We start from the raw sequence: 72,089 nt of genomic DNA on the forward strand, positions 1-72,089 counted from the left end.
AAAATGTGGAAATGAATCATTTCCAGTGAGTGTTTCTAGGTAATGGCTAGCCGCTTTGAAATTTAAAATAGCGATTGGTCATTGAAGTTTCACCAGGACTGACATCCAGAACAGCCCATGCTTCAGAGTTTCAGCATAACATATGAATGGCAGAAGTTATCGGCTGCCATCTGTGTCTTGTGTTTCGACGATTGTGGGTGTACATGAAGCACATCAACAGCTATGTAAATTTAGCTGCGCCTTTGAAAAGCTACTCTGGCTACGATTATCACCATTTACGGTATGTTGTTCTGTCTGGGTCTCTGTAGAAACCTCCAGATAATCCTGTATTTGAGGGATTTTCTTTATCACTGGTGTAACTATTATGCGGTAATTCCTTACAAAGTGGTGTAGACCATGTTGTTTATAAGACAGATTTAACAGAAGCATGTGCAGAAAACAGACATGGATCGTCCCACATAAACATCATAAGAAGCAAATTATTATGCACCCTATCTAAAATCCTTTGTAGACTCAAGCTTGTCATAAACCTACAGCACCACTGCTGTTGCACAATTTATTAAAAAGTAATACAAAGTATTTCAGCCAGTTCTTAATGTCATGGATTCCAGGTTCAACCTTAAGTTTTTTGCTTGCATTCACAGATCTTTCTCGGGACCTGAAAAATAGCTTGCACAATGTCAAAACAACAGGTAGTTATCACATTATGCGGGACATTTGGTCCCCACAATGTAATATAAACCTAATACACATGCACATGTTGGCATGTCAATCCAGTGGGGACCTTCCATTCATTTCTATGGAAAAAACCACAACCCCAATAATGACACCCTTAACCCCAACCCACCCCTAAACTTCACCATACTGTAAGTTGGTATTTTTCCTTTTTTAATTGTATTCACAGATTTTCATATAATTGAGGTTATAAAAACTGGGACCTGAAAAATGACCCCAAAAGTAAGGAAGTTTCAGGTTTTACCACATTTTGAGGACATTTTGGTCTCCAAAAGTCATCTATCCAAACCCACACATACACGCACACACAAATATACACAGACACAGTGTACATATAGCTATATACATACAGAAGATATGTATGACGTTGGCCCTCTGGGAATCCACAAAGCACAAGCAGTCATCAACCGGCACCCTACAGGCAGACAGTAACCATGGCATTCTCACGATTAGCCCCAATGCTACCTGTGAAGAATGCTAACGGGATGCACCTGGTAACTGCTAATTATCCCTGACATTGGGTGGCTTAACGTCCATGTTGGGGAGAAGAACAGGGAGGCAACGAAGAGTAAGAAAGCTGCTTTTACTATCTCTGCCCTCAAAAATAGATGGCACAGAGGACAACTCTGTATAAATATATACGTGTGGTTATTCAGCTGAAAATGTACTGATCATCTCCACATTTTGCCTATACCTTCAGACCTTGGGGATGCAGACGCTGATTATCGAGGTGAGCCAGACCTCCTAATATTACCCTGTAAACATACGCAGTAGGATGGTACAGTTCCATGATCAATGCTTTAGCTGTCGCTGCCCAGGAGACTAAGCTTTCCCGGAATCAAAAGATTTCAATTATGATTACCGGGAAAAACTGGACAAAGCTGGATCTACCATAGGGAGGAGCAGGTTCAGAAACGCAATGTTTCACAGCTGTGATAGTACTGCACCACTCTCAGCAACACAGGCCTCCGTCCCCAAACCTGCAGTGTACTGATCTAAAACTTAAAACAATATTTTTTTACAAGGTTATCCTTCTACATATGGTTTTTAATTTTATATGAAATAAAAAGTGCCAAACATACCATAGCTGTTCCAAATATAAAGTGACATATGCTCCAGTGCAAAGATCTAGGGTGCATTTCCTGAAACCTTAATGCTACATTGTGCGTAAGTTCTACCTTAAGTTGTCTTTTAACGTTCCAACATGTTTCCTGAAACGTTCTTACTTAAGTATATCTCTTGTGAGATATTCTTTCGTAAGGTTGGTCTGAACCTCTCTCTGCTGTCTCTTTTTGCTGTTGTCGGCTGATACTGCTCATTTAATGCAAGACAAACATCGTTAAGGGTACGGTTTCATAACCAAACATCACTTAACTAAAAAAGAACTTATCCATCCATCCATCCATTTTCCAAACCGCTTATCCTACTGGGTCGCGGGGGGTCCGGAGCCTATGCTGGAAGCAATGGGCACGAGGCAGTAACTTATCCATATGATAAAATAATTTTGTCTGATACATGACTACACACTTCGTTAGGTTTCGTACTTGTGCTCTGAATGCACAATGAATTGGCATCAGTAACATGCAGATTCATAATGAAAGATGAGGAACGTGCTGTTGATTATGTATTTATTTATTATTTGAGAAAGAGCTTCTGGCGATATTAGGGTGGACTCGTTCCCCCCATTTTCGACGTCCCTGACCCCTCGAAATTTGCCAAAGTCACAGAATATCAAAAATTTAGTTCATGAGGTTGATAAAAGTCAACACTTCAGGTTCATTTACATGCAAGTATAATATATTTCCCCCAAAAAAGCACCCTGGAATAGTCCTTAGTAGTCAATAGGACATAAGACATTCTCTTAAGTTTAGACAGTAACACAACTCTTCCTTCGGCTGTTGTGCCATTGCTCCTCCCGATATCAATGACATGCAAACATGGTGCACGCCGGTGTTTTACAGAACAAGTAAAAATTAACTGGTGATACTACAATCTAGGGAGGCGGGTTCTTGCACTCAATCGGCAAAAATCATATTCATGGTTAGATGATTTTCTGTTTGATTCTTAGCTTCTCCTCAGTTCCGATTAATGCAACATTTTGAAGGATTCTTATAGTGTCATATTTATAAAAACACCACTTTCTCCCATGTGGCAGTCAAGTAGTTGCTGCATGGAGGGAATAATGACTTCTCAAGCCATCGATGACAACCAATCAGGTGTTACACTGCCAATTAAGATCGCACTGAAGAAGCTCTCTCTAAAGCAATCTCTTAAGATGTTGTTTGGGAAATTGAAATAGAAAATAAATAACTTTGATAATATATATCTTTAGAGTCACTAATATGCTAAGAATCACAAAATCACAGTCAGAGAGGAAGGGTATTTATCATCGCAGTCTTAAAGATGCTGCATGTTCATTTTTCAGCATGTTGTGTTCCCACTTTAAAGCAATCCACAAAAACTAAAAATGTGATCAATTTGATATGGGTATTGTACATATCATGTGGTTAAATTGTATTAGAATTTTTTAAAACAAAGCATGTCAATGAAAAGTTACGCATCAAAATATTATTACAAGTAATTTGTCATAGTGAAAATGCATTAAAAGATCAGGTTATTCTCAGATTAAACATGTCATACCTCTAACAGAGTCTAGCCAGCAAATGAAGTTTTGGCAGCTGTAAGGTATGTAAAATTAGTCAAAATGCAGAAACACGGAACAGAAATCAAGGTGTCATATAAAAATATCTCATCCACTTGAAAAATGAATATCTGGCCAGAGCTATTAAAGAAAATTAACATGGAATCTTTTACTAAATTATGGGACATTAAGAAAAAAAATTAATGGCTAACTTTGCAGGAGAAGGGGCTGCACTCTGGAGTGGGGAGATTTGGACATAAGGAGGAGGAGCTGGGTTCTGGAGTAGGGAGATTTGGACATAAGGAAGAGGAGCTGGGCTCTGGAGTGGGGAGATTTGGACATAAGGAAGAGGAGCTGGGCTCTGGAGTGGGGAGATTTGGACATAAGGTAGAGGAGCTGGGTTCTGGAGTGGGGAGATTTGGACATAAGGAAGAGGAGCTGGGCTCTGGAGTGGGGAGATTTGGACATAAGGAAGAGGAGCTGGGTTCCGGCGTACTTTGTCTATATTTAAACCATATTTGCACAAATGACCCAGTGTTTGTAGTGGACATGTATGTGTGGGATTAATACATATAATGTATTAATTATATATGAAAATCAGTCCATCCATTTTCTGTACCCGCTTGCCTATTCAGGGTCATGGGGGTCCAGAGCCTCTCCAGGAAGCTACAGGTACAAGGCAGGGAGTAACCCAGGATGGGGCACCAACCCATCACCAGCTACAGGTACAAGGCAGGGAATAACCCAGGATGGGGCACCAACCCATCACCAGCTACAGGTACAAGGCAGGGAGTAACCCAGGATGGGGCCCCAACCTATCACCAGCTACAGGTACAAGGCAGGGAATAACCCAGGATGGGGCACCAACCCATCACCAGCTACAGGTACAAGGCAGGGAGTAACCCAGGATGGGGCACCAACCCATCACCAGCTACAGGTACAAGGCAGGGAGTAACCCAGGATGGGGCCCCAACCCATCACCAGCTACAGGTACAAGGCAGGGAATAACCCAGGATGGGGCACCAACCCATCACCAGCTACAGGTACAAGGCAGGGAGTAACCCAGGATGGGGCCCCAACCTATCACCAGCTACAGGTACAAGGCAGGGAATAACCCAGGATGGGGCACCAACCCATCACCAGCTACAGGTACAAGGCAGGGAGTAACCCAGGATGGGGCCCCAACCCATCACCAGCTACAGGTACAAGGCAGGGAGTAACCCAGGATGGGGACCCATCCAATTGTACAGTAGCACACCAATGTACACCATTCACAGTTTGGTCACTCCAATTCACTTCAGCATGTTTATGGACTATGGGGAGAAACCGTAGTACTAGGAGGAAACCCCACGACAGAGGGAGAACATGCAAACTCCGCACACATGGAGCCGGGATGGAGACTCAAACTTCAGTCCTTGAAATGTGAGGCAACTATGCTAGTCACCACAACGTCACCCATACTAAAAAACTAAGATAAAAAATTAGATAATATATAAAATCATACAAATACATTCAGTGGCCGTTTTAGGTACACCTGCTCATTAATGCAATGAGCCTGCTCCTCCGAACAAGAAATCATGGGGCTGCAACTGAATATATACAGTCTGCAGACAGGGTGAAGCAGTCTGATTATTTTATTAGGAGAAATGTGAATACATATTAGAGTTTGTGGCCAAGCTGTTTTGTGCATGGATGTGTTTCCTAATATGTCTCACTAAAGTGCCCGATTCTGCAGCTGCAGGTGCCAGCGATGGCAGTGTGCCAAGCCAGGGTTCAAGGACACATTATTTCTGTCTCCTTTTGAAGTGGCAATAACCGGTTTTTCATAAACTATAACTCTACTGGCACCCATGACAAATGTGCTGATTATGTGGTGCGGTAAAGGTTTATACAGGTCAAACTTTATGTGTTTCAATTCTAGGATCAATGCAAATTATATATTTTTATTTTGATGTTTCAGAATGGCACATCTTTGGAAATTTAAACTAAAGACCATCATAATTGTTGTTTTTACTAGACCATATATATATATGGTTCCTTGGTTGGAAGAGCTTCTTCCCAAGGGGACGTGTGAAACGCCCAATGACTCTGTGTGTTATTTGATTTATTTGGTTCACTTTATTTTATATCAGAGATGTAGAACTAATAATTTTTCAGGTCAATTTTATACACATATTCTGAAAATTCTGAAGGGTTCACAAACTTTCTAACATCACTGTACCCCTGACTCATGTGATTTGCTTGAACTTCATCCATATTCCAGATCAAACCCCTGTGTCACATGGATTTGTTCATAAAAGAAACTCTACATATTATCATAAAACACAAAACTTAACTTCTGCACACGTGACATCTTTCTTATTCCGCCGACCATAAATAGAGTTTCTTTCTTGCTGTAGATACCTCACTGGAATGTTGGCTTTTGTTCAAAGAAATTTATCTGTTAATTAGACTTATTAGACTGATTAATTAGACACTGAGCATTTCAGAAACATTGACATAGATGTCATATACACAAAGACGAGCATCGACCGACCTGTGGAATGCTGAACCTAATTTGTATTTTATTTGGTTCATTTCTTACATAAAAACAAAACAAAGTAATTAGTATATATCCTAATTAATATTTTTTGCTTTCTTAGGTGCTTAATTGAAACATTTAAGCAATCATTAGTTACAGCCAATTAAATAATAATGTTAACACGCTTCTGAATATGAACCAAGAAAAATTAAGAAAGCTGTTTCAATTTTATCTTTACAAACAGCACCAAAATCTTGTGAATGACAAGTGCTTCGCTTAATGGACCATTACATTACACATAATTACTTGAGTGAACTAATTGGAGTGAAAAACGCATCAATCAATAATAGCGTTAATAACAAAAAATTTTGCCATTTTTGATAAGAAAACTTCAAACACAGCTCACAGCTAGATGTTAAGACTCATCCCCATATAGACCACTTAATGTTGATGGGGGGGCAGATGAGACTGTAAGCATGAGTATGAGCTCTAATGGGGTTATACAGCGTTAGAGCCCCCGATCTATCACACATCACCAGCTGAATATCTAATAATATAATGTCCCTTAAGTAATGGACACTTTTCCCACTTTGGACTTCTGGCAGAGGTTATCTTCTTCTGTATTGTTTACACATGAGCCAAAACATGACTCCTCCCCTCACCAAAACTCACAGCTTCAGGCCGTGTTGCATATGAAGCCACTCACCAATGTCTGTTTATGGCAACATTTGCATCCCTGGTCTGCTTCGAGCATACAGTATGTTCTTGGTGATTTGTCTCACCATTGACACTATTGGCACCAAAGTCAAGCCTTATACATGTACAAAGCATACGCTCTGTAGTAGCAAATTCCAGATGCCAGAAGACTCAGCGAGAATCTTTTAAGTAGCAATTAACTTTTTTTGCTCATTTACAGCAATGGACTGAGACAGTGGGAAGGCGCAGAAAAGGAAACACTGAGGAAATGAGATCGATGGAATTCATCATTGCGCATTAAGTGGAATAAAATATATTTCAAATAAAAACAGGCGCGGTTCTAAATTTCTCCTCATAAAGATGCAACTTTTTCTTCGATATAATTTATTCTAAAAAAATTAAGAAATGTGCTTATAACAACAATAACCACAAACATAATAATAATAATAATATAAAAACAATGGGTCATTGTGTTCACATTGTGCATTTTGTCCATGTTTTTCAGAATTAGAATCAAAGGAATGAGAGGAATTCCTCTCAAAAATAATGTTAATCCAATACAAAGCATAGAAAAAGATACACATATAAAGGTTCTTAGAAGGAATATGAGACAGACAGTAATAATGTGCATTACAATGCATGAAATAAAATGCACGTCCTGCAGTTTAAGACAGTGAGATATCAAAAGGGTCCTTGTTTAGAAGGACAATGGTCTGAGGAAAGAAGATGAGGGCTGATTATTTATGGCTCTCACTCTTGGTCTCTCCCTGCCCTCTTCTTCATCCTGGATGAGTAGAGGTCTTTGACGGGGGATAGCCGACAAACGATGATTTTCTCTACACATCTCACTGGTTTTGCAGGTTTTGTTTGGTGTATGAAGATGCAGAGCCATGGTGGATGGTGATGGGGGATGTGATGATGGTCTCTGTTATGACAGTGTAGAGCTGTATCAGCAGTGATTGGCGCAGCCCAAGTTTCTTGAGTTGATTCATTGTAGCCTCTGCCCTGACTGACCCATTAATATGCCCACAGTAGTTTGAATAATCTGTGCACACTGCACATAAAAGGAATTGGTGAGCTGGCCTGGACTAGGAGAGAAGAGGCTGGGCGGCTGTGAGATTGGACAGAGGCTTGCAGTGTACATGAGCCTGGCTATGGCGAGGTTAATCCCCCCCACCACACTCCCTGCCGGTGGATGATTCCCCCGGCCGCTGGTGCGTTGGTGGTTCTTGATGTCTGGGGCTGGATGCTCGGGTGTGTACTGGCTCACTCTCGGCGGTTGCTTGGCGGGGCCTGGCCCGATAGACCCAGGAGGGCCAGACCCTGCCAAGCAAACTGCTGGGGGGTGGGGAGGCCCTTGAATCTCTGAGCCCAGGGACCAGTCTGCCCTGGTGTAGCCTGCCGCCGGCAGAGCCTGGGGGCTCGCCGCCACGGCCTCCTGGGGCTCCTGCTCTGTGGCTGCCAGATGACCCCCCTCCGGAACTCTCCTCTGCCCATTTCTGGGTGGGGGCTGCAATTGTTCCTGCGGTGGTTCTCCTGGGACTCTCGTGCCCTGGGGGGCCTCTGGATGTCTGGGGCCCAGGTCTCCTCCATATATTCTTCATGTCCTGAGGGATGGGGCAGTGGTTCCCCACACGCACCACTATACATTTACATGGAGAAACCGTATGAACACCAACACGCTCACACACACAAGTGTTCACACAGGTGTACAAACAGGTACTCACAGACACACACAGGTGTACAAACAGGTACTCACAGACACACACAGATGTACAAACAGGTACTCACAGACACACACTGTCTTTATCGGCTGTTGCTTCTAAACATATAATGTAATACTAGTTATATGTGCTGTTCAACAACATTTATCATTTAATGTTCATTGTGACTCGTATAGATGTTGGTTGTTGTTTCCTCTTTTCAGCAGGTATTGAAGCAGATTATCTGTGTTTTTTTCTCCCTCTCTCTATCCCCCTTCTCCTTTTTCATTTTTTCTCTCTCTCCTATCATTCTGTTGAGGAAATAAATAAGTAAATAAATAAGTAAATAAATAAGTAAGTAAGTAAGTAAATAAATAAATAAATAAATACAAATTAAGGCAGTCCTCCGCAGAGGGGTGGTGGTGGAGGAAATAAAAAAAAAACATTACTTGTGTTATGTTCAGTCCTGTGTCAGATTTGCAGCTTACTTGTGCCTTGCCCAGTGGAAGACGAGTAGAATAACAGGAGTTCATCTCAAATAAAAGATGGAGGAGTGGATTTAGACTAGGAAAATGTAACAACAGCTAGGGAAGGCTGTAACAGCCAGCAGAAGGACTAAACATTTGGGCTGGACAGTAATTAAAGGTGATTTTATTATTGGAGTTGCTTGGTGTCTGTATATATATATGTGTGTGTGTGTGTGTGTGTGTGTGTGTGTGTGTGTGTGTGTGTGTGTGTTCTGTAGAGTTAATTTCACAGTGGGTTAGTTGTTGGATCTGGTATCCACAACATTAAGAGCTTTGCATTGCAGAAATAGTTTAGAATTTAGCATTTTCCTTTTTTATCATTTTATTTTTTTCCTTCCTCACTTCTAATGTTGTTCTTTGCTATTTATTTCCACGTGTTTTATGTTGTACTAGTGCATGGTTGTGGCTTGGATGGGAAGTGTAATCTAAACTATTTACATCTATTTTATTCAGCCAATGTTTTGTCCAAAGCAGCTTAATAGTGAGGCAAATGGCACATTACAAACATACTCGCTGGTAAGGAGTCAACGAGCCATAAATGCAGCTAAGCTGAGCCAGTAAATTCCCAGTTATAACTGTAAATAGTGAAGGAGCAAGAGCTACTCAACTACTCCCCATACCTGCTTTTTTCCTTTTTTATCATCCTTTTTGGTAGGCAGTAAAAGATCATTTAGTTAACTGTGCATTGTATTGATATTGCTGGATGCTATTGAACTGGAGTCCATCCATCCATTTTTCTGAAAGCCCTAGTCCTATTTAGGGATGCAGGGGTCCAGAGCTTAAGTGGGGTGTTCATTCAAATTGTGTATTTTTACGGCGTAGTGAAGTGCAGTGGTAGTATGCCTCCTGTCTTGGTGCCTGCCTGATTAGGGCAATTTCCCTGCTGAGTTGGGAAGATCTATTTCCTGTGTGACTGCACATCATGTGGCCTGTGTGAACACAGAGGACCCTTATTGTATTGGGGAAAAATATAGGTTGGGGCCTATAGTTGGTTAGGTTGCCCCACCCCCCCATGGGTTTGGGGCTGGATCTGTGAGGATATCTGACATACTCCAGACTACTGGTTATTCTGTGTTCAGTGCTAACAGCAGCAATACTCAAAACTGAGGAATTTCATAGACTATCACATGAAGTAGTGTCATTTAGTCAACAAGTTGTACCCAGTCCTCAACTCTTCCTGATGCTGTGACAGCTTTGTATACATTGTTCAAAAGTTTCCCAACAAGAACGAAGTTTTACATAAACGCAACAAATCCAGCACACTCATTCCCTGTAAACTCTCCCACATGGAAGACCAACCACACTTAAAGGCAAGATGGAAAACGACGTTCTCCATTGCCTGTTCTGTTTGTTTAGAATTGTGAGCAGGCAGAGACGTGCAATAAACAAAAAACAAGCAAACGTGCTTCATTTGCCATTTGCACAATTACATTGGAATGTGTCTCCTCAGTGACCCCAACTGGCTCTCCATAGCTTGGAGGGGGGGGGATCCCAGTGGAGGGTCAGCTAACGTGCAGGGCCGCTGGAGCTGGAGGTTATGGGCCTTCCTTAAGGGCCCACAGACATGTGACTGTTTGGTTGAGCCGGCTGATCACAGGCACAGCGCCTTAGCCTGCTGAGCCACTCAGCACCCAAACTTACGGCACCAATAGAAATGGCACCAGCTCATTCTCACGTGTTTAGTTCTACTTGCCAAAAACAAAGAATTATAAACCCACAGTAATTCATGCTCATATCTTGTGTTTATAATGCACTTATTACAGTCATTAAAGTCATTAAAGCAGCACAATGTCACATTACACCACAAACGGTTGAGTCCCTTGAAACATTTCTTTAATTCAATACTAAAATTGTATATTCCTCTTGCATATCAACTACTAACTGTGCATCATTGGAAATTTAATTATAGCTTACTTTCTCTGAAAATAGAATTTCTTTTCAAGATAATCATATTAAATGAGAAAAAAAGGAGTTACTGTAATATACTGTAATATCACAGACAGAAACTTACCCAAAATTCTTCTTCTTCTTCTTCTTCTTCTTCTTCTTCTTATTATTATTATTATTATTATTATTATTATTATTATTTTGTACTGGGGCAAGTGTGGATGTGACTGTTAGTTAAGCCAGTTTATTCAAATTTAATAAGGTTCAGTCATTAGTCTGTTAGCAGACCAAGATAGTTTATTTCAGTAAATTAGTTTTACATCTTTTATATTCTGAAATTATCATGCTTTTTGTGTTGCCTTGATTTTTTTTCTTGAAATGCATATTTATAATATTCAGAAGAGAACCAAAAAGCCCAGTTGTGAAGATTACAATGAAATCAGTACAATGACGAAGCACTTTAGAAAAGCATAGTGAGCAGGAAAGCCAGTCTGTACTCGGACGTCCAGGTTCAGGGTTCCTGTACTTTCGCGCCAATGACTTGCATTCTGACTCCAAATGAATTCTGGTCAATGAATTTGTTTAGTCACCCATATCCACCTATACAACCCCAAACATCTAACTGCCCTGTTGCCAATTAACCTGATTAGTTGCAAGATATTCAGCCGGGTGTTTTGGTTTAACATTACACAACTTTTCCGATCTTTTGTTGCCCCTGTCCCAACTTTTTTGAAATGTTTTTATTTACATTCTACACAGCATCCCAGCTTTTTCGGAAATGGGGCTGTTCTTCCATTCATATTACATTACATGCAATGCTTTGTATTTATATGCTCTTATTTGCACATTATTTATTACTACAATACTGTATATTACTTTTTAAGTACAATTCCTATTGTGCCATTGTTTTATTTGCACTTTCATGCGCAGCATTTCATTGCTGCTGTTGTGAACCTGCACACCTTTACCCATATTTATCAAGTGTCAAGTGATGTGACAAATAACATGATTTGATCTGACATGAAATCCCAGGTTTCCAGTCATATAGGGTATCTCTGTGAAATCACATCATATTTTCATTTTCATTCTCAAAGAAACGTATGATTATAGTACACAAAACACAACGCTTTCTCATTTGTGGGGAAAACCCCCTCCTTCCCCTTGTCATTCCTAGTTATTATGATATGGGCCATTGTCACAAACAGGGTTTAAATTAAGCCAGGACTAGGCTAATTCTATTAGAATTAATCCAACTATTAAGCCATTTTGTCTTTCATGTTTGTTTTTACATTTTGACATAGAACTTTTGAAAAATAATGCTATATAGAATTCATATTGATAACTCTGTATATATTTTTAATTATTTATGCCCAATGTTACTAGAGAAAGAGTTTAATCTGAGTTGTAAAACTGGGTTGCTGGACTTGCCTGCTGGATACTTTTTTATTTGAGATGAATTTCAATGCGAGTGTTGGTCCACGTGTTTTTTTCCTGCTTTGCTCTTGCTGAACTATGCTGCTTGCTTTCAGTAACTGGGAGGTTTGACACAATTTGCATCAAGAGGTTCATCTCAGAGTCACTGAAGTCTTTTGAACGTTTTCTCTGGGCTTTCGCCATTGTGTGGTTGAGGCAGGTTTTATTCCGGTTCTGTACAATATTTATGTTGCTAGGGGTCCACACTGAGTTTTCAAAGCATCCTGAGGTCAGCACCATATGCACATTGTTAGTGTATTGCAGCTTCATAAAAGGAAGCTGACCTAAGGCTGGAATCCACTGCTCTCCAGATTGGCCTACCTAATGTCTTAGAAAGCCATCTACACCAGGATCTATACCAGGAACTAGAATTAGCCTAGTTGTGTTTCCATTTAATCCCTGTCTACAAAACTGCCCCTATGTGCATAGACAGATTAACATGGTCAGAGAGCCCTGGGCTGTTTGAGCTCTTAGAGACTGCCCTGCTATGTTCTACATGCTAAACAATGGAGTGGGAAGTGGAGGGGTACACATCTTATTTAAAAATAGAGGTTAGTTGAGGCTGTGATGGCCTGGTGTACCATTCTGGATTATTCCCTGCCTTGAGCCCATACCTTTCAGGAAAGAATCTGGAAGAACCACAAACCCACCACAGACATATGGGTACAGAAAATCAATGGATTGATGGATGAATGGATGGATGGGTGGGTGGGTTAGTTGAGGCCCCTACTGTATTTAACAGAGTGCTAAAACCCCTTGCATTAAGACATGCCTACCTATGAGAAACAATTCCTTTCTCATCCACAGTGAGTCCTGGAAGAGCAGTTGAGATGAATATCTGGGAAGCCTTGTGTACCACTGAGCAAGACTGCTAGTCTGAGTTTCAACACGTGAAGAATGGCTGCCTATTAAAACACATGGTCCATATACACATGAGCATAATGTCCTATACTGTACCTACTACTAATGCGGATGACAACAAGGAGCTTCTAAAACTTTCATTAACCTGCCATATATTATCTGACTCACCAGCTTTGTTTTCTATCATTTTTACATAAATCCTCTTTCATCTATTTGGCTATGAAAGCCTATTGGTGCAATACATTAAATAAAATTTTGTGCAAAAAAAAAAAAATAAAAAAATCAGAAATAATTATTTTTTTGGAGCTCATTCTACAAATATTTTAAAAAGTCGCGTTTCGGTATTGTGAATCATGGAGAGTTCAGTGCTGTTATTTTCAATGATTTCTTCATCCTCAAATGAACTGTAGGGGTCACAGGTGATTCACTCTGTTAAATTACTACTTTGACCACATTATTACGATGTCCTCAAGTTCACAGAATCCTGAAATGGTCTAAAGTTAGTTCTTTAGTGTTTCTGGGAGTGTGTTTATTCAGAACGATTTCCTCTGACCTTTGAAGTAGCCCTCCGTGATATTGCCGGAAACACACAGGCTAATGAACACGACTCCTAAACAAAAAATATGTGACGGCATTTGTAGTGCTCCCATTCTTTCTTAGATTGTCGGTTTTTATTTTCTGCTGAATAGAGAGCCCTGCTATCCGATAAAAGGGAAACTGTTTGAATCACCACAAGTCACGACAGAAGGAAAAGCATCATCTGAACTTTGACTGGGTGCCCTGTGTGATAATTGTATCTGTAATATGTGCGTGGCTGCGCTGGTCCTCCAGGTGTCTGATTATGTGTTGATGCTCTAAAAGCCCTAAAGTGCTCTAAGCAGCAATGGAAATGAGCAATTTAACAAGATGCATCACCAAAGAATGACATGGGATGGCTGCCATTGTCACTCATGGCACAAATGTGGAGAGCAGCTGACTCATTAACCCTCTGGGGAGAAGCGCATTGCTGGCTGTGCAGCATAACTATTTCAGTTTATAACTTATGGTTTGAGAAAAGGGTGACGGTTTACATTACCTGCACCTTCATAATGCTTTCATGTTACATTCATAAAACGTTCAGTACACCTTCATAATGTGTTCATTAAGTATTCATAAAACATTCATAAACGTCATGCATGTACACCTTAACATTCTAACATCCCTTAACAGCTGTAATATACATTAATAACAAACATAATATAATAATAACAAACAATATAATTCTATGATCATGTAATGTTTGCTATTAATGTATATTTAAGTTGTTAAGGGATGTTCAGATGTTATGGTACTTGCATGCTGCTTATGAATGTTCTATGAATCCATTATGAATGCATTATGAAGGTGCACTTAATGTTAAGCGTTACCGAGAAGAGTAAGATTGATAAAGTTCTATGTCAATAAACAACACAGATATTATAAATATTACACAAAATATCCCGACCTATGATAGAATGGCTTACTTTAAGTAAAATTCAAATTGTGTAATGGGGAATTTTATATCGTAAGAATGTGTTTGTAACTACATGGGCTTTTTATTTATACCTTGTCTTAGTTCAAATTGTGGTTAAATGAATTCATGGGTATATATAAATAAAACACGCTTATGGCAGAACTTTTTTTTCATTCTGGTGCAGTGTACCATTTTTCTCCAGATTCCTTTATTTTTATGACAGACTCACCATGGCAACTGTTATCTTGCCCCCCTCCAGAGAGAAACAGGATAACTCCCATGACCTAGTATCTCAAAGTAACAGATTCAAGGGATATATAATCAGCTTCCTATGCATAAGGCTTCCCTTTTATTCTTTGCATAGGTGTTTTCTTTGTGACATCTGTGTTTTCCATTTCACTCATCGCTTATCCCGGTTGTAGTGTTTTGTTTAAGAGCTGGTCACGTGTGTTCTGTCTGAGTGCATTAGCCTGTCTGCCTGCTAGATCTTGACCTGTATCAAGCTCAGATGCGGCGTACGGGCATCTCCCTGTTCCTGAGCCCTGAGTGCATCACCTGCCCGTTTACTTCTGGACACATCATTCTTTCTTGCCGTTTCAGAGACCAGAACACACAGTGTTTGTTTGGGATAGTATATGTACCTCTTCTTGCCCTTTGTCTGTAATTCCCGTGATGCACCCAGTGCAAAATGAGTCGGATGGATGATCTATATGCAAATTTGACATAAAGGTTTGGAATCAACTGTGTACCCTTTAAGCGAAATGGGAGTGTATCAAGATCTTATACGCTTATGAGACTATGGGAAAAAGCTGAGGTCCCATTCTGTTCTGGACAAAAGCCTTTATTATCTCTTTTCATTATGTTCAGATAGCTTGTTCGGTCTGACAAGCTATTTACATCAATTAACCTTTATTTTAATGTCATCCATTTTTGTTTTTCATTTGGCACTTGGTGGCCTGTTATCTAATCAGCAGGTCTGAGTCAGTTTTGGTTGGAAGTTAAAGTTCAGGCTTCAGCTTTTCCTGTTGCGTAATGAACGATCATATAATTCTGAGAAAACTGAGTGACTAGCACAGACTCCTATCTGAAAGTATTTCTGCTGGGAGTGCTGGTTGAAAAATAAACTTTAAAGGCAATTAGTTTCACTGCCCAAAAAAAGAGAGCTGGAAAGGACACTGTCAAAGTACATTTCTCGGGTAATTATCCATTAAATCCTCATGGCAATGCACACCTAGAAAAGGTTACATTCAGAGATCTCCAAAGAGAAATCACACATCCAGGGTTAAGATGGAAAATGCAAGAAAACTAAATTGCTATTGTTAAAGCTTCATGAAACTATTCATGTTTTGCTTAAGGTTTCATATTTGTACTGCTTCTTCTACTGCTGAAGATTTCAACATAAATCGTTCATATACATATACATTAACAGTGTATGTCAGGTCTACCAGATTATGAAGATCATCAAAGACTGTAGAAAACATTCAGGTGTAGCAGGTATTTGATAAAAAAATGCACACAGTATTTGAACTATTACAGAATTTTTAATGATGATATGAAGTTCAGTTTCCTAAACAAATATCTACACCAAGTTCTCCAAAAAAGGAACTTCTATATAGATTCCTCTAAAAATATCTAATTTTATTAAAAAGCATTTGAATGATAAGAAACTTAACAGTATAATGGAATACCTTTCTAAAGTATGTCATTTCAAAACATGTCTGGGGCAGCGCATACTGTTTACACAGTAACTCCCTTGTTTCCATGTTTCCCTTTCAGTGGAACCCAGAATGCTTTTTTTCCCACAATACATTCTCATTAATCAAGAGAAATAACAGGAAGAAGGCGTCATGAAGGCATCTTCCAAGAAGAAAGCTCATCCATCAGAGGAATGGATAAGTGGAATATCACCAAAATTAGTTATGAGAATCTATGTCAGATACAGTACAGTACTTATGTTCGTAAATAGAGTGTCAGCTCCTTATAGTGTGCTAGCAAATTACAACAAGCAGTTAACTTGTACATGTTTTTGTGCACTGATGTGTGGAAGCCAGCAAGCTGGCATCCCCAATTACATCAGGAGCTGAGTATGGGTTGGCACCTCATGAAGGCTGTGAACAATGACACCCCACATAACTGTTGGTAATATCTTTCTGAAAGATAAATGGCAGGAAGGTGATATTTCACTCTGAAAATTAAGACTTTGAGCTCAGAAGGTCATTGGTTCAAATCCCATTGCTTACAGAGTCATGTCACCATTTGACTCTTGAACAAGGTTCTTAACCCCAGTTGTATGAGGGACACCGGTTGACCCTGCTCTCTGGTCCTAACTTGTATGTCAGATTGGACAAAGGCACCCACTCAATAAATGTGAATGAAAGATTGACTTGGGATGGAAGAGCTTACAGTAGCAACAGTTTGTGGCTTCTTGTCAGTTTCAGTGCCACTTCTATCAAGTACTGAGAGAACAAGCACAGCACATTTAATATTTAATGTAGCAGTACCTTAGCAGTGCATGTACAGTTCTCAGTGCATAGCACCGTTGCTTCCAGTTTTGGGCCTTCAAATCCTTCCCACACTCTATGGGTGTGGAGTTTTCATGTACACCCTGTGCCATGCAGGTTTTCTCCAGCAATCCGATGACATCCAGTTAACCTATTTGGCATTCCTACATTGCCTGTTCTGACTGTGAGTGCATGCAAATGTCCTATGATGCATTCTATCCAGGATAAATTCCTGCCTGAAACAGACATTAGCCGCCATATAACTCTCCTCAGGATGGTATCCCAAGTGGTTGGAAGATGGAGACATGAATCAACACTTGCCTTGCTGTTAGTAAATCTGATTATGGGTAATTTTATCCCCCCAGACAGAGAATACAAATGGTTTTGGATGTGAAAACTCAAGAAATATTGTACAGACCTTTTTCAAACTTTCAGGCTTTGTGTGGGTGACAAACTGGAATTGTTCAAATTTTGAGACAAATCGCCCAAAAATCGAAACAATGCTGTTTAGTGCCATCAAAACGGAGGGAGAACACAGGTGACATTTCACTTTGTGAATGTGATAAGTTAAAAAGGATCATGGATCTTATTTCTGCTTCACACAAACATTATATAAGTGAAGATCTACACCTCACTTAATTTTGAGACAAATTACCCTAAAATTGAAGTGCCAGTATCGATGGCAACAAGAGAAGGAAATGGCAGCTGTAGAAGACATTTGGTCTTGAGAATACACAATACACAGCACTACACAAATCTTTTTCAACCTTTGTAGACATATTGTACATTATGGGGAATATGTGGAAGTCATTGCATTTTGAAACAAACTGCACCAAAATTAAAGCAGTTCCACACAGTGATAACAAAGAAAAGTAAAAGCTCAGACACTTGAAATTGTTACTGTGATAATGTTAAAAGTATTCAACACAACTTTTTCTACCTTTGCAGACACATTGTAAAGGTGAAGATCTACAAGTGGTCACATTTTGAGACAAATTGCACCAAAATTGAAGCAGTACTGCACAATTATAGCAGAGAGAAGGGCAGGTTCACATGCTGATCTTGTCAGCATGATAAGTCAAAAATTATCTGTCAGATCGAAACTTTCCAAACTTTGCAGACACATTGCATGGGTGAAGATCTGGATAACGCTAAATCTTGACAGATCATATTACCACTTCATATAAATGTTAGATGGATGAAAATCTACACCTGGATTCATTTTGAGGCAAAACACCTGAAAACTGAAGACCCTCTACCAAGATACTGGAATAGCATTGCTTTAAAAAATATCATCAAAATATTGTACACTACAGTGTAATGTATGGGTCATATAAAATTAGATACCACCCAGGTCTAGTGTGAAGAATAGAATGGAATGGAATAGATGTGGCTCTGAGGCTAGGGATTAGTGCTAGTAATTGGAAGGTTGCAGGTTCAAATCCTCTGAATGCCTAGAGTCGTTCTACTCCATTGGGCCCTTTAACCTGTAATTACTTTGTTCTGGGCATGATGTTAATCGTCATCCAGCCCTGTAAGGAGGTTCTCCAACTTACAGGGAAAACCTTGGGGGTTGGTGGCAGGATTGGCACTCCAACCACTGGAAAAAAACATCACACTGGTCCATTCAGACTAGTGTGGTGCTGAGATATCACCCAGCACATGGCTGCACTCAGGTTCTCATCCCTGAGGTGGTTTGTCATATGGTGGGTGTAGCAATGCACTGTATCCATGCATGCTCCTTACCTCTCTCTCTAGTCTAGTGTAGGGGGGCTAGATATTGTAGAGGCTGGGTGTTGTGAAAGAAGTAGGGTTATGGTTATTACTATATTGTACAAATGTTAGGTCTTTCATACACTATTCGACCCAAGGAAATACAGGGAAACCATGAAAACTTTCTACATTTCTTTGGGGACAACTCTATGACCACTCCAGAATGCATATCATTGGGATAAATGCACAGACAAGGGTGGTACTACTACCCAAGTTAATTAATATTATACAATTTTAATTCATAAATGCAAAACCAATAGAAGATTTTTGTGAATACTCTACTAAAGTCTTTTGTTCCAGCTAAGTGGATGATCTGCTACTGAATCGCCAGAAGAGGGGCATTCTACCATCCCAGTATGACAATGATCTGCCAGTTGCCTTTGCTATACTTGATCATTCAGTTCAGGATGACCACTTTAGAATATACATTTCTGTCATTATGGCTAAAGGGAACAATGTGTGTCCTGCAGCAGAGAAGAAGGACACAGAACAGAAAATTTACCTGTGCTATATCTGGTAGGTTAAGTAGCAGAGTCCTTCCCCCTGCCATCAATGTACAGCGATTTATACTGCCAGTAGAAAGGCTGCAGGCGGAATCATATAAATAGTATTCTCTCTCAAGCGTGTTACATCACATGAAACCCGCAGAACATAAAATGAATTAAGTTGCTGGATGACAGCACACATATCAAAGGAGGTGTGAGCTAGTCAACAGTCTGGCTGAACTGACACAGGCATGCTGACGGGTTAATTAGTCATTCTGCAGAAAAAAAGGGCAAATTAAAAATAATGGAACTGGACAAGAGAAGATGATTAAAGAATGAACAATTGTATTATTATAAATTGTAAGTCTTTCATTGTGTGTATTTTTATCATTAAACAAAGGTCCCACAAGGTTAAGTGCAGTAATTGTCTAGTTATGGATTTTGTATTCTGGCAGTTATCTAAATGAACTTGCACAGCATTTAAATATAGACTTATATGCGTCACTTCTGGGATACTTTTTTTCAATAAAACAAATTGGATACAGAAGCTTCTTAAAAAAGTGAAAGGAATTCGAACTTGAGCATTATGGTGCCTGTCCAGATTTTTAGCTTCCATGCTATCTGATTTGCAGTGAGAACCTGTGTATCCATAAACCCTGTTTGACAAAAGCATTTTGTTCTGTGAGTTAATATTCCAGTGGCACTCGTGTCTGGAATAGCACATCACTTTGAGTTTAATGCATTATTCATGTCATACAAGACTGTCAGAATTAAGACACGCGGTAACATTCCTACACCTGCTCCTGTGCTGTCATTTGCTCCAGAATTGGTCCATGTTCTTCTCGGATGCCCCCTGAGTAGCTTATTCATTTGCTTGTTTGTTGGTTTGAATCAACTGCTATTATTACAGTAAAAATACATTTATTAATAGCCATAAAATATATAATGTGGAAAAAACATGAAATCAGTCATAATTCGTTGAAAGAAAAAATGAAATTAAAAATACAGATATACAAACACTCAGGCAAACATCCTAAAGAATGTAAGTAATCAGAGGGAGTGTTTTAAATAGAACGCAAATACATGCACGAAATGCACCAGTTGTCCTCAATCAAATAATAAATCAATCAAAATATTTTATTATCATCATTATTTTTATCTATTTATTTGTTTGTTTGTTATTTTTTTACTACATTTTAGACTTCATTGGCATGAGCTGGTTACATATTCCAATGTACTTATTATACAAATATAAATTTACCTTGCCACTTTGGTTTGGGGAATTTTCAGTGACAATCTAATGATGATGATGAGAGACTAGTGGCAGCTAACTGAGACATCTCAGACAAACTGATAAGATCAAGTGGGTTCAACTGCAATTTCCACATAATAAGGGTGATGTGTTAACTCAGTAGGTAGCATTGCTCTCTCACACTTTCGGGGTTGGGAGATTGAATCCTATCTCCACTCTGACTGTAGGGCATCTTGCCTGTACTGTAGTCTGTGATGCATGTGGCCATGTGCCCTGCAATGGACTGCTTCCCTCTGGAAGGTGTACCCCAACCACGTGTCCTAGGGTTCAAGGGAGGAGGGAGCAGTTGAGAAATGGATTTAAACAAAGTATGTACATAGGATAGTGTTCCCAATTAGTAACTCAAACCAACACGCATGTTCAGTAGTCAAAAATCTTACTAACATTTACTATGGCAATATTATTCGATGTGCAATCGGCACAGAACAGGGAAACAAGAGCAGGAGTCATGAAACCGGGTGAACAAGGGGTTTAATTGAAGACCACACGCACTGGAATTCATCACAACGTCAATGACCAGACTTGGGAAACTTACTTGAGCACGAACTTAAATACACAGGACTAATTAACAACAACAAGAAACAGCTGGTAATACAGAAATTCCACACGAGGTGGCAAGAGGGCGCAACACACGGGAGGATTGTTCAAGCAGGGCACGACAGAAGCCTTTTTACACAGCATTCTTGTACTGAGCTCTTAATTTTGCACTTGTGATTGTGGCCATCCTCTCAGCTTTAACAAGTGTGACCATTTTCTTTTGACTTCTCTTATGAACAACATTTTTTTCCCCACAAAACTACCACTGACTGGATTTTTTTTCTTTCTTTGTTTTGTTTATCAAAACATCAGAACCCAAGACACTATGGTGTGTGAAAATCGCAGGAGGGCTGCTATTACTGAGATGCTGGACCCACCACGTCTAGCACCAACAAATTTACCACATTCATAATCACTTAGATCAGGCATCTTAGCTCTTGTAATGTTTAGCCAAACAGACTCTCAACCTCTTGACCCTGTCTGCATGTTGTATAATTCAGTTGTATTATGCAGCCACAGGATCTGCTGTTTGAAGGAGCAGGTTGTTTGCAATAACAAATAGCTATAGCTAATGGCTATAGCTAAGTGGCCACTGACAGTATTTTTTTTTAACCACATGGTGCTTTCTTATGTGCTTTGTTCTTTGTGTGTTTTATAATTAATCTGTGAAGTTCACATAATGGATAATTGTTGTGAACTTCGAGAAAGGAATCAATGTAAGGAAAAATGTGCCTTAACAATATATTGAAATGCTGTGAATCAGATGAATTAAATATTCACTATACACTGTTTATTTAGCAAATAAGGCCATTTTGTTAAGGAACTGCCTTGGGTGTTAAATGCACAGTCATCTTGCTTATCCTGGTCAGGGTTGTGGGGTCATTATGTATCAACATAATATAAATAAATATGTAAATATTTAAGTGGATGATACTATAGCTCACACCTCTGAGGTTGAGGGTTCAATGTGTGGAGTGTGTATGCGTCATGAAGGTGTCATTCAGGAGTCCGAGTTCCCTCCTACAGTCTGGCTAATTGACATCTCTAACTGGCTCACAGTGCAAGACACCAAAACAATATTATCTTCTATGTATATATTTTAACTTATAATGGCATGAACCTTAGCAGGCACACTGACTACAGATTGCTGTTCAGATTACAAACATAACCATTTTTTACTTATTTATTTTTCTAGCAACATAATGAGTGCCATCTGTTTTATTTGATTAGTGTAATTACTTATTTGGTGAATAACTGTTTTTGTCTAAATAATGTTTGTCATTTCCTATCTGCAAATTTCAGTGAGTATTTATGGCTTTTAATTTTGCAGTGCATTTTTCGTTCTGTTGCCTTTGCTTAGTTCGCTTTCGTTTGGCATCTTTCTCCATATGTATCAACAGCAGATGGCCTGGAAGTTCGAACATTTTCAGAGCCCTGTGAAAAGAACCACACGTGCGACATGTTTTGCCATCACTATCTTAGCGAAGGAACTCCCGATCTGCTCCTTTTATGAACTGTCTTTTTCTTCATCCGGCTAGTAGGCGACAGACCTTTAACTCCCAGAGTTCAAAGATGGAAGAGCTATGATTTGACGACTATGAGGTCAAGAACAGAGAATCCCAGCGCAATCCATTACTCATTGATATTCTTTTGTTTCCCTTTGGCTTCTCTTGTTTCTGGTACAAGGTTTACTGTAGAACTCCCACATTATAAAGTAATTCAGTCTCAAAGGCTTTTACTGTTACTCAGCAAGAATACCAATACAGCTCAGGTCCCGGAACACATTTTTCAGCTGCCAAGTGAGTGATTACCGCCAAAGCCTTTGTGAATACTGCAGGATGGCTGATCATTTTCTCCCCATACTTTATTTGTCTTTCGTGTTGTTTATGTTTTCTTGTTGTTTTGTTTTTGTTTATTTGTTGTTTTGTTTTTATTTATTTATTAAATAATGAGATCATCGTCGTCTCAGCGGAGACATTGTCAGGTTGACAGGCAGGGAAGGTTTGTAGGAAGCCTGCATTTTAAATGGTTGTGACGCTACCATATTTTCCTTATGTTGTTTGTCTTTATAAGCCTCTGTGTGTGTCTCTAGATTACCTAATGAATTAGCCTTCAAACCACAGCTGAAGAATTTATTCATAAGCCATCTGCCTGAAGCCATTCCTGAGAGGAAAAAAAACACCTAGCTACAACACAAAAAATTTAATTGTTACTCATAATGTCTTATATCAGCAATTCCCAAGAGACATTAATTAAATACAAAAATGTAGAATGCATATTTCTATAGAAATATATAAAAAAATATATATGTCATTATATTGCACTGAAGGCTGTTTGGTTTAGACTTCAGCCTATGCGTTATGCAAAATTGTCCCAGTAGGCATTGATATAAGGTGTTTGTATTGTTCCATTAAAGACATTTATAAAACCAGCATCTATAAATGACTGATTGTATTGAAAATATCTCCAAGGAAACGATTTCAAATTTAAATATCCAAACAGCACCCTCTGTTGGTCTCACAGAAAAGGACTACTATAGGAATACGTATAGGAATAAGCTTCGGAGAGTTTTCAGATTAAACCCAGGCCATGTTCTGGGCTGTTTGATTCTTATTGTGATTTGTGATAATATATCGATATTTACCACTGATATATAAACACTGTTCAAGGACTAACACTTTACTCGACAGGCACAAATACTTAGTAATAACTCACTTAATACTGAAATACAAATTATGAACGTGAACAGATATAGTACTACTTGTATATAGTATATACTACTTGAGATAAAAGATGTGTCACAATTCATTAATGATGATCAGACAAGAGATCAATGTTTCACTTGTGTTATTAATTATTTGTTCCTTTAGTAGTTCACTGAGGTTTTTAGCAGATATGGTTAAAAAAATATATTGTAACTACTTGAGATAAAATGCCTCACGATTCATTAATGATGAATTAACATGAAATCAGTATGTAATTTAGATTTAGTTTGTGGTTAATTAATAGGTAAGTAATAGTATATTATTTATTATTACACTATATTGTTTAAATGCTGTCAATTAAAGTGTTACCATTAAAAGTCTTCATGGCGCCAGAGCCCCTAATCCAGGAGATGTGTTTCAAGTGGTTAGATAAGTATCCAAAACCACAAACATCCTTGGACAATGAGATGGCCTGCATCCAACAGCTCATCAGCCATCTTTCTACTACTGCACTAAACCAGGGTTTGAGAGTGCTTAGTCAGGCTTCTTGTTTTTCAGAAGTGGTACTGAAATGTGATTTTTAAGTGTATAAGACAAACCCACTTAAAGCATACAGCTGACAGGCTCCTTGAGTCTGTCAAGCAAGCCTCCAGAAGCCAGTCCTAAATTTGGCTTTGTCTAGCCGGGCCTGTGGAATTCTGCTGCTACTCCTACAGCCAGCCCTATGAGCTCAAAACAATGTCCTATTTTATACAGTACTCTTATAAACCTCCCAGGTATTAAGCCTCCCACCCCCGGGCCAAAGCTTCTGTGCTGATGGGTTTCTGCTGATAGGCCTGCAGTGGGGTCACTAATAGAAAACACTTAACAGATAAACATAGGAAATGAATTGAGGATGTCAGCTCGGCTCTGTGTTCCCTAGGCACCTCCTCAAATAGAAACAAACATGTCACATTCTCAATTCAGACTGAATAACACTTCTGCTTTTCTCAAACTTGTTTTAAACTGCCTGAAATTTCTGCAAAATGGAGAAAATAACCCAAATGGCAAATTCACTATTGGTGAGAGAAGGACGTTGTTATCAACTGCCTATATCCAGGTGTTGTTACAATATTTTGTTTGCACAAGAATGACTGTTGCTTGAAGCTGCTGGACATGCGTGTTTGGTTAATGGGTACAGGATAAGGAATTCTGCAAATAATCACCCTGTGATGACTCAGGCCATTTATCCAGTTTTGTAAATATGTCTTTGTAAATATGTTGAATTCCATCACAAGCTTCTCTGACTATACACTGGTCAGTCACTGTATTCTGATAGTAGAGCACACTGTTCTCCTCTTCTCCATCCACACATACTGTATCATATTTTTTGTTGAAAATGTACCATAGGGCTACTCTGCTTTTTTGCTCTCTGATTTTACTCTCCTGTCCTTCTACACTGTGCCTTCTAAAGTGGTCACCATGACAGCCGTTTCCTTGAAGCAGGTCAGCGAGACATAGTCACTTTCCTTCTGTGTCTTTCAGCTGCTACTGTGATGCTCCTTGTCGAGTGTCAGTTTTTCATTGCAGGTTTTTCTCCCGTTACGCTTGCACTCACCGTCTGTGACTGCTTACCCTAGAGGGACAATCAATGTCTGCCCTTACTGCTAACATTTAGGGCTGCCATACCTCATTAAGCATTATACTAACAATCAGGTGCAGGACAGCTGATAGGCTTAGTTGTGGCCATACTGTAAGTAGATGAGAAGTTTAGGTGGCACCATTTTCAAATTATCCCCAGTGAGTTGGATATGTTATTAAGGTCAGGCTCGTCGATCAGGTTTTTGCAGATGCTTTTAAAACTGCACTATAGAGCAATGTAGCAAGTATCTTACCACAGGCAATGCATAGCTAATTACAATTTATTTGGTTAACAGAAAGTTAATAATCAGTCCATTCTGTGCTACAATGTTGGCCTTTAAAATTCTATAAAATGTGATGCTGACCAGATGATTTAAAAAAGAATCCGTGTTATTTAAAGTGTTTCGTGAGCAGGAAACATTAAAAAACTAAATATATGTATAAATATTAGGCTGACAAGGCTCTGGACAGATTGACAGCAATGCGATGATGGAAAAGCCCAGCAATCTTTTCAATAGTGAGCTCATTCTCTTTTGCCCTATTTAGGCATCAGTTCAGCTGGTGACAAACGACTGAAAGCCTAGTCCCTTTGGTATTCTGTTGTGCAGGTATACACGCCAATAGTAGCATTGTTGTTACTGGCTGTGCAAATAGAACTTTGTGACAGATTTGAATAAACTGTGACAGATAAGTGTTATGGCTAGTAATGGGCATTGATTTTGTTTCCATTCCAAAAAAACTCTTAATATGATATAGAGGTGCTTCATCGGATATTCGATATGCTGCTCATAAATCACATCATGACATTTCTTCACATGTTGCTCGGGACACGTGGATGGAAAATATGCATTCTGTGTATAAGTGACTGATGTTCCAAGTGAAAGCATCAAAAATTGTGTCTGTTATATTGTGGTGCCACATTTTGAAATATGTCCAACATTACTGGTGCAGACAAAAGACCACAACCTTGGTTATGCTGTACTGACTTCAAGTTCACTCTGTGTAATACTTCATTGTACTTCTGAATCACATGACATTTGTAAAGGTGTGAGGCAGAGCTGAACCTGCTATATATCCCCATGGTACTGTAAACCATGTTTAAGTATGGAAGTGACAAGCGCTCCACAACAAAGTTTGATGATGAAAACAGCTGTATGATTGCATTAGATTCTTATTACTCTACTATTTTACAATGAAATGAGACAATAATTTTGAATTAAGTTGTTTCCTCGCATATTTGCATAGATTTTGTTATTGTGACTTGTAATTTCTTAGATATAGGAGACCTATGACCTTTCCTATTTCGTAAATTTATAGCGTAACTTACAGCGCATAACCTAATCATAGGGAAATGGCTTCAGCAGCTGCCTGGACATTGCAATGCCAGCTTCCAGAACGAGTCACCCTAATTGAACCATCTGGTATCAATCAACCCTCGTTATCCTGTCTAAAACCAGGTCTTCAAAGAAAAAAAGTTTTGAAAGGACAAGCAGATTAGGAAGAGTTTGTTTTCAGAGCTATGTGTTTATTTCTGCATAAAATTGATGTGGTAATTGACTTGCGCTTTTCATTTGACCTGCAGCTGACTATCTCGTTTTACTTTGATTTCTGAACAAATCACTGTCCTGGGAACGTGCAGGTTTTTCCTTCTTCTTCTTTTGACCTCATACAAGTGCGGGTGTGGGGAGTGTGTGCCAAAATGCCCAACTACATTTTAAAAACTATGTTACTATTCATATTGATATGTAATGAAAGGTATTCAATTGCCATTTTGAGAGTTTCTACATCAATTCTCATTCCATGATCAGTTATTGATCACAATGAGCGATGCATCCAAACACAAGTTTATTACATTCCTCTGTTGTGTTGACATTTGTATGAGATCAATTAGAATTTGTTTTTCCATTAGTTTTGTGTTATTTATGGCTGTTTCCATTCCAAAATATGCAGTAAGTCATCTGCTATGCATTGATTCTTATTCCAGGAATAAACACTTAAACTCTAGTTGTTGGGGTACCTTTTAAAGCTTTCATCTTCATTGCACATATTTTGATGCAATCCCCCTGAGGGAGTGAAAAGCACAAACAAGGTTCCTTTCAGCACCATTCCCAGTGTTGCATCATCCTCGGTTTCCTACTCGATGGGAGTTGAGGACAAGTGTTTGATGAGGTTACACCATGGTACTAGAGCTCACCAGCTCAGGCATGAGGCAAATTTTATCCGTCCGATCCGAACAACTATTCTGAGGACAGTTGTGTGAAGCCTGTAGGGGATTCAGTAACTATCTGGTAACATAGCATAGAGTCAGATCGCATTCGTCCTGAGAGGAAGTCCCACTCTTTGCATGTAAACAGCCTTATTTGAAGAAATGTTAGAAATATTTGTAATACTTTGGATATTACTGAATGTTAAAAATATGTTCAAAAAGTCAATAGTAATTATTTGAGGTATAATAGTAATTAGTTTCACACTTATTGCTCGAAGTACCTTATTACCTGCTTAGATAATGACTTTACATGCTTTGAATGTCAAAGATCTTTTTTTTTCAATCACTGATGGTAGAAATAAATTATTTCCTTGCAGCAAATTCATTAATTATATGAAATACCCATGACTCAGTGAAGCGAAGTGAAATGTGATGAGCAACATTATGGCAGTTGTCATGCTCCACATCATTCGTGCACCAAAACAAAAAACACCTTATAATGATTTAGATGCAGAGTCCTCTCTGTACACCATTGCTAAATGTATCAATTTTAATGTAGTTCATCTATCTATCTATCTATCTATCTATCTATCTATCTATCTATCTATCTATCTATCTATCTATCTATCTATCTATCTTTCTCTCTATCTATCATCTCTCTATCTATCTATCTATCTATCTATCTGTCTATCATCTGCGGGTTGCTTGCTCAGTGGGTAACATTGTGTGCTTGTACCTTCAGGTGTGCAGGCTGTCTCCTGCCCTGGGTCTGTGTTTGAGAGGACTTTACATGGTGTCCCTGTGTTTCCTCTGAATGTTCTGGTTCAGTGTTTCTAAGGTGGATCATTTTGGTTGAATTTTTTATAACATAAACACATACATTTCTATTTATCATGCAAGACTACGCTCTATTTCATGTATTAATGAGCAATCAACTAAAGTAATTTCTTTCCATTGTTTTTTTTCTGCACTGTTATGGTAAATCAATGTAGTCTTGTATAGAATTCAAGTTAGAGGACAGGTTTAGCCTTTTCAAGGGCAACTGTGTAAAATTCAATTTATTTTTATATAGCGCCTTTCACAACAGTCATTCCAAGGTGTTTTACACGGGTGTGTTGTGGTACAACATTATTACATTCAACGCATGTAAAAGATGTATATGCTACAACAACACAGTCATTTATTATTAAAATATGCAATGCAAACATTACTTGTCAACCACTATGAAGCAAATGAAAATTCCTCTGTAGACTGATTGTCTGTTGCTACGTTTCTTTTCTTCTTTGCGCCTCTGGTTTGCCTGCAGCGTGACTGCAGTGTGACTGCAGGAACTTGCCTCCTTCGCAGGATCGGACTTATTTAAATGATCCATATGACAGTTCTATGTCTGCTATACCTCCAGGTCAAACTATGGCCCCGTTATGCCACTGTCACAGATTGACAACTTTCCCGGCAATTATTTCCCAAGGTTTCAATTTCACCCTGTAAAATTCTTAAAAATAGGATGTATTCATTCCAAACACATCCCATCAAAATATCTTGTTTATTTTTAGATATGCGTTTTTTTTTTCAGTACTCTGACATATAGTGTCAGCTGCTTCTGCGATAACGGTAAATATAGAGATTTTTTTCATCATGTGCTTAAAGACGCGAGCAGCAAAGTTGTTATCAGGAATACCATAAGAAAGACAGATGAAGACAACCAGCAAGTGGGGTTCCAATGCCAGAAAAACTAGGATAATGCAAATTCAAGATCAGCTTCAAGGTTTACCCAGCAGAGTATCATAAACAATACAGACTGAATAGTATATATCGAATGTGGGAGTAAATCAGTGCAAAGACAGGCATAATGCACACTGACATAGACTGAGCTGGGGCCAGGACTGCACATGCAATCAACCTGTATCATTGTCAAAGTTTATTGTTTTTTATGAAGCAGCTCAAGTGATCATTGCAGTCAGAAATGGGCGTCCAGACAGTGTTGACTGTTGAATGTTATTTCTAATGTTACATGATCTTGATTTAATTGTTGATGTATTATGTACTCAATACAAAATTCTTTGACAGTGAAAAGTGCAACTTTAGTTAAATGAGCTCACGGTGCATCATTTCAAAACTTCTCCCACTTTTAATATGACTTAAAACTTGTACAATTCAATCAAAAAACAAGCAGATTTTTTAGGGGGAAAAATATAAAGAATGCAAAAAATAGAATAAGCTTGTTGTATGAGTGTGCACATCCTTAAACTAATAATTTGTAGAAGCACCTTTTAATTTAATTACGGTATTCAGTCTTTTTGGATACACACCTGCCATCAATTAAAATCATTTTGATTAACCCCAAATAAAGTTCATCTGTCCCAGGAGGATTTTTGCTCAGTTGCATCCTACAGCAAACGCCATGGTTTGCAAAAAGCTTACAAAGCATCAAGGGGATCTCATTGTTCAAAAGTATCAATCAGGAGAAGAGGGTATAATAAGTATGACATATACCATGGAACACAGTAAAGACAGTCATCAGGAAGTGGCGTAGATATGGGACAACAGTGACGTTACCGAGAACTGGGTGTCCCTCCAAAATTGATTGGTTATTTTTCTTCAGCTGGAACTGGGGCTTCAGTCAATGTGTAGGGAATTATGAACAGTACCAAATGCCTGTTAGTTTTGGCCCAAAACCTTCAGGTGTCTGCTAGAAAGCTGAAGATTGAGAGCAATTCAGCATGACAATGACCCCAAGTAGACATCCAAATGGACAAAATAATGCCTTCAGCGGAAGAAAATGTAAAGTTTTGGAATGATCCAGCCAGAGCCTAAACCTAAATCCAACTGGAAATCTGTGGGGCGACCTGAGGAGGGCTGTGTGTAAGAGATGCCCTCACAATCTGACAGATTGGAGCACTTTTGCAAAGAAGAGTGGGTACAGTAAATATTGCCAAGTTAAGATGTGCGATGCTGATAGACTCCTACCCAAAAAGACTGAATGCTATAATTAAATCAAAACCTGCTTCAACAAAGTATTCATTTAAGAGTGTGCACACTTATGCAACCAGCTTATTGTACATTTTTTTATTTTATATATTTTCCTCCTAACAGATTTTTTTGTTTTTCAATTGAATTGTACAGGTTATAGGTCACATTCAAAATTATATTTTGCAATTACTGGGTCTGTGTGGATTGAAAAAAAAAGAATACACTTTAAAAAAATGTATATAGTTCATACAATCTGCTTAATAACTGGATTACATTATATTCATTTAACCTGTTTTTTTACAGTAACAATTACATACAGTAACATTGTGCTGTGACCCTAAGCTACTGTATGAGCACAAGATGGAGTTGGTGATGAGAAGCATTCCAGTGTAGCTGTACTTGTGTAAATGGCAAATAAAGCTTGTTCGTTTAAACTTTAAACAACAAACATACTCTTGGAATGTTTAATAAATTATGTATGCACATATACATTTGGTCAACTTATTTTATGCATCTCTTTCATCTCTTTCATCAATACATAATGAACAAGATATCGTATGATGATCTCACAGTACGAGATAAAATGATGAGATTGAAGTGTGGTCAATGTGTGATTTCAAATTGATCTTGCAGTGGTATGAGATCCTATGAGATCAGCACGAAATCACAGTGACATCATATTCTTGACTGGGAGGTGTGATGCGATTTTTGTGCTTGAATTACACATTAACCTCATAAACTTAAGAGTTGCCCTGGTCTTCCCCAATGTACTGGCAGAAAAGTCATCAGTATCAAAAAATATCCATGTGCATGAACAAACAGAATATTTTATAAGATTTTATAATGTGCCTATTCTGAAATATTTTCTGTAGTGTCCTTGCTGAATTTCAGGAGTGACATGATACCAAAACTACTAGTGATCAAACTTTTCATGTGCCACATTTAAGTACAATTGTTTCTTTTACCTTTTCTGTATTAATATGTCATATGTTTTTGTTTATTGGACTTAAATAATACCAGTGTTACATTTGTACATAAATATATATCAGCGTTAATCTAAAATGGAGCATATTGCTTTCTCTCCCATTGTCCTCTTATCCTCTTACAGTATATTGATTATAGTGGATGCTCACAAAATCTTGTCTGTCTCTCTCTTCCAATGTAGTTTGACGTTATTTCTTTATTAAAATATGCTAACATTTATTGTTAATGTTGGTACTTTTTTCATATTTTGTTCACATCAGTGTAGCATTTTATTTTATTTTTCTAGCATTATATTTTATTAACAGCGCACTCACCTGCTAGCTAATTTATTTTGATAACAAATGTTGTCGGACTCATCTAATGGTATTTCGCGTTTACATTTTATTTAGCAGACACTTATAAAAAGTCACATACTTTTAAAGCTCATTTTCAAATGGCTAGAAAAATTATCCAACACTAAAGTCTAATGAAATTGAAATTCATTTTAAAATTGTGAAAAATGAACACATTACCTGTTGTAAGCAGATAGGAAACATTGTATTGCTATAAATAAGGAACACAGGAAACATCAATTCACCTTGACAATAATGATGCTGCCTTAATCTAACCAGGAGTAGGCAGGAATGGCGAAACAGCAGGCGACCTCTGGGTTAATAGCCGCTATAGCACTCAAAGTAGCACAACCAAAACAAACTAAACTTGCCACCTCCCACACACACACACACACACACGCGTGCGCTTCAGTATTTCCATATTTGGCCTATAAAGCTTGAATTCAGAACCCGTAGCCTGGAGACGAACTGGCGATTTGCCTTTCCCTGACTATAAAATATTCAAATGCAGTGTTATTGGCATGATGAAACAGTCGTGCTCCATTTGGGAAGTATGATACTACACATAAATCAGAGCCATTTATATCAATAAATGCACGATTTACTGAAAGAAATAAAATATGAAATGGTAATGGGATGCAATTATAACGTAACTATAATCTACATTAGGTTTATGGTTTAAAAAAAAAAAACAAATACGAAGCAAAGTTTAATTATCAGGGCATTACCTCAACACATGTTGTCCAGTGTAAGGGCCATAATGAGGCCTATTACGGAATTATTATCATTATGTTTCAAATGTACTCCAAATAAATAAGTTCATGCAATTTTTCTATATTGTTCATATAGTTATTATAACACTGTTATGGTATGATAATATTATTGTCCGGCGATCTTTCTTTTTTTCTTTTCATAGTGTAGTCTTTCGCTGTCCATACACTGCTTCGTGAATGAGCAGGAATTTTCAACACTGCGTATTCCCCATAAAAAAAACACATTTGCTATGCATCCATTTACTATGCTGCGTCCAGCATATGCTAAACAATAATGGTCATCTAAAGAATAAAAAAAGAATATTAGAAAAAATAGCCATCCATCTCTCTATGCATATATGAAATATTTACAGACCTGCTGTATGTGCATATACATACCCTGCCATTGATATCCTTCCTGGCAGATTCAGGTTCCATATTGTCAGGGAGTCCAGAACTTCTAGATACACCCCCCCCCCCTGCATATGTAGCCCAGCCTTCTCTCCTGTGACTGGTATAAGATCTGGGCTACCTCCACTGCCCTGATCAGGGGGTGTGTATATATATATATACTTTTTTTTTTCTTTGTATTGACTAGCACTGCCCTGCCCTGAGATCTGACACCAGCTAAGTAACCTAGCTGATTCTTTTCCACTCCACTGGCCAGCCATGTTGCACAGACAGCAGATGCACACACCCCTTGAATTGGGTTGGGGGGGTTGCCAGGTTGTGATGATAAATGTATTGAATTTTTGTATAGTGTCTATATTGTGTATCATACACAATCTGGTACAAAACTCCTCTGCATATGAGGATTATTCATAATAATGTTTGAGGGCCAAAACACCCCAAAAAAGTATAATAACACAATGAAATGTGAGAGCACCAGTAGATGACCTTGACATACAGGAGAAACCATAAAAATACGTGAGGGTTGGCAAGTAAATGCAAACGCCTCGTAATTATGACAGGATCGTTATTAAGACATATGAGCTCATAATTACAAGATCTTTTCTCATGATTACAAGATAAGTTTTGCTTTTCTTTTGTAAATGCAACATGCTTCTATAAAATACAGCCTTGAAGGAGACAAAAATGGATACAGGCAAGAGGGAGTGCAAAAACTCATACTCTGAAAAACATAAAACATAAATGCTCATTTATTCAATTTATAAAAAATACAAAAAAATGTTATTCAAATCGAAATCCGAAACTGGTTTATAAAAACTTAAAATCAACTTAGAAAAACTTTTAAAAATCTAAATCATCTGTAAGCATATCGTTTCAGTGTAACAGGTCATTTAATTTGGAGAGCAGTTTGTTGCTACATATTGCCTTCTATTAAAAGACCTAGCTTTAGATTACTGTGGTTTATGTAAAGATCTCAGTTAATTACTAGTTTTAGCAGGACATCTGAGACACATTTTCTGTGTCACAACACTGTACCAAATTTTGAAATGTTATAAATTTGTTGTATTTAATAATATGTGCTACTTGTGGTATATCTCATAGTTTCTGAGTGTTTTACTAAATTGAAAACCTTGGTTGTGCCTAAGGAGTGCATTAGCAGGTAGTTAGTGTTAAATGTGCTAAATGTTTCCCACCAAACATTCAGAGTAGTTGACATTATAGTGTCGTTATTCTGCTGATTAAGTAGAAGGGCTCAATGTAACAAGTCATCTTCTATTGCTTTTAATGGATAGAAATTAAGATGGAAGAGATCTGGTAATAAATATTAATGCCTGTGCACTGAATATAACCTGTAGAGTAGGGATGGATGATGACGGAGTCTTGCTATGCAACTGGTCTTCACTGAGTGGGAGGACTGCAGATTTTGACCAATTAACAGAGCAGCGTGACATCTTATCAAATTACCATTAAGATTTACGACTTCTGGTAATGATTTTGATGCTTCTTGCAAGTGAATTTTGTAGAAGTGTGTCATCATGCTATGAAACCACTGATTGTGACTTTCCAGTGATAATTTAGTGTAAAATAGAATTGGGGAGATTCTCTGGACCTCTTGCTGAAGTTGCATAGTTATTTCTGAGGTAGTGAGATTACCTTGACATTTTCTGTGTCAATTGCTGGATGCCTTGCTACAATGTAATGTACAATGTGTTGTTTTTTATTCAAATGTGATACCACATACTACTCCCTGGGCGCTGAATTAGCTGCCCCCTGCTATGTCACATTGTCACATATGGGTTAAATGCAGAGGACACTGTGCACTGTGTGCTGTGGTGTGTCAACAATGACAATTGATCACTTAATTCTAAATTGTCTTTTAGACTATCGCATCTTGCTATCCACGAGACATACAGATACACTCAGGTGAGAGCAAGCTTGGGGGGGGTCACAGCGCAAGGTCGGCAACGTCCAGCACCCCTGGAGCAGGTGGGGGTTAATGGCCTTGCTCAAGGGTCCAACGGTTGCATCAGTGTTCACCTTCTGATTGTGAACACTGTGAGCCACACAACATCCCTCAATATGTTAACTTTTACAAGAAAAAAAGAAAAATATACATTAACTTCAAGGGTGTAGATTTGGGTATGGATAGTAGGGACATGTCCCTGCAAATATTCTGGGGCCAGAGAGTTTGGGGCTGATTTGTTGAAACCAGACCTATGCCCTTGATTAACATTGCGAGTTAAAAATGGATAAACCTGCAGCACTTCAGGAAAAAAATAAACCTAGGATTCATTTGTGAGTGTTTTTCAGAGGTATTTCAGTATTATTGACTGAAAGGCTGCAGGTTATCCTGGAGAGGCACAGTTGTTTAATGCAGTATGTGAATTGTTTACAATTAAAGTGTTTATATAAAGGACAGCTCAAGGATGTCCTTGGTGGGTGGAGTAAAGTTAGGTTTATTATTCCTAATCGTTATTAGAGATAGAGTTCTGTTTCGTCTCAGCCCTGGTAAATGGGCCCAAACACTGATACTTGACCCAGCCCCCTGTGTCTTGCTTTCACTCCTACTCATCTTCACCACCCTCCCAAAATAAAATCCCACTTCCTTCCTCGTCATGTCACATGACTTCACTGCCCCCCCCCCCCCCCAATCAAGTCTTGCCGCTTGATAAATAAATAACATAAAGTTAAAATGCCAAGCACAATGCCTGTAATATACAGCATATTTTCTCTGTGTCCACTTTGTAAGTCGCAATTAATTTAAACAGCAGGAAATATATGTTAATGAATCAAAACACAAACAACAACAAACAAACAAATTAATTTTTGTATAGCACAGTGTCATGACATTACATCGTCTCGACGCGCTTTACAGCATCCTCACCCAAAGCCCCCAGTGAGTAAGACATAGGTGACAGTGGCAAGGAAAAACTCCCAAGAAGGAATAAACCTTGGGAGGGACCAGACTCAAAGGGGGAGCCCATCCTCCAGGGGAGTCAAATAGGAGAGATGGTTAAGTGCCAAGAATCCTAGTTTCTAACTGGGTGTATAGTTAGTTACGCTAGAATACATGAACGTGAGATTGGAAATAATGTTTTTGCCAGCATTGTTTTAAAAAAAGACTTTAATAAATAGTCATTCTTTTTGCGTAAGCAGAGAAACGGTAGTCTGACTAGATTTTTTTGTCAAAAGTGTGACAGAAGTTAAAAGACTGAAAAATGACAAAACCATTAAAAGTGAAAGGTATATTATTTAACATCAATCTGCTTTTCTCAAAGATCTACTGTGCTGAATTTGTACGGCTTCAGCAAAGAATGGTGTTCTGTTCTTTCTCTCTTGGGCTCAGAGCAATTGACAAGAAACGAAAAGCTCCCATTTTTACAACTTTTTTTACAAGACCGACTAAGACCACACCTGAAGGTCCCTGAAGGACATTAAAGAACGATGTCACACAAAATCTGGACCATTAATTTGGTTTATGCTCCTCGTACAAAAGTTAAGGGGTATTGAAGAGCTGAACCTTGTTTATCACATGACATATTATGATATAATTTTATATTCTTATGTTGTGGCCTTCCTATAATAATCCATTTATTCATCCATCCATTTTCCATAACTGCTTACCCAGTACAGGGTCACAGAAAGGTTGGAAGCACAGCGCAGAAGATTGGTACATCTCAAATGGGATGCACACCTACTGTAAAACTACACAGAGAGACCAATTTGTAAACTTAAATATAAACAATCTATCATTTGAAGTGTAAAAGGAGTCCCACTTCAACACAGAGAGAACATGCAAACTCCACACACAAACTGATAGTGTCGTATAATATAAGAAATATTGATAGATTTTATGAAAAAAAAAACGCTAACTGATCTATACCAGATGGTGTATTTATCTATGGAATTAATTATCATGAAGGCAACCCTGAGGATGCTATGAACATTGAGAGTTACTTCAACTCATGGATTGGTATCCCATTTATTTAACCTTTTTTACTGTTTTCAGTGTCACCTTTTGGCATAGAAATAAGCCTTATTTGTCATCATCATGCTACATGTTTTATTAACCTTTCAATTTTAAAGAAACAGTGATAAAATCTATATATAAATATATATGCATATACACAGATATGTATATAGGGCGATGGACAGAATCAATGCAGAAGAAAAAAAACAAAGCAAATATACAGAAACATTGTATATTTTGCAATGTCATGTCTGGACATAATCAACGGTACACAATGCAGCTTTCAAGCTCGGGTTACTTTATTTCAAACTAAACACAAAACACTCAGAAACAAACTGCGATTGACCTAAACAAAGGCAGACACGCAATTCTGGACCTAACAGAGACTAAGATCAAACATGAGAAAGAAAATGCTGAGTATATATCAGAACATGTGTCACGGGAGATACGCTGCGATCGCGGGCAGAGCGGCGATCGAACGGGCAGGAAGCAGGCGGACAGGCAGAAGTCGGGGTAAACCAGGAATTTAATAACAGGACCGGGGATCTCACGCAAACAAACATCAATGACAGACACGGGTTAGTACAAATCAGGAACTTAAATACATGAAACAAGGCAGCAGGAAACAAGACACGACTGGGCACGATCAGGAAATCACACGTGGGTAATTAGGGGGCGTGGCACACACGAGGAGCGGACGGAGCGGGCGTCACAGAACCCCCCCCCAAAGGCGCGCTACACCGGGCGCGCCAAGGAAGGGGGCGACGGACGGGACGAGGCAGAACAGGACCTGAAAGACAAAAGCAAAAAAAATCAACGGGGAACAGGGAACAAGACAGACAGGCAAAACAGACAAAGAGGCAGGAGCCAGGACAGGACATCACACAAGACAGGAAAGGCCGACAGACAGACCAGAAAAGGGGACACAGAGGGAACAGGCGGGACAAAAGGACCGGGAGTGAACGGAGGGAACCCAGAGGGAGAAGGAGGCACAGGAGGAGCGAAGGGACGAGGGACAAAGAATGGGGAAGCAGAGACAGAAGGGACCGAGGCAGGGAAGAAGGGAGAGAAGGCGGGGGAACGAAGGGGAGCCCGAGGGACACCCAGCGGGCGACGGGCGGCAGCCGGAGGGGCCGCAGACGGCCGGGAGGCCGGAGCCGGAGGGGACCTCGGAGGGGCCGAGGAGGCAGGGCGAGGGACCGACAGAGGGGCCGAGGAGGGAGGCGAAGGGGACGCTGGCGAGGGCAAGGAGAGGGGGGGAGCCACCGCAGGCGGCGACGTCTTCCGCCGTGCAGGAGCGAGTGGACCCGCAGGCGACCGACGAGGAGTCAGCGGAGGGAGCGAGGCAGGGCGACGAGGCCTCGGAGGGGGACCCGCAGGCAACAGCCGACCAGGACTCGCAGGCGCCAACCGAGCCAGCGCGCAGGCGAGGGAGGGCGAGCCAGGGGGCCGGGCGGGAGGGACCCCAGCCCTGCGTCTGTGTCCCCGCCCCTTACGGGACACGGACATCACGCCCCTCGGTTGGGGCCGAGGATGCCGAGGCAAGGGCAGAGGAGTCACAGGAGCGGGGCCAGGGACAGGAGCGGGGCCAGGGGGCGCCTCGGGAGCCGCTGCGGCGCGGTCAGGGGGCGCCTCGGGAGCCGCAGCAGGGAGAGGGGGCGCCGGGACAGGAACACGGTCAGGCTGTGGGGGCGCCGGGACAGGAACACGGTCAGGCTGTGGGGGCGCCGACCCGGGAGCTGCAGGCTGCTGTAGTGGGAGCGCCGGCCCGGAAGCTGCAGCAGGCACGGGGAGTGCCTCGGGCGCGGGCGCCGGCTCTGGAACTGCAGGCGCGGGGTCCATCGACAGAGGCGGTCGTGCCCCTGTGGGAGCCCCCTCTCCAAGGCGCGCTCCTCCGGGCACGTCAGGGAGCGAAGGCGGCTGCTCAGGCGCCAGAGCCGCAGGCAAGGGCGGCGGATCGGGAGCCGCTGGAGCGCGGTCAGGACCTGGGGCTGCTGCAGGCGGAGGGGGCGCCTCTGGGGCTGCTGCAGGCGCCTCTGGGGCTGCTGCAGGCGCCTCTGGGGCTGCTGCAGGAGGAGGGGGCGCCAGGACAGGAACAGAAGCGCGGTCAGGCTGTGGGGGCGCCTGCCCGGGAGCTGCAGGTTGCTGCAGTGGGGGCGCCTGCCCGGGAGCTGCAGGTTGCTGCAGTGGGGGCGCCTGCCCGGGAGCTGCAGGTTGCTGCAGTGGGGGCGCCTGCCCGGGAGCTGCAGCAGGCGAAGGGGGCAGCAAAGGCGGCTGCACGGGCTGAGCAGGGGCTGCAGGCACAGGAGGCGGCTGCTCGGGCTGAGCAGGGGCTGCAGGCACAGGAGGCGGCTGCTCGGGCTGAGCAGGGGCTGCAGGCACAGGAGGCGGCTGCTCGGGCTGAGCAGGGGCTGTAGGCGGCGGTACCGGTAGGTCCCGTGCGGGCAAGACGGACGTGGCCCCTTTAAGTGCCCGGGGCACACGCGGGATAGCGTCCCGCACTGCGCGGGCCCCCTTGTTGGCCAGCCGCTCGGGCCGGAAGTAGTACCGCTCGAGGGGGGGTAGCAGCTTAGCGGCGGCTGGGTGCTTTCTCCAGACGGGGAAAGCTGCCTGCGCGGGCAGCTTGGCAGCGGTGGTGTCGATAAGGACGGCCGAGGAGTCCTCCAGCTCTCCGGTTAAAAAAGAAGTGGGAACGAGCGTACACGCTCCCAGAGCGATCGCAGGGGCGGTCGTCTGTTTCTTCCTCTTCTTTTTTGTCACGGTGTCCGCGGGAGGCTGCTCCACGTCCGACAGGACGGACGGCTGGGGAACAACCTCCGGGACGCACCATGCGTCCAGCCCCAACCTCCGCGCTGTTAGGCGCTGAACCAGCTGGTTGAGGTTGGAGCGCACCTCTCCTAAACAATGTCCGCCCTCCTTTAGGGACATCCCCAGCAGGAGATCGCAGCTGTCAGTGGCTAAGTTCAGCGCGACGGGATCCTCCCGGACGTCGGGCTGGTTTAGCCAATAATATACCTCTTGCAGCAGACCGAGACGTTGGCTCTCGGTCTGCTGCTGTGCCTTGTTGAGTTGGTCTGTCATTCTGTCACGGGAGATACGCTGCGATCGCGGGCAGAGCGGCGATCGAACGGGCAGGAAGCAGGCGGACAGGCAGAAGTCGGGGTAAACCAGGAATTTAATAACAGGACCGGGGATCTCACGCAAACAAACATCAATGACAGACACGGGTTAGTACAAATCAGGAACTTAAATACATGAAACAAGGCAGCAGGAAACAAGACACGACTGGGCACGATCAGGAAATCACACGTGGGTAATTAGGGGGCGTGGCACACACGAGGAGTGGACGGAGCGGGCGTCACAACATGCAACACTGAACACATTCAATAGCTGACAAGGGAAGAAAGATTCGACAGGGAAGTTTATACACATGTAACAAGGCCTAGATGAGGGACAGGTTCTGCTTATTAACGATTATTCAAGAACTAAGCACCAAGAGATATAAGGACCTACAGGACACAGTTGCAAGCTATTCACAGCATGGTGGCGGAGCATGGAAAAAGGGCAATCCACGTTACGGTTTTACAAAACAAGGGACTGTACTGAACTCAAAGTAACAATTAACTAAAACAACCCCCAAGGGGTCTAACAAAGGCGGCTAAGTAGAATACAAAAACTAAACTAGGGAGCAGCACAGGAACAAACACAGCAAACCAGGAATCAAAATACAAAGAATCATATGCATCCAAACAGAAGCAAACACAGCAAACTAAAGCTAATAAGCTTCATCACAATGATCGAGTAAAGACTGAAGTAAGGGCAGGAACTTAAATTCATACATTACATTCATGTTACAGGTGAGGGTAACAAACAGAAAAAGGATCAAATATTAAAAGATACTAGATCACAAGGGTAACTGGTGATTACTACAAGCAGAGAGAAAAAACAAAGAACCATAAGACAAGTCTGTAATTAACCAAGGCTATACAAAAAACAACCAGCTTTGAACACAAAACAAAAGGGATGGCCCAAGCTACAGGAGAACACATCGGGAGATAAACACTCAGGATGGCCAGCGACTCCTGCTGACCAAGCAGGGAACAGACAAAAGACAGGGGCCGATCCCGCCACCGCACTTAATATTCAACTCAAGCAAAGAAGGGTTATTCAGATTCAAAGACACTAAGGGCAAGGACCTAAACCAGAGTCAAACACAAGGAACAAGGGACACATAAAGTTAACAAAAACAGAGTCCTGGGTGTAACACTAAAGGAACAGTTGTAGATGGCTGTTTGGCCATCTGGGGATCCTTTTATGCTACATAACAGGACTCCCAGATGGCCAAACATGGAACTACAACTTAGGACCTTGACATTGGGAGGATATCAAGACATGGGTTAGACTAGGAATAATTAGAAAGAACAGCAAAACATTTTAGTCAACAGGGGAGAGCAGGGAACTTAAGGAAATGAAGGACAGAATGAGACAAGACAGACACCGATCCTGACATTACAACTTTACAGGTAGAGTGCCTCATTTAAATAACAATAGCATAGTGCTGTATTTATATACAGGTATCGCCCACTTTACAAGAGCTTGCTTTATGCCCCTTTGTTTTTACAAAAGTAACCAAAGAAGATTTTTGCTATTACGAAAAAACAAGAAAAGCGAAAATAGTGTTTAGCATTTGTTGATCAGCAAGCCAATTAATAGATATATAGTCATGAACTATATAATGACATTTCAGAACACAGTGGACTGCATATACAATGGTAATCCCATAAGATTATAATGGAGGTGAAAGATTCCAATTGCCTAGTGACGTCATAGTGCAAAGCATTGGTCACATGTTTGCGGTGATGCTGGTGCAAACAAATATAACACACAGAATAATGTACAATACATCATTTTTGTTAATGATAATAAACAACTATGTTACTGGTTATTGTATTTATTCTACCAAACTTTTGATTTGTTATTTAGGCTATGCCATAAGTTTGTGTAAATACAATCCAAGAAGTACTCACAATGGCGTAATCGCCTAATGATGCATTTTTCAGAACATATCCCTGTCCTTAAGCAACACATTGATTCTATAAGCCGGGGCGCTGTAAAATGGGGGGTAAGGCAATTTATTAAAGATTTCATGCAATCTTGGATTGTTCTGAGTTGAGGGTCAAAAATGATACACTTTCATGGGACCCAAAATTTCTAGCAACACCCTTGTCTGTAGGTGAAACTATACTATGCATACATTATTTATACTTTATATAGTCTGTGTATTTATCAACTAATTCCTGCTTTTACTTAAGGTTGGTGTTCTTTAAATTTTTGTGTGTAATTTGGTATAATTTGATAGGGTATTTTTTCAGTCTTGGAATGCTCGAAAATTGTTCCCATGTAAATTAATGGTAATTGCTTCTTTGCGTTATGCCTTTTCAGCTTATAAAAGGTTTCATAGAAACACTCCACTTCCATAAAGCAGGGGATACTTATGTTGTAATTGTATATTAAGCATGCGTGTTTTTAAAATGTATATTTAAGTTCTAACTAGCTCTTTCACAACATTACAGTTCTACGGGGCATTTAATTAATAATATTGACATGATTTCATGTAGGAAGTAAAATATTATAAAGGGTTGGTATCCTGTCCAGGATAACCCCTGGATAGATGGATGGATGGATGGATGGATGGATGGAGAACTTGGTGGTGTATTAAAGAAGTATTACTGAAAGTGATTTAGTATTTTTATCTACCAAGAAAAGCATACTTTTTTATTATAACTTGTTTTTCTCATTACCCACAAGTACAATAAATTTGATCATGATTCACAGGTACATAATTTGTACAGTTAATATACATTATGCATATTCATTATTACACACATTAAAATACATTCTAATTAACATTATTGGTCTATTATCATACTTACTGTATTCGGGTTTTGGCAATGATTAATATGTTTAATATATGAAACTTTTGGACATAGATGGGGGCAGGGTAGGGATGCTGGCAGAATGTTGGTCCTTGCTACTGAGAGAAAAACAAAACAGAATAATCAGACATACAAAATGCAGACAGATTGGACTAATCAATATATATACCTGATTGTTTCCCTCCAGACAGTCTGTGGTCAGCACTCCTCCTACCATGGTTATTGCACAAAGCTCTCTACATGACTTCTGTTTGCTTTTTAAAGACTCAGAATCGGAAGACTTATATTACCCCGAAGGAACATGTTTACACCTACTTCATAGGATAGAGAAATGCAGCTACACATCTTCAGTAGCATTTTAACTACTCATGGTCATCAATTGACAAAATGTTGATGTATTGCACAGGGTAATGTCTAGGGTCGTGTTTTCCATACGGTGCCCAGGTGTGCCACAGGAAATATCCATATTCATTTTTATTGCATTAATAATAATTAAAATTTTATGTCATGATTTCTAAGCTACACTTCTCCAATAATAGTGTTGCACTTTGATCTGTCGTCATCGTTATCGGTCTGTACTCTGAGATCCTATTGCGGTTGCATCCACCAAACACCAATCACACCTTGCACACAGCACAACATAACTGCATTCAAAAGTAAGAACAATTACAGTATAGCCTACAGTTGTCTGCTATTGACATTCTGCCATTCCTAGCTGATAGATAATGGACAAATACTTGAAAAGGACTTCTGACCATGAACCACGGCCATCTCCGCCTTGCAGTGGTGAGTAGACGATTCAGTGCTGATTACTTAAATTATAGATTCATGTGCAAAGGAGATGCTTGGTTTGATTGGAGAAACTCTCAAAGGAAGTGATGGTTCTCATTAAACTGAAAAGACATCTCTCTACCAAACAGGCAGCACGCTGAACATTTCAGTTCTTTGAAAAGTTAAACTGATGTACAAGCAAAATTCATGATGAAAACAACTACCATTTCTGACAAAGCTTTAGATTCTACGAGCTATTGAGTTGCAGAGTTCCACATTAAAAAAGCCCATGTTCCACATTAAAAGTTAGTAGCCTGTGGGCCAGTGCCCGATAAACAGAAAAACCTGTTATTTTGTGACTGGTGAATGTCATGTGGATGTGAGATGTTTTCGTCGTAAATAATATGCCGCGAGAGAGAAAAGTTTGGGAAAAACTGAGGTGCCCTGTATTGTCACACAGGCAACTGAAGCAGCAGTTCAACTGAACAGCGTGTTCTAGGACTGCAGATATGGGGTTTTGAAAGGAAACCTTCTGAAGAAGGCAGACCCACAACCAGGAGCTCTGAGGCAATAATTACCTGCTGAGCCGCTATGTCCTCAAAACACTAATTACTCTGAGGTGCTATAGTGCATGTTAAACCAAAAGTGCAAATCAGGTCAAAAGAATGTTTCATCTTTTATATTAGATAATATTCTTAATTTCAAGAATGTTTTCTTTTTGCTATGGTACTGTACGCATCTCTGACTTTAATAAAGTTTTAATATATTATTATAAGTTTCCATAATTGCCCATTTCCTTAGTTAAACTATTTATATCATAATTAAGGGTTTTCTTGGCTTTTTTAAACCAAAACATTCATGTGGTTTGAGGGTACCCATGCTTGGTTGATTTGAATGGCTAGATTAAGTTGGGAAGAAGTGTTTTAATATTAATAGAAACAGGCCATGGCTGTTTATTAGCTGGCCTCATTACACAGATTGAATTATCCATTAAGGATTAAATGATCGTTACATGTGTTCATTCTTTATATCCTTTCCACATAGCTGACTTACATAAAGCATCGCAACAAGCCAAATGGTTGCATGTCAATACTGAACTCGTGACAAATTGCTGTAGAGTAGGAGGCTAGTCAGAGGAGCACAGGGCCGAAGTACAGCCCAGAATCAGGGGTAATCAGGATAAACAGGAAGTGGAGGCACACATGGGTATCGCACCTGCCCTTCACTTCAACACAATGTGATAAAAATATGCTATTTTGACCTCCCACAAGGGGAAACTCAATTTTACAAAAATCTGCGAATGCAATCAAAAAACAAATAACAAACGTCTTGTATTTTGTTTGGTTATTTATAGTAAAGGTTAGGGCTGGGTAGGGTTAGGGTTATACTGTAGTTGGGATTAGGGTTATATCGATAGAAATGAATGGAATGTCCCCACAAAGATATAGATACCTAATCTGTGTGTATGTGTGTGTGTGGGGGAGAGGTCACTGGGGGCAGAGTATAACAGTGAGAGTATGTATTCTGAGTCTTGCAGGTATAAGAAGTGAGGGAAGCATTCCCTTCCATTTCAGCTTGGGCGACTGAGGAGCTGGAAAATATTATGGTATATTTCTGCCAAAGCATTAGGGCGTGAGGAAGCTGGTAAGAATACTTAACCTTTCTTCAGAATTCTGTGTTTCTGTGTCTTCCCCATAATCGGCACATCCATGAAGAGCGGGCCGATTGCATTGCTTGCTGTGATAATGGCACAAGCATACTAACCTGGGGAGTACAAAGCAAGTATCAGTGTGAGCTGGAACCTGGGGAATGATTGCTGGAGGTGTTCTGTTGACTGAAAATAAATCTGATGATGAATTTTCTCTCTGTTTGATGTAAAGTATTGCACGTGTGCCAGGATGGGCAGGGGGTTTGGGAGGGGGGGTGTCCCTGTCTGCTCTCCGCATTCACAAATGCAACCATGTATTATGAAAGTCTTACCATATTGCAACCGCATTCCACATATCAACTGCAAAAAGAATATCAGATACAATACATACAAAACAGTAGAATACAGACAGTGCCCAGGTTAAGAATGTCTGACTTATGGACAACTCTTACTTTCGTACATACTGTCATAAAGGCTATTATATTAGAAATTTTAGTTAAAAACTATGATTTGTAGTAAAAAACACACAAACTACTTTTTGATCTTCATGAAAACATCACACAGCTTCAGCAGATGATTAGCTTATTATTGAATGTATACATAACAGATACACAAGTTCAGACCTCATGCGTTTTACATCTTGTGTGAGCATTTGCAGTGTGGTAGGACTGCACAGCTACTGAAATCACATTACAGTCTATAGTGATGGGGGTTTACCCAAGATATGCCTGAGTAGCTGCTGAGGTCTATGGATTTTCAGTGTTATGTTAATGGTGTCATTTACCATGGTGTTTAACTCTCATCCATAATTTATTGTTCAAATAATAGCAGTAAAAGCAAGCAAAGCCCCCCTTAGCCCCAGTGTCTTGGTTAAACTTTCCAACTGAACTGCAATGTTGAAATCCACTAGGTGAAGGGATGGCTTCCTGCATTGTGTCTGTACACCACATCGCACTGATTTTTTTGTCTGCATGCATGCTGTTTCACCAAGAAGGCTCGGCTGTATTTGTGGTATGTCGAATCCCAAAGTACTGTGCTCTTAGCAGGGGTTTTCCACTGGCCTTCAACTCACGGCAAGACATAACTTCCCATCTGACTTGATTCTGTGAGGAAATGATCCCCTTTCTACTGCTAATGCCATTCGATTTTTTTACATGCATACCAAATTCACTCAATGTGTTTTTTTTTTCAATACATTAAAAAATAAACATTCTGACTTCTGTAGGATGGCCATATTAGAAGACCAAGATCATATAAGTAATTGTGTACATTTTAGATGCATATTACCATTTGTAAACATTTGGCTAAGCTTATTATGTTGATTAATCCACACAGAGGTGCATTAATATTCTCTCCCAAAGGGGTAGGTAGGTAATGATTTCATTATTCAGAGTCAGGGTACAGTAGTACCAGACTATTTTGAATGCTTAGATTAGGTCTGATCATTCAGCCACATGAAATTTCCTTCCATTTCTAAACAGAAGACTTTCTGTCCAGAGAACACTACAGTCTCAGCTTGACTTCCTGTGTGCCTCTCTGATTTAATGAATGAATCGTAGCTTGAATGAAGGATCTCCATCCACAGCTGAACCTTTCGAAGACCAAGCTTCTTTCTTACCTGGCAACTCAACTATTCAGCAGTAACATCGCTGTCTAGCTTGGATCACCAGCGTAGTCAAAGTTTTCTCGCAATATAGAGATAGTGATGGAGGACCAGCTATCGTTTGCTGACAACATTACATCTGTCTCCCGATCCTGTAGATTCACTTCTTATAACATCAGGCAGATCAGACCACATCTACTACAACATGCACATCAAATGCTTTTCCAGGCACTTGTCATTTCAAGGCTAGATCATTGTAAGTCTTGACTTGTAGGACTGGCAGCATGTTCTGTGATTCAAAATGCAGTAGCATTCATGTTACTCCTCAGCTTGTCTCTCTTCAGTGACTCCCTGTAGTTGCTTGCATCAAGGTGAACTTCGTCATATTTTCAGAACTTTTAATGGAAAGGCAGGTACCTCTATAAAGTTGCCCTGACAGCTGCGCCATCTCATCCGCTATAACCAGCAACCAAAGATCACTTGGCGAATCCTCCACCATGTGAAAACAAGTCTTGTGCTAAATGTTTTTCATGCGTAGTTTCTCAGTAGTGTAACAACTATGTTTTCATTATCCACCAATCCATCGATCCATTTTGAGAGCAGTATAAGTGTTAATTATAAGTGGTAATTTTTGATTGTCAAAAGAAATTTTTAATTTTTAAAAAATATATGTTTTTTTACAGGGGCGGCATGGTGGTGCAGTGGTTAGCACTGTCGCCTCACACCTCTGGGACCCGGGTTCGAGTCTCCGCCTGGGTTACATGTGTGCGGAGTTTGCATGTTCTCCCCATGTCGTCGTGGGGTTTCCTCCGGGTACTCCGGTTTCCCCCCACGGTCCAAAAACATGCTGAGGCTAATTGGAGTTGCTAGATTGCCCATAGGTGTGCATGTGTGAGTGAATGGTGTGTGAGTGTGCCCTGCGATGGGCTGGCCCCCCATCCTGGGTTGTTCCCTGCCTCGTGCCCATTGCTTCCGGGATAGGCTCCGGACCCCCCGCGACCCAGTAAGATAAGCGGTTTGGAAAATGGATGGATGGATGGATATTTTTTTACTTTGTAATGTTTTCATTATTATTTATATGCATTTTTGTACTTATCTCTTTTATAAATCCTTATTCAACAGCAAATTAAATTTTTTCACTGTAATCACCAGAGCAGATTAGTGTTTTTTTTTTTTTTACCTCGAGGTAAGGATACGATATTCACACTGATATATTTTCCAGAAAGAGAAACCAAATAGTCCAATAAGTGGGCAGTGTTAAATTAAGATATCAATGGGGATATTGCTTCATTTCCTTCAGCTTTGAAAAGTCAATGACTGTCAGACAACACAAAACTACAAATGCCACAAGCGAGCAAAAATCAAAGCTGTATTTTCTTACCACTCGTTTCTCAAAACAGTTATTGAAATTTTAAGCGATCCGAGCAAACAATATATTATTAAGTAGCCATGTGCATTGATAGAATAATAGATGCATCATCAATATCCCCTTTCACAGTGAAAAGCTCATTAAGTAGTTTAGTCGGCCGTAAAATATATGAAAAGAGTGTAAGTTGGATTGGAAGACCTTATTAGCATTACTCATTTAGAATAGGCTGGTATTGTGAACATTACTTTCACAGTCATCACTACACTCAGGTCTACTAGCACAGTGGTTCGCAACCTTTTTTGCTTCACGACCCAATTTTTACCAGGCCGGCTCAGTCGAGACCCTATATCAAGTATCGGTTTAAATTCATAATATGATCAAGCACGCTACGGTTTACACCAATCAATGCCTACTGCACAAATCTGATTGGATGTGCCAGTGAATTTTAAATTAAGCATCTGTAGTTTGGATTCTTGGATTGGTTGAGTGTTGACTAGTTTTGTATGAAGCATTTGCAGACCCAAGACCCGTTTATATAGGTTAATTGGGACTGGGAAATCTGACTGTGAATCAGCATATGAGCTTTCTGGTTTTAAAATGCTTTAAAATGCATTTCCAACTCATGGCTTGCGAATCACTGTACTAGAGGCCCGATGAAACAGTACTTTTCATGTTAACACTGCCTGTTATGTCACTCGGTGAAGCTTGCAGCCTGTTGAGCAAAAAGGTACAGCTGGCAGACAACATACACACTAAACGAGACTGCAGCCCTCCCATGTTTACATGGGTAACATGTACTCAGGGGAGGGTCTCATGATAGGATTAATTAGACGCTCCAAAGGTGGGGAAAAATTAGTTTTATGCAATAATACGGCTTTCAGAACATCAACCAGAAACTGCATTACATTGTTTGATCTGTGGTGCTTATAACTGGTAGTTGTCTAATGAAAGAATTATAGCCTTCCAATTATACGTTAGAGGCTATATAAGATTAACTTGCTACAATTACATTGAATCAAGCATCAAAGTATAATAAGCATTAAAATGTAAGTATCAAAAATAATATAAGCATCAAAATGTAACATATAAATCATAAATCGTACTCCATCATCAAATCATATCTGCTATGATATATTACTGTGTGGAAAAAAACTTCTGTCCTGAATGTTCATCATCCATGATATGGAGAAAAATAAGAGAGAGGTTGCTCTGTGTGTGTGTCCTTCAACAGGACTGCTGTATCATCGCTTGCTTCAAATGGTCAGCCAAGAGGAGGAGTTCTGATGTTTTCAAAAGCAATAGAATGTTATGGGGTGGGATCGATAGCAATGGAATAGTTCGAGGTTAATGAAAGTCTGTGTTGTACTCTAAATGGGTGTAATAATATCTGATGTTTCCTGCAGTGATGGAATATAGCACAATCCATGTGGAGATAAGCACCACAGTACATGGCCACCGAAAAAAAACATTTTATTCTGCTTGCAACAAAAGGCCTTGATGAAGGACGAGCGCTTGAAAAGGTAACCTCACAAGCACACACAGACGCACACATAGTTGGGATAACAAAACCCGGCCCTGTGAACTTTGATACTCATCTATGAAAAGCCAGCTCTACCACATTCAGCTCCATAGTGACAGAGGAGCATATTACCTCAAGGCTACAGTTTTATGTCATATTTAATAAATGTTCACAATGCATCGCATCATGGATGAGATTAAAGACCGCAAAAGGATTTGAGCTACGTCAGTGATACTGACTATGCTTAAGGCACTTTTTCCCTGGTGCAAAGAACACGCTTCCCCACACTTCCCTTTAGGAAGTGGGACCACACCAAGCCCAGGCAGAATGAGTGCTATTAACTCAGTGAAGCTTCCTGAGGCTACAGCACTGAAGTAAAGCTCTAGAACATATCCATCCCCTTGTCTCTGTTGTTCTGGAGCTGAACACACATCTAAGAAAACACAATACTTCCCTTCTGTCACAGAACTTAGCTCCTGCACTCCCAGGAACACGTGCAGTGTTCAGTCCTTTAAATGGAAGATTTAGGCGATTACAGAGTTATGCGCTGTTCTGTTACATTGGACAGGATATTGGTACTTTGGTACTTTCCATATGCCCCCTCTACAACGCTCATATTCTCCAAATAGTTTGGGTGATTTATCACCCTGAGGGCAAGAGCTCAGCAACTGCCAGATAACATAAGTGCAGTAAATGCTAATTGATTGTGCACTGAAATGAGAATATGCCCCCAAACGATGATTCTCGGCAATGAGCTCGTTCCATCTCCACAGTAAATTCATCCGCAACATACAGAAAAACCACTGGACATCCATTACTGTATATCTACCTGTTAAGGGTGATATTTTTATAGGTTCAAACACTGTCAATGAAGTGCATTTTTTCAGTTTTTTTTTCTATTATGGGAAATGTATAACAATTCGATAGAGAACACTTTGCAGATAATTGTACCCTCTTCCTTTGACAGATTATGGTGTTTTCTTGCTGACATCACAAATGATTTTAGTGTTTTATTTTCTGTGTACAAGCCATATCACACAATCAGAATACCTTTTCAATTGCCTAGTTGAGGAAATAACAAAGCATTAATTTGAGTGTCAGGGATTCCGTTTTATATGAAAAGGATGGCTTCCACTATGTTGTATTTTTCAGAGGATGAGAAATAAAGATGCTAAGTGTCATAATAGTTGTGATTCTTTTCTCCAAAATAATTATACTTCAGTCATGCATAATGTTTGTTTGGTGCACAATACACTAATGTGTTCAGAAACATATTAGTAAATAAATAAATTTTCTATATATATTGAAGTCATATGCCATATCAGGGTGGCATGGTGGTGCAGTGGTTAGCACTGTTGCCTCACACCTCTGGGACCCGGGTTCGAGTCTGGTCACATGTGTGTGGAGTTTGCACGTTCTCCCCATGTCATAGTGGGGTTTCCCCCCACAGTCCAAAAACATGCTGAGGCAAAGTGGAGTTACTAAATTGCCCGTAGGAGTGCATGTGTGAGTGTGCCCTGCGATGGGCTGGCCCCCTGTCCTGGGTTGTTCCCTGCCTCGTGCCTATTGATTCCGGGATATGCTCCGGACCCCCTGTGACCCAGTAGGATAAGTGGTTTGGAAAATGGATGGATGCCATATCAGTGGCAAAAGTAGGTAACTATTTTCAGACAAAAGACTGAAAAATGATGTCCCTATCCCGAGAGAAATAACATCAAAAATAGACAAAATATTTTATATACGGTTATTTGACATTTGAAATCAGTCACTTCAATCCATCAATCATATAGGTACTCAATGATAAAATCTGAGAATAATACTAATGGAAAAAAACACAGCAAGTGGTACATTAAAATGTATGTATATTTCTCCAAAATGAGCACTGTAACCTTTATTTTATTATTTAAAATTTAGGTGAGTTTAAATCAAACCACCCTTATGGCACGTCTGTGTGTTTGTATGTGCATGGATGACCAGTGATGAACTGGCATCCTATCCAGGGTTCAGGGTTGCTTTGACCATGGATAAGCAGTTATGGAGAATTGATGGATTATAGATGGATTGGTTATGGATGGATTGATGATTTATAGTAATGAATGACAGATAAATGCAAATCATACCTTCATTTTCAGATCTGTGACATTTTAGCTTATCTATACATCCATCCATCTTCCATCTGTTTATCCTGGTCAGGGTCACAGCAGAGACCTGAATCCTATCACAGCCATCATAGGGCACAAGACTGGGCTTACACCCTGTACGGGATGCCGGTCCATCACAGGGTACATGCATACACACAGTCATACCCTCCTGGTGATTTATAGAATAACTAATTGCGTGTCTTTGAACATTGTGAGGAAACTAGACGGAACCAGACGGATACCCACACATCACTGGAAGAACATGTAAACTCCACACACATACGGAGTGAAGGAAAAATTTAAACCCTCAACGCTGGAGACAACTGTGCTAGCATGGAATATGCCACCACTATATTTCGGTCAATTCAATTTCATTTTGTAAAGCTATTTACCAAATGAGTCTTTTGTATCTCTAATGATTGCCTTACATACCTAAGGAAATGTGTGGTCCACTGTGTTTATTCACCTGTAATTATACACTCTGTGGGGGGTGATGACACATTCCGGCATATTGACAGCTCAATACAAAACTCTGACAGTTTTAGCTTTGAAGATTGAATTATAGCTCCCTGTCATAGCATTTTAAAAAAACATTTGTCAGCTTTTCAGCACCACAAAACACATACAAATACAATAGGTCTTCATCATCTGTAAATGACTCCATTGAGCTTCCCCAGAGCTGCAATGGCAGAATCTTATAAATCTATCCATCTTCTCTAATGTCAGAATCGGTCCCTACCTTGTCCTGTTCTGTCCATTGTCTTCCTACGTTCCCTATTTGGCTAGCGGGTGCCGCTGGTCATCCCATTCTACATCCCATAGTTCTCCTTGTTTTGTGGGCCACCCCAAGGCTGAATAAACTGAGGTCGCAGCAAATTAAAAATTCATCTTTAACTGTTACAGACAAGCCTCTACATTGTTGGACATTTTTACTTTTGTGCCAAAGTGCTATGTTACTGTCCACCCTGTGTTAATCACGTACCTTGCATTTATGTGCCCAGTTCGATTCTTGCCTTTTGTGTTATTGTGTTCTCTGTATGTTCTTTAGTTGAATATTTACTCCTGTGCCCAGTTTATATCCAAGTCCTCTGTTCTTCGTATCTCTTATTTTCTAGTGTTTGTGTTTTGTTAAGGAGCCGCACCAGTCTGTCATCAGGACCCCATTAGCTGTGTTTTTAAGTCCCAGAGTATTTCTCAATATCAAGAATGCAAAGATTGTACTTGTGGTCTTGGCAAGAGCAGTCTTGCTAACTCGACTCCAAAGAATGAACTTGGGATGCATCGAATCTTCAGATTGTTCCTGTTCGACAAGGATGCAACTCTTGCAACCGTGACATTTGGGTCAAGGCAAGAACGACATTTTACCGTCTTTTGTACATCTATTTTTAATATTGGAAAATGGTCTTCAGCTATGGAAGACCACGTACAACAGGTTAGCAAGAACAAAGGTATGGTCAAGTACACATACTGAGAAACATTCTATTCTTAGTTCCCTGGTTTGCTACCAAAAGTGTTTGAATGTGAATGTGTTTGCTGTTAGCTGTTCCCTGCTGTCAGCCCGGTTCCGAGTCTCTGTGATTCCTCTGTATTTCCTTGTGTTCAGTTCTTACCTTGTTAGTTCTTGTACCACCTATCTGCCTTTGCATAGACCCCTCCTACTCTCTTATGTTTCTCGTTCTTTTGAGTTATGTTTTGAGAATAAAGTACCCTACGGTCTGTAAGCCACATAGTGAACCACCGTCAATCATGGCCTGACGTAACACCTAACCCCTTCTCAAGTAGAGGGTCACAGTAGTTTCATTTACACAAATATAAGAAACATGTGCAACATATATAATAATGGAATAGTTCTGAAATATTAGATATAAATATAAAAACATTAAATAGGAAAGAATTATAATACATGCTGATATATTTAATTGCACTATGTTTTAAAGGTAATCATGTTCAAGTGAATTTCAGTATGTGCAAAATGGGTTTACTGTCACATAATGACCCGATCAGTGGCAATGTCAGTAATACTTGATATCCTCCCTGTCACTGTATCATATTATGCAATATGTCATTTTTGTAATATGCATTCAGTATATGCATATTATAGCCTATTTACAAGTGCTTCCTAAATATTACTGCAGTATAATTTTCATTTTAGGCCATCTGCAAATCATTGTTTATTAGACTTCCGGAGCTGGAAAACTGAAAGGTGAGACTCAGTTTGTTTTGCTGTTGATTGACATTATTAATACTAGTTCCCATTCATAAAATGATTGAGATTAATTACTATGAAGCTGAATTATGAACCCACAGACCAGAAATTTATGGATCCTTCTTGCCATATGCCAAAATATCAAATACCTAAACAAAATGTCTGCCAGGCCATAAATCTTGATAGTATTGTCATATGGTTGGCGTATTATATTTGGGAATAATACTGCATAAAGCAGTGATGGGGATAAATTGGCTCCCTATGCTCCTACAATGCCTAGCAGATGGATGGGCAGATAGACAGCAGTTTATTAACTTTTTAATTGTGAGACTGAAGAACTCAATGTGCAGCTTCAGCTTGCATATGATTGATGTTGGTTGGGTGTAAACATTCCAAACGCAGGAATGGCATACAGACTGTCATACAGGCATACAGACTGTCATACAGGCATACAGACTGTCATACAGGCAGTCATACAGGCATACAGACTGTCATACAGGCAGTCATACAGGCAGTCATACAGGCATACAGACTGTCATACAGGCAGTCATACAGGCAGTCATACAGGCATGCAGACTGTCATACAGGCATACAGACTGTCATACAGGCATGCAGACTGTCATACAGGCATGCAGACTGTCATACTGGCATACAGACTGTTACTGCATCCCCAGTGTCTGATGAAAAACCAGGAAACCTTGATAATTACCAGCTTCTAGATAGCTGAGTCTGTCACATGCATCATGTAGAGCATTATTACAGAGAAAACATAACATTGACTTATAAAGAAAAAGCTTGCTTTGAGTAGGGAAGTTACATAGTATCCATCATAGCATGTTTGCCTGAAGGGGAATTTATCCTAAAAAATAATTTCTCAGGGTATTTTTACGGCTGTCAAGAAAAGAAGCAGGATAGCCTCATATGAACTAAGGATTCAGTGTCCATTACAAGTGGCCCAGTTTGTCTGTTCCTCCTAACTCTTTAAAAAAGCTACATGAATGAGACTGGGTTGAATACTTATTACAAAGACATGTAATGACTACTTGCATTCCCTTTAACGGGAATGCAGCAATAGTTTTACTTTCAGAATTTACAGTACATACAGTGCTTTAGAGAGAAAAAGGTAAATAGAAACCAATAATAGCCACAAAGAAACAAGTTAGTACAAGTTGAATAAAACTAGTTAAATATGATTTCTAAAGAAGTATACATTCAGGCTCTAACAGCCTTCAGATGATATTTTCCAGAGTGCACATTTTCCGCATCCAGTAATGAGTAAAATTAAATATACTATAAGATACAGGTTAGAAGATAAACAAACTAAAAGAGAATGTTGGTGTGAATGTAATCGGACCATAAATGCATTCATGGCCAACCCATGTCTGGCCTTGATTAATTAATAAAGACATTCAAATTAATTATAAAGGAACCAGAAGGCAGTATAGAGATGTAAGCAAGCTCATGGATGAACACCGCACTTAAAGGCACAGACTGATAGCATGGTGGCTCAAAGAAGCGTATACAGAACCAAAATAATCGAGATAAGAGGAGATAAAAGCATGTATGTGTCGCAGCGCTGGGCTCAGAGTTCAGGGGAACCACCCCTTAAGACACCGACTACGCCACCCTGGGAATTGCGCCCAGGGAAATAGTTCCTAAGCTAAATGAAACTCCAAGAGAAAGGTACTCAGGTCCGTTATACACGGCAGCAAGAGACGTGGCTCCACTTACAATCTTTTATTAAAACAAAATTAAAAACACCATCCACACGACGAGATAAAACCTCGGGGCTGGTCCACACAGGGTAGGAGGTTAAACAGACAAAACAGCAGATGGCATCCTGAAACAAAACACTACAACTCCCATGCATACACACAATACAACATGCCACCACAAAGTTCCCTTCCTCCCTTATGGCATCCCAACCCCAAAGAATCTTAAAACACACAAGATAAAATCCCTCACATTCAATACAAAAAAGGGAGGAAACAAGAGCAGAGGCAAAGAGGCAAAGCAGCAGCAACTGCAGGACAGGCAATCCAGACCGCAGCTGTAAAAGCAGGCAGAGCAGCAATGCTTAATGGCGTAGTGATCTCCAACCAGCCGGATAAACTCCCTCCACGTTGCCTGCAAAGGATGGCGCCAGGCAAAACAAGTTAATTAAAACCCACAATCACGAACCTAGATCGAACTTACGGGCGATTTTACACAAGCCCATTACAAGTCGCCAGCCCCACCATTTACCCGCAGCAACGTGCACCCACCGGTTGAATACAAGTGAGCCGAAACAGAATGGAATAAAACGTACCCGCTGCCACCTACCAAACAGCCGCCTCCAATAAATCCGTCGTATGCAGATCTTTACCACGAAGTCAGGTAACCGGAAGAACCTTGCCAGCGTTCGACCCCCAGCCAACCACTGCCATTTTTATAGGGCGCTACCACGAATTACAATACAAATCGGCCCGCACATTTAAAGGCACAGGTACTTAAAATAGTCATACTGCCACAGTCTACCCCCCCCTTTTTAAATCGTCGACCCGACGATGGAATACAAAGTCTAACTCCAGGGTCTAAAAAGGGCAGCAACTGCATTAGACACAGGGTCGAGAGAGCTTACAGTCCCTTGTGCCATCACCCCCGCAGGCCTCGGAAGATGGTAAGCGTTAGAGTGTTGGCCTGCCGTTGCTCGGGTTGTCCTTCGCACTTCCACTTCCTGGGAGTGAGGATGACTCATGGCTGGAACCACTCTGGAACCAAGTGGCTGACTCACTACTGATGGAGAAACCACTGAGGGGCCTGGGACTTCAGCAGGCCGCAAAGGAGACTTCTGAGCAGCACATGTCCTTGCCACTGGCCTAGACAGTGAGGAACCAGACACTCCCCCCGGGCCTTCCTGCCTCAACACCACCAGGTCCTCATCATCCGAAGATTCATCTGATGAAAATGTTGACTCCATAGGCAAAGGGTTACCAGGGCAGACACCAGAGACATTTACTATGGCCTTCAACAAAGTTCGATGGACGTGCCTGACCTGGGTCTGGTCATCCACAGGTGCGATGGCGTAAACTGCTCCACCAGCCTTAGGCGTTTTTAGAACTCGGTACATCACAGAGCTCCACCAATCTCTAATTTTATGACGCCCTCTGGTACTACAATCACGAATGAGTACTAGCTGGCCTTCACTTAGAGGGCGATCTCGAACATGCTGGTCATGGTTCTTCTTCCGGCGCTCAGCCGCCATCTTCAACCGTCCCCTGGCCCCATCAAAGGCCAACTGTAGTCGAGTCCGATGTTCTTCAATCCAATCATGGACATGTCCACTCACGGGTTCCGCCACTCTGCCTAGAAGGAAATCAACTGGAAGCCTAGGCTCCTGACCAAACATAAGAAAAAAAGGAGATTCCCCAGTCGCCTGATGGGGAGTAGTGTTATAACAATAAAGCACCTGTGGCAGACAGGAGTCCCAATCTCTCTTCCGGGACACAGGCAAAGTACGCAACAAGTTGTGGAGAGTCCTATTAAAGCGTTCGCACTGACCATTGCCCGCCGGATGGTATGGAGTAGTGCGAGATTTCTCGATCCCATAAAGACCACAAAGCTGCTGGATAAGGGAGCTTTCAAAGTTACGGCCTTGGTCCGAATGTATCCGGGCAGGAACACCAAACTTTGAAAACCACTCAGCTACCAGAACTTGGGCCACGGTGGAGGCGCGTTGATCATAGGTGGGGACAGCCAGAGTGTATTTACTGAAAACATCAGTCATGACCAAGACATTTTCAAGTCCATTCTGGGCAGGCTCTAACACAGTGTAGTCAACTGCCAAAATCTCATTGGGCCGAGAAGCCAACAAATGTCCCATAAAAGTACGAGCTGCTGGATGTGTATCCTTAGCCACTTGGCACCTCTCACATTGTTGACACCACTGGGCTACCTCGGAGGACATACCTGGCCAATAGCACCGCTGGCGCAACAATTCCAATGTTCTTTCCACGCCCTGGTGGCCATGGTCTTGATGTACTTGAGTCAACACCTTATTCTTTAAGGTATCGGGCAACACCAACTGAAGAGTAGTTTCAGCACCATCAGGGCGACAAACCTGACGGTACAGGAGCCCGTTCTTTTCAACCAGGCGATCCCATTGTCGGAGCAAGGCCAATGCTGGCCTTGAAAGTTGTTTCCGTTCCTCTACATTAGGATGTTCCTTGCGAGTCCAAAATGGCAAGATTTCCTGAATAACTGGGTCTGCCTGCTGAAGCACACACAAATCAGGGGTAGAGCAAGGAAAAACTGTAATAGCACCTTGGGTTACCTCAGCCGTTCCCCATGACCAAGCTTGCTGTAAGGAATCAGGGAGTAAACTGCCAGGAACCATGGTATCCACTTCTAGTCGGCCCGGTGGGTATTGGCGAGACAACGCATCCGCATTCTGATTGGTTTTCCCAGACCGATACTTGATCTCAAAATCAAAAGATGCCAGTTGCGCCGCCCACCGTTGCTCCATAGCACCCAATTTAGCAGATGACAAATGACTGAGTGGGTTATTATCAGTATAAACAATGCATTTATGACCTAACAGGTACTCCCTAAATTTCTCCGTCATAGCCCACTTGAGTGCCAAAAATTCTAATTTCATAGAACTGTAATTGGACATATTCCGCTCTGATGGTCTCAAACCTCGGCTAGCATAGGCAATTGGCCTCACCTGGCCTCCTTGCTCCTGGGATAGCACTGCCCCCAAGCCCGCATGGCTTGCATCCACCTCCAGGATAAATGGTAAAGAAAAATCAGCATAGGCAAGCACAGGTGCTGTAGTAAGCTTCAGCTTCAGCCCCTCAAAGCTCTTCTGGCACTCCTCGGTCCAAGTGCTAATCGCACCCTGTGTAGCCCCCTTTAGCTTCTTGCCTCCCAACTCAGCCACCAGTCGGTGCAGGGGGGCTGCCAACTTAGCAAACCCCTCCACAAACCGACGATAGTAACTAGTGAAGCCCAAAAAGGACCTTAGCTCCGTGACAGTAGTGGGACGCTGCCAGTTAGTTACTACCTCTATCTTGCTAGGATCAGTAGAGACGCCCTTGTCAGAAATCACATGGCCCAGGTACTGCACCTTCTGTTGGAAAAATGAACATTTAGAGAGCTTCACCTTCAAGCCCTCCTGTTGAAGCCGTCCCAGCACCAACTCCAGCCGCCGCAGATGTTGTTCCACCGTGGATGAAAAAAACCACAATATCATCCAAATACAGCAATAACGACTGACACTGCTGGTCACCGAATATCCTTTGCATCAGTCTCTGAAAGGTGCTGGGGGCATTACAAAGCCCAAAGGGCATCCGGTTCCACTCAAACAGCCCAAAGGGGGTACAGAATGCCGTCTTGGGTCTATCTTCCTCCGCAACTGGGACCTGGTTATAACCACTCGCCAAGTCCAGGGTAGAAAACCAGCACGCACCAGTAAGCGCATCCAGGGATTCCTCAATACGTGGCAGAGGAAATGCATCCTTCCTGGTCTTGCCATTCAACTGGCGGTAGTCTACACACATGCGCAGACTACCGTCCTTCTTTTTAACAAGGACAATGGGGGAAGCGTAAGGACTGCAGCTCTCCCGGATCACCTGTGTCTCCAACAGTTGATTAATGTGTTCCTTGACCACCTCATACTCAGACGGGGGTATACGCCTATAGCGTTGCCTCACAGGGACATCGTCCAAAAGGGGAATGTCATGGGCTAGCAAGTTGGTACAGCCCACCTCCCCATCCTGAGCTGAAAAGACAGAAATATACCGCCTAAGAAGGGACCTCACCTGAACCTGCTGTTCAGCAGACAGTGAAGAGAGGTCCAAATTATCCACCTGGTCCAACATGGCGGGGGCCACTGATAGAGATGCTACATCCGCAGTAACAGAGGGCACTTCGACAACACCAGCAGGTAAGCTGACCACATGAACACTATTCAAAGTACCCATAATGGTACGGGGATACAACACCACGTCAGTAGAACCTACATTTAGTACCGGTACAGAAGCAGTACCTCCTCTCACCTGGACTAATGCAGGAAAAGCCAGCAACCCACCTGGTAAGCCAGAGAAGGTAGGTTCGAATAACACTGTAGCACTCGCATACTGCTTTGAACAAGTAGCTGCTACCAACTTCATCGTACCACCTAGGACACGACATACCTTCCGGCCACGCACCCTGACTTTACCTGAAGTACCACTGGAGAACTGCACCTCCGAACAATGGCATTGTTGCAATGCCTGCATAACAGGTTCTGGGGCTGCAGATACTGCAGGTAACTCAAATAGACCCAGCCCATGCTGTCCAAAAAACTCTTGATAGCACCGCCGGATCACATTCATCCCCAAAACACCAGGGACCTGGGGGGATGACTTGCCTGGGGGGTCCCTAACCACTAACACCCCACACTGTGGCATTAACTTACCACAAAGCTCAACCTCCAACTCGAGATAGCCAATATAAGGAATGGTTAATCCATTGGCCGCCCGAAGTTGTAGCCAGTGACAAGCCTGAAGGCGCTCTTGACCCCACTGTCCAAAGTGCTGAATGAAACAACTTTCAGTAATGGTAGACACCATAGACCCAGTGTCGATTAAACAAGGCACTATAACCCCACCCAACACCACGTCTAGATGTGGACATGGGGACATCAGTTGAGAGGCAGCGCCTAAACTTGTAGGAACCAACCTGGAGCCAGTAGGAGCCCCATCCGAACCGTGGCTCTGCAATCCGGTGGGCACTAGTTTCCCGACGCTGGCCGTGGGTGAGGCTCTCCTCCAGCAAATGAGGGAGCAGCTGAAGACTGGAACCGAGAAGGAGCCTGAACCCCATCACACTCCCTAGCAATATGCCCAGGCCGCTGACAGCGTCTACAAATGATGGAACTGCTGCGAGGTAAACGACTACGCTGATGAGAGCTCTGCAAGAGCTCAACACTCCGGGTAAGTAGGCGCAATTGCTCTTGCTGGCCCTTTAGTAGTTCCCTCAGCTCACGCATCTCAGAACCCCGGACGGAATCACCCACACCCCGGGGATTACCCTGTACTCCATACTGGATACCACAAGCTGATGGAACAGACTGACTTCGGCCACGACTACTCGGTAAACCTTCTCGCTCCCACCTAATCGCCTCACCCCTTACATCAAGTAAGGTGGCCGTGGGTTGCCTACGCACCATCTGCTTTAACTCACGACGGAGAGCACCATCCAAAACATGCTCAACAAACTGGTCCCTCAACAAGACGTCAGCATTCAATGTGCCACTGGGGGCCCGCTGCTTCACCTTCTCCATAAGGCCCATCAATGAAAGGGAAAACTCCTGCAGTGTCTCCCCTTCTTGTTGCCTCCGAGAAAAGAAAGCCTCCTGCAAAGCTACATATGGCTCCGAGCACCCATACAACTCCTGCAAAACATCAATTATGCAAGCCGGGTCCCCTCGTTCTACACCAGAGCGGTACCTTATCTCCTCACGAGCTTCCCCTTCTAGATGGTCAAATAAAAAGAACGCCTGATCAGACACAGCTAAATGCCGCGCCCGCATACATGCCTGTACCTCCTCAAGCCACTCATTCAACCCTATACCAGAACGTCCTCTGAACATGGGGCACTTGCGCTCCCGAGGTACAAACACCACTCGCTCTCCTGCAGGTACTATAGGGCTGGAGAGGGCTGCATGAGGTGCTGAGGTAGAAGGTGTAGCACCCGGTTCAAATATACAAGCAACCTGCTGCTGGCGAAGCTGTTCGTTATCAGTCCGCAACTGCCAAACTAGGTTCCTCAATTCTTGCAATTCTTCCTCCATAATAGCACCATAGAGACCAGGCTGCACAACTGAGTAGCTTGGAGTACCAAACAATGGGTCACTCAAATATCCAGATATTTACTTAAAAATAGCCACAAAACCAACTGCTGCTGCCTTGCCTCTTCCAAATTACAGTTCCAAAAAAAACATAAAATGGAGCACACGTCTCTGCTGACCGAAGTAAATCCTGCCGACTACGCCAAGTTGTCGCAGCGCTGGGCTCAGAGTTCAGGGGAACCACCCCTTAAGACACCGACTACGCCACCCTGGGAATTGCGCCCAGGGAAATAGTTCCTAAGCTAAATGAAACTCCAAGAGAAAGGTACTCAGGTCCGTTATACACGGCAGCAAGAGACGTGGCTCCACTTACAATCTTTTATTAAAACAAAATTAAAAACACCATCCACACGACGAGATAAAACCTCGGGGCTGGTCCACACAGGGTAGGAGGTTAAACAGACAAAACAGCAGATGGCATCCTGAAACAAAACACTACAACTCCCATGCATACACACAATACAACATGCCACCACAAAGTTCCCTTCCTCCCTTATGGCATCCCAACCCCAAAGAATCTTAAAACACACAAGATAAAATCCCTCACATTCAATACAAAAAAGGGAGGAAACAAGAGCAGAGGCAAAGAGGCAAAGCAGCAGCAACTGCAGGACAGGCAATCCAGACCGCAGCTGTAAAAGCAGGCAGAGCAGCAATGCTTAATGGCGTAGTGATCTCCAACCAGCCGGATAAACTCCCTCCACGTTGCCTGCAAAGGATGGCGCCAGGCAAAACAAGTTAATTAAAACCCACAATCACGAACCTAGATCGAACTTACGGGCGATTTTACACAAGCCCATTACAAGTCGCCAGCCCCACCATTTACCCGCAGCAACGTGCACCCACCGGTTGAATACAAGTGAGCCGAAACAGAATGGAATAAAACGTACCCGCTGCCACCTACCAAACAGCCGCCTCCAATAAATCCGTCGTATGCAGATCTTTACCACGAAGTCAGGTAACCGGAAGAACCTTGCCAGCGTTCGACCCCCAGCCAACCACTGCCATTTTTATAGGGCGCTACCACGAATTACAATACAAATCGGCCCGCACATTTAAAGGCACAGGTACTTAAAATAGTCATACTGCCACATATGTAATCATGAGTAAGTCATTGACGTCAAGGATTAATATTAAAATGATTTCTATAGTTACAGTACTAGTAGTAGTTCAGGGGCAGCGAGGCCGGAGCAGGAGAGACCCTCGGCAACCATGAGGCAGGAGCTGAAGGGGACACCGAAGGAAGTGAGGAGGAAGGTGGAGGTATCAATGGAGGAGGCGAGGAGGGAGGAGAAGCCACAGCCAGTCGACGAGGTACCGCAGGCGGACCCGCAGACAACCGCTGAGCAGGAGCTGGAGGAACCGGAGGCGACCGCCAAGCCAAAGCCAGAGGGACCGAAGGCAAGCCAGGGGGCAAGGCAGGCGGGACCCAACCCCTGCGCAAGTGTCCTCTCCCCCTTCTGGACACGGAGAGCCGAGGTCCTGTCCGGACAGTTAAAATTCATCCTTGATCTCCCTCCTGAATGCACCAAGGACATTGTTCATTTGCATGAATAATATGATCCTGAGACACCTATACCTTAAGCTACAGTTTCACCACAACTCCCACTAATCCCACTCTTGTGCCATCACATAATCATTAAATCTGGCAGTACACCAGAATATGCAAAGTGCAGCTCAGAAAATCCAATATGCATTAGAACTGAAGATCATCTTGTATGAGATGATTGTTCTTTCTTTTTCACTACCTCTTTCTTGTATTCCTTGGTTCACTGATATCCTCCAGGAGGCGCTGTCGTAAATATAGGTTTAGAAATATAGCTCCGTCGTAAACACATGATTGAAAAGCAAAACAGTAGATTTAATTAAAACCAGAAAATTTTATTCATTAAATACAGGCGGTTCTGGCCCCTTCAGCGTGAGAACACAAATACTTATATCAACCAAACCAATATGATGTACCCCCCCACACACACACACCACGTACATTTAATGTGCTCTCCCACTAGCTTATTTTTTTTTCCAAAAGCCGACTTTTAACTGGCAAAGTAGAAGCTGCATACGCTATATAAGTAAAGGGTTGTCATTATTTGAAATCAATTTCTTCCTTGGAAAATGATCACAAAATCAGCGAATAGGCACTTGCTTGTGATGTGGCTATACAGTACAAGATAGTTAAGCTGAGACCCAGGGGGAGATGGAAGGTGAACAAGGGCTGCAATAGAGCAATTTTAAGGATAATTTATATGTGGAAAAGTGCTACTGATTCTTGTAAATAACCGTATAACCTCTATACAGTAATTGTTTACTGTCTGTATTGTTTTGTCTTGCCATCTCTCTGGTGTCTTTGTTCGATAGCTGTAGACATCTGTCCACTCTGAATCACTTCCTCAAACACACTTGAGCCTACACGATACACAAACACTTCTCCTTCAGCCAAATCATCTACCTTCCTGAATCAGTTTGACTTCCTGACCCTACTTTTAGACGAAGTCACAGCCGTGATGTTCTAACAATGCCATTAGTATCTTTAAAAAAACTATGCTGAAATGTGATGGTCCTTCAGGTTAAAGGGGAAAGTCGTTCTTGCATCTTTTATAGATTTGTTACATGCCCCTATAAACTATATTTCAAACATTTTTGTCAGTGTTTGGCTTTTCTGTATGCCCTCTCTCACAGCATACAGTACATTCAGCTGGGATTATTTATATTTTTGATTGAGGTTACAAAAGAGCTAAGTGGAAGCTTTTCTTTCCCAACACACCACTTATTTTAATCAGCAATAAATTTAAAAGTAGTTTGAGTGTGTGAACAAAAAGATGAGTCATATTTCATACAGTTCAGTACAATTTAAAAAAAATAGCAATAGATTGTTGTATAAGAAATTGTATTTTGTGATGGAAGATGATTAACTGGATGACACCGCGGCTTAGTGGGTGGAACTTTGACCTCACACCTTTTGATTTGGTTTGATTCTGGCTTCCGATTCTGTGTCTGTGGAGTTGACATTTACCCTCTGAGTGCAGCCTTAGGTTTCCTCCCACAGCAAATGAACTGCTTCAAGGACATGCTTAAATGAACTGATGTTTCTAAATCAGTGTTTCCCAGTCCGGTCCTCAGGGACCAGCAGACAGTCCTCGTTTTTGCTCCAAAAACAACACGGAGAAAAGACTAACAAAAAGAAGTACAGTATTGTAATTTCCGCCTTTGCTGTCCTAGGCTCTCCTAAGCTATCTGTAAGCATTAAAATTCTAGTCTAGCCCTGTGAGTGTGCACTGATTTCAGAGCTCCCGCAGATATAAGCAATGATTGTGGAGTCTGAATGTGGGACACAGCTACCTTTATCCTCCCCTGGTGCCTCATCTTTTATCTTGCAAAATTGCACAGTTTGGAGATCCAAGGAAAGCCAAAAAGATAGACACCTGTTTCACTGTTTATCCTGTTCATAGCAGGAACAAACATACTTGGACAAGTGTTTTTTTTTTTATTGCTTGGCATGATGTTTTGTCCACATTTGTCCAGATCATGATCACTTCACATCATCAGTCCCACGCAGTCTTTATGTTAACTATATGACACTGCGATACAGTTATAGGCAAGCTGGAAATGATGTAAATACTCATTATTACTTTATCTCAGTAAATTTTTATTTATTATTTGACTGGGAATATTTTAAAGTCGAGTGAAATTCTGTACTATACTGGACATTATATAGCTTTTCTTGATTCGCAACCTACCATTGAAATTAGCGAAGGATAACTTACATGTCTTGCTGGACGGTCACGCTATTCAGGACATTATGTTTAATCCTGAGTTTCCATAGTAATGTAATGATTTCCTTTCACTAGTCTCAACTGAAAAATGGCAAGAAAGGCATTTTGAGTTTTGGTGATGGATGTGCAAAGTGATTTATTATGGAATGACAAGCAACAGAACTAATTTGCAGGAAGAGAGCATAGTAATGATTAGAAAATCAACTGCTCTTACCAAATAGGCCATAGATTTAGCTGTCATTGCTTCTGTTCCTGCTTAAAGATAAAAGTCCGTTTCATTTTTGTATGAAGAATGGCACAGTATTGTCATTTGATTTTTCATGGTTTTGGGCAAAAACGCCACACTGTACTAGCTTTGATTTAATATCTTCATGACTGTTTTGATCTTTATCATTTTAATATTGTTGTGTTTACTGAGAGCACTGATTTGCTAGACACTCTTTTCCCCTTGTTAGTTGATTAAAGCAAGGGTCATCTACATGCATTGTCTGAAAAGAAATATGAACAAACATCTAAGAATTTGAACTAAAAAATATAAATGACTCTTAGTCATAGTCTCTGGGAACAGGAAATTGGAAATTAATACCTAAACCTGTTGGATAGCAACAATGTTTGTCCTATCTTTACACTTGAGATTAAATACTATTCAGTGAGATTAATTTCAGTCTAGAAGTGCTTAATAAACAGTCGATATTTTGGAGACCTCATCATTAAGGGTAGAACGATACCGCAATTAGGAATCACCTTGTACCGAATGGAAGATGTTTTAAAGCTGCAAGTCCTTTCGCTGCTATTGACGGGAGAAGGACAGTAAGGTATTTTTCATCAATCCTGGTTATAATGTCATAACTCTGAAAAAGCTGCTTTGTTTTGATTTGAGAAAAAACTAAGTCTCTGTTATGCACATATGCAGGACATTTGAAAGGACTGTATTAATCCCCAAAGAAGCTGGCAAAGCATAATGTAATCTGCCAACTGGAAGCCTGTCAGTGGGGTAGCCAGGTAAACAGTGCTTTGCATGCTGATCACAGCTAATTGTCTTTTTTTTCTGACACTATGTAGAAAAATGTTCTGTTTTGTTCCTCCCTAGTAACCTGGACCACAACCTATCATGTCCTAATATTTGATTTTGTTCCCAAAGCGACTCCTTCACTTTACATTATTGCAGTTTGAGGCATATAGACCCCTCTGCCAGACCCCAGCTCCACGACAATCTTCAATCCATGCAGGGAAGCTACTACAGTACGCCAGTGTGGTTGAGTTTCCTCATGGGTTATGCACAGAAAACTTGTGCTTGTCGGATGAAATTGCCCATTCTTCCTGGGGTACGGGAACGCGGCCCTGGGCTCGATGGTGAGCTGCGGTTGTAGTGAGCTCAGCAAGCAGCCGTGTGACAGGAATTGTCCGGCAGTGTTCCACTGGCTGCCTATGAAAGACCACAGTGGAGCAAGGGTAGATAAAGGCTTTCGATAGCAGCTCATTATTTATGAACCCCACCCTGGAGGAGGGCCACCCGAAGGAATTAATGTGGAAAGAGAAGTGTTAATTCTGGTGGCACCAGGGATAACATTTCAACAGGGTTTTGTACAGGGGTGGGATTCAGAGTCAGGGGCTGAGGTGAGACCCTTTGTCTGTCTCATCTGTCTGTCTGTCTGACACTATCTGTCTGAATCTGTCTGAGGCTCTGGTTCTGTCTATCCATCTGTCTGTCTGACTCTGTCTGTCTGAATCTGTCTGAGGCTCTGGTTCTGTCTATCCATCTGTCTGTCTGACTGTGTCTGTCTATGTCTGCCTCTTGGTTTGACTCTGACTCTGCCTGTTTGTGTGTCTGACTCTGCTGGTCTTACTATAACTGGTGGGTTGACTCTGTCTGTCTGACCTACTCTTTCCATCTGTTTCTCTGACCAGGGACAACATTCCGACAGGCATTTGTACAGAAATTGGGTTCAGAGTCAGGAACTTGAGTGAGTCAAAATGTCTGTCTCATTCTGTTTGTCTGTCTGTCTTATTCTGTCTGTATGATTCTCCCTGTCTTACTGTGTCTTTCTGACTGACTCTCTCTGTCTGTGTGTCTGATTGTCAGTCAGTCTGACACTGTCTGTGGCTACAACTTCCTGGGTGCCACACAGATTTCACACATTGGAAATCTATGAAGTCCGACCCAAACCAGCCTTACACTCTAATTTCTCACATTCTTCCTTTCCCATGCGCTCATTCATTTCTTTCAGCATGGGATGCATCACACTGAACTTAATCTACGTAATTGTGTAATCAATTATTATTATTCTAATTTTATCATTCCTTCCATTTAAGAACAGACACCTAGTCTGTGGTAAGTTGTGGCATTTTGTCTATATGATACACATACATATAAATGCTTTATTTCATTTAAATATTGTTTTAACCTACCATTTTGCCTGTCCACAGCCATCTTAATATATAAGCCTTGTACATGTTTTATTATAAAATGTAACAGGATCCCTATGGGGAAGGACTGCGTGTTTCAGACCCAATTGGTTTGGACTAAATTGAGGGTCATTACATTGACAAAAGTGCATGATTTTCATGTGCTTCCTGAATGCCTGGTTACCTGGGTTACAGCCTCATCACACCACCAGCCACCCCCCCCCCCCCAGTCCTCCATTAGTTCTCCATGACTGCTCCATCACTACAATGCATATGACTGCTTAATTAGTCATTTAAGGATCTACTGGTGGATAGCATGCATGACAATCAGGACAGAGACAGACAGGCAATTTCAGCAGGTAGAGAAAAGGCAGAGGGATAGAATGATCAGAAAAAGATCCACAGCAGCAGAACTTTGATCAAACTGGTACTTAGTACATACCTTATGTTCATCTTACCTCTAAAAGAGTTCATTCTTCTGAAGCAGACATGGAATTTAATATTTAATTAGTATCTGGTTTTTTGAGACGGACTTACAAGCAGCTTGTTCAGTTCAGGGTGCCACCTACTGGCAAAAAGGATTCGCTGCAAGTGCCATTTCTCTATGACTGGCAGCAGGAAAAAGTGAATCAATACAACCTTCCATATGCCCTCATTATATCACTGTGCCCTGTAACTCAAGGCAACATTTTAATGAAATTTTAAATAGCTACCAGAAGATACAAGGGTCCCGCCAAAGGACGTCCTGATGGTCAAGTCACCCCACATGTGGAAACAAAACTGACAAGATCCCAATCTACCATCCAATGTCTTCTGTGTATATAGAATTTAGGGGGGAATCACACTGAGGAATGCTCTCTTATCAAGGCTGACCAGCATCCTACGCGTAGGTATTAGAAGGTCAGAGAATCGTGTTTTATACACGTGAGGAAATGGGTCTGAACTAAAGACTTCAATTCAATGATTACGAGGTGTGTCCCAATACTTTTGTCCAAATCGTGCATGTGTGTGTGTGTGTGTCTGTGTGTACGCACACATGCCTGTGTATATCACCCATCCATCCATCCATCCTTCCATTTTCCAAACCACTTATCCTACTGGTTCGTGGGGGCATACTCATACACCGTTCACTCACACATGCACTCCTATGGGCAATTTAGTAACTCCAATTAGCCTCACCATGTTTTTGGACTGTGGGGGGAAACCGGACCCAGAGGAAACCTCACGAGGAGATGGGGAGAACATGCGAACTCCACACACGTCAACCAGGCGGAGACTCGAACCTGGGTCCCACAGGTGTGAGGCAACAGTGCTAACCACTGCACCACCATGCCGCCCCCTATGTATATCAGTTGTTGCCATTTTACCATAGTTATTTTGAAGCCAGACAAAAAAATGAATAAGCCAGCCTTTTTTGGATAACTTTTCCTCAGACTTTTTGTTTTTTCGTTTGACTATAATATGGGGAGGGTTCAAGATGTTAAAGAATGTTTCAACACTGCAAATCTGTTCTCTGCATGTGACAAAAACCTCAAGCCCTGGTTTTATAGTTTAAATGATGATTATTACTAAATTATTGAAAAAGAAAACTTGTCCCTCAGTGTCGAGTTTATTAGTTCCTCATAGACACAGATTAGAAATTAAAAAATAAGAAAAAACAATCTGTCAGGCTTTCTGACAGCTGTACTTAGCCAAATTTGTATCTTAGCAAAGAAGATACTCTTGCAAGAAGATACAGATTCATCAGATTCTGAACACTATTGGAGATGGCTGCCAAGCTGAGATGTTTCCTAGTGGGTTGTGTAATCATCAAAAGTGATCCCTCAGGGATTTTACGTTCTTTCAGCTTGTCCTCAACTTGAGACTGCAAGGCATTGTCACTCAGAGATTAATCGTTCCAGTTAAAACATTAACAAGATCAGAAATGCTGGTGATAGACATTAAATGAAATTAAGTTTCCATTGCAAACTATCTGAAATATCACCCCCCCCCACACACACACACACACACACACACACACACACACACACACACACACACAGATTAGGTATCTATATCTTTGTGAGGACTCTCCATTCATTTCTATGAGCATAACCCTAACCCTAACTATCTACCCAGCCCTAACCTTAACCATAATTTAATAACGATGCACAATATAAAACAATATACCAGACATAAATAAACACAAGACTTTTAGCATTTTTAATTTTATGATTGCAGTCACAGATATTTACATAAAATTAGTTTCCCCTTGTGTGGACAAAAAAAAAAAGTTGTTTTCCATATAAAATAACAGGTTTTTATCACATTGTGGGGACATTTGGTTCCTGCAATGAAATGCATACATGCCCACTGAGACACACACGCACACATACACAAACACATACAAGAATAATATTAAATCTATAATACTGCATGTTTCTCCTCACCTTTTCCCAAAGACATTTCTTTGTACCTAAGCTTCAAAAGCATTTTTAGAGTCCATGGACCTCTGTTACACGCATACGTAACCACTGAAAGAATATAAAAACACAGCGTTTCATTTTGGTGCCTGAGTTTTAAAGATGCTTCCCTGGCATACAATGAGCAGCGTTTGCTGAACCTAAGATCCTCCTGCCTACTATCACAACCTGCTTATATGTCATTTGTTTCTGTGTTGCCCCCTTCCTCTTCCTCTTTCCCTGCATGGCTGCCTCTCGGAGCCTCATTGTGTACTGCGATAATCATATGCAGAGCTTCTTGGCAACAGTCCTCCCCTCCTTAAGCCTCTACCTAGAGGGGATGATCCACCCTTCTTCCCCTGCCTCTCCTGGCACCTCAGCTTTTAGTGTGGGTGGTAGCCCTTCTCATTCACGCCTGGCCTGTTTATCCCTCTGCTGCCACTACCATCACTTCCCTTCCTCGTACGGCTTTCCATCCATCGCTGTAAGACCTCCCACAGAGCTGCTTGCTGCAGAGAGAAACTGCCAGCAACACGGCATCCATCTGGCAGCTTTCCTTTGATCAAATGAATGTAATCAAATGGGGAGGGGGGGGGAACGATCAATGTTTAGTTTTAGTTAAGCTGCTAAGAATTAATGCAAATACCAAACCCATAGACTGAAGATTAACTGTTGATTACATTTTAATGCAAATCAAGAAACCTACATTTGTAGAGTCATGTCCAACAAGGTTCTAAATAACTAAGAATTTGAGAATTTTACTCCGTAGTACGAGTTGTATATGTTGTGCATGTTACGGAAAAAATAAGTATGTACTAAAAAGAGTGCGATCAGAATATGAGGTAGTGTAACTGTCTTTTAATGCTTCTTACCAAAAGCATATGATGAAAAAACCTCTATCCAAGTCTTTAATAAGCATTTATTAACCTATACTGTTGAATCAGCAGAGCCACATAAACACTAAGGAAATCTGTTTCCTACCTTCAAAACAGCAAAAGAAGCACTTGTGTTTTTAAGTATTTCTAATTGTTACTTTATGCTGCACAGGTAGGCTGTTATGGCTTCTATTAGCTAGCTATACCCTGCACATTTTTGCTTTGTTTTACAGTCGTGTCCTCAGTGTTGTAAGTGCTCATATGATATTTTCTTGGACATAGACATTACCTGCTTCAGAATAAGGAAAGTGTTCCTTTTTATGTATGGAAAACTAACACTGATAGAAAGAAACTTCAACCACAGACACAGGAATAGATCCAGAAGACAAAACATGTGCAGTCATCCTAAGCTGGCAACCATAATGGACTTGTTG

General features: G+C 41.2%; 1 long non-coding RNA gene across 1 annotated transcript; it reads right to left on the reverse strand.

Moving 5' to 3' along the window:
• Window positions 1-40,458: 40,458 nt before the first annotated feature.
• On the reverse strand, window positions 40,459-53,214 carry LOC125728182 (uncharacterized). The gene is made up of 3 exons (XR_007388952.1): window positions 53,064-53,214; window positions 45,461-45,565; window positions 40,459-43,125 (listed from the first exon to the last, which is right to left on the reverse strand). It is a non-coding gene; the product is annotated as an uncharacterized LOC125728182 (long non-coding RNA).
• Window positions 53,215-72,089: the final 18,875 nt, after the last annotated feature.

This window comes from Brienomyrus brachyistius, chromosome 2 (genome assembly GCF_023856365.1).
Source record: "Brienomyrus brachyistius isolate T26 chromosome 2, BBRACH_0.4, whole genome shotgun sequence".
NCBI lineage: Eukaryota > Metazoa > Chordata > Actinopteri > Osteoglossiformes > Mormyridae > Brienomyrus > Brienomyrus brachyistius.